General features: G+C 36.4%; 4 protein-coding genes and 3 long non-coding RNA genes across 14 annotated transcripts; 2 read left to right on the forward strand and 5 right to left on the reverse strand.

The window, feature by feature from the left end:
- Positions 1–484: 484 nt before the first annotated feature.
- LOC110440117 (E3 ubiquitin-protein ligase RBBP6-like) lies at positions 485–11,841 on the reverse strand. Of its 3 annotated transcripts, none has more exons than XM_073916496.1 (7): positions 11,314–11,841; positions 2,097–2,236; positions 1,796–1,895; positions 1,617–1,692; positions 1,298–1,386; positions 882–1,021; positions 485–786 (listed from the first exon to the last, which is right to left on the reverse strand). In XM_073916496.1, exons 2-6 carry the CDS (start codon positions 2,155–2,157, stop codon positions 925–927), a joined length of 423 nt encoding a protein of 140 aa, XP_073772597.1. In that variant the 5' UTR covers positions 2,158–2,236; positions 11,314–11,841; the 3' UTR covers positions 485–786; positions 882–924. The 3 variants fall into 3 exon arrangements, with proteins under 3 accessions (XP_073772597.1, XP_073772595.1, XP_073772596.1); XM_073916494.1 differs by lacking the exon at positions 11,314–11,841 and adding an exon at positions 1,125–1,221 and having other exon boundaries at positions 2,097–2,440; XM_073916495.1 differs by lacking the exon at positions 11,314–11,841 and having other exon boundaries at positions 2,097–2,440.
- On the forward strand, positions 11,107–21,392 carry LOC141376549 (uncharacterized). Of its 2 annotated transcripts, none has more exons than XM_073916488.1 (2): positions 11,107–11,676; positions 18,802–21,392. In XM_073916488.1, the coding sequence occupies exons 1-2, from the start codon at positions 11,289–11,291 to the stop codon at positions 19,413–19,415; spliced, it is 1,002 nt and encodes a 333-aa protein (XP_073772589.1). In that variant the 5' UTR covers positions 11,107–11,288; the 3' UTR covers positions 19,416–21,392. The 2 variants fall into 2 exon arrangements, 1 of the variants encoding a protein (XP_073772589.1); XR_012387051.1 differs by having other exon boundaries at positions 11,352–11,676; positions 18,746–20,990.
- On the reverse strand, positions 12,606–18,500 carry LOC110438793 (uncharacterized). 3 transcript variants are annotated; one of them, XR_012387057.1, is made up of 7 exons: positions 18,452–18,500; positions 17,784–17,968; positions 17,136–17,169; positions 15,715–15,770; positions 15,475–15,621; positions 15,287–15,363; positions 12,606–13,964 (listed from the first exon to the last, which is right to left on the reverse strand). It is a non-coding gene; the product is annotated as an uncharacterized lncRNA (long non-coding RNA). The 3 variants fall into 3 exon arrangements; XR_012387056.1 differs by lacking the exon at positions 17,784–17,968; XR_012387058.1 differs by lacking the exon at positions 18,452–18,500 and having other exon boundaries at positions 17,765–17,908.
- Positions 21,393–24,624: 3,232 nt separating the features above from the next.
- LOC137490767 (uncharacterized) lies at positions 24,625–26,893 on the reverse strand. The gene is made up of 7 exons (XR_012387059.1): positions 26,815–26,893; positions 26,503–26,540; positions 26,170–26,197; positions 25,910–25,969; positions 25,486–25,602; positions 25,277–25,380; positions 24,625–24,714 (listed from the first exon to the last, which is right to left on the reverse strand). It is a non-coding gene; the product is annotated as an uncharacterized lncRNA (long non-coding RNA).
- Positions 26,894–37,383: 10,490 nt separating this feature from the next.
- Positions 37,384–39,733, reverse strand: LOC103911809 (E3 ubiquitin-protein ligase RBBP6-like). Of its 2 annotated transcripts, XM_073916519.1 has the most exons (7): positions 39,428–39,733; positions 39,127–39,226; positions 38,948–39,023; positions 38,577–38,665; positions 38,404–38,500; positions 38,161–38,300; positions 37,384–38,065 (listed from the first exon to the last, which is right to left on the reverse strand). In XM_073916519.1, exons 1-7 carry the CDS (start codon positions 39,585–39,587, stop codon positions 37,894–37,896), a joined length of 834 nt encoding a protein of 277 aa, XP_073772620.1. In that variant the 5' UTR covers positions 39,588–39,733; the 3' UTR covers positions 37,384–37,893. The 2 variants fall into 2 exon arrangements, with proteins under 2 accessions (XP_073772620.1, XP_021335440.1); XM_021479765.3 differs by lacking the exon at positions 38,404–38,500.
- Positions 39,734–51,457: 11,724 nt separating this feature from the next.
- On the reverse strand, positions 51,458–53,372 carry LOC110439266 (E3 ubiquitin-protein ligase RBBP6-like). 2 transcript variants are annotated; one of them, XM_073916489.1, is made up of 7 exons: positions 53,067–53,372; positions 52,766–52,865; positions 52,582–52,657; positions 52,242–52,330; positions 52,069–52,165; positions 51,826–51,965; positions 51,458–51,730 (listed from the first exon to the last, which is right to left on the reverse strand). In XM_073916489.1, exons 1-7 carry the CDS (start codon positions 53,224–53,226, stop codon positions 51,556–51,558), a joined length of 837 nt encoding a protein of 278 aa, XP_073772590.1. In that variant the 5' UTR covers positions 53,227–53,372; the 3' UTR covers positions 51,458–51,555. The 2 variants fall into 2 exon arrangements, with proteins under 2 accessions (XP_073772590.1, XP_073772591.1); XM_073916490.1 differs by lacking the exon at positions 52,069–52,165.
- Positions 53,373–59,380: 6,008 nt separating this feature from the next.
- Positions 59,381–61,072, forward strand: LOC110439279 (uncharacterized). Its single transcript, XR_002458020.3, has 2 exons — positions 59,381–59,565; positions 60,678–61,072. It is a non-coding gene; the product is annotated as an uncharacterized lncRNA (long non-coding RNA).
- The last annotated feature ends 10,734 nt before the right edge of the window (positions 61,073–71,806 follow it).

The raw sequence follows: 71,806 nt of genomic DNA on the forward strand, positions 1-71,806 counted from the left end.
CACCATCTGACCCAGTCGGGACTCCCACCAGCAGCCTTCCTACAGTGAGGCCATGTGTATATATATATATATATATATATATAAAGATACATTATTTTTTCCCTTAATAGCTACATTTTAAAGAAATCTATTTGCTTAAGCCAGCTAATCAGTAAACAACAACAGCAATAGAAACCACCAAAGGACACCATATGAACACAGCCAAAATGACTTATTAGAGCATGCACATCTTTGTCATTCCAATGGATTTTTAAAAATATGTACATGCCGCCTTTTCTTCCATGTTTCTTGAACTTTTCCCCTTATTGAGGAAAACTATTGAATACTATAAAAGCTGTTCAGCGTTTTATTTTTTTCAGATTAACATTCAATAAACTTTAACTAAAAGTTTTAGATTGTGAGCAGGACAGCACACTGGTTCTCCCGCAGCATGTTTGTTCATCATTTCTATCTTAATGTGTTGATCATTTTCTTTTGTGTTTCTGTATTGTGTGAAGGTCAACCAGTCCACAGTTTATGCTGCTATAATCTTTATTCAGTTTTATTCATAAACTATGTACAATATATACACTTTGCTCACGTCGGCTCCAGGTCTCTTGGGTGAAGGTCTCTCAGTGACGTGGTCTCTTCTGGTCGTTGTGCGTCTCTGGTGGAGATGGGGAGCGGGAACGTTTCCCTCTGGCGTCCTGGACTGAAGATGCTGCACCAGCTGAGGAAGAGGAGGACAGCGGCTTGGTCTGGCAGGAGAAGGACGGCCTCTTTTTCTTCTCAGCAGCATAGGCCTCACTGAACAGATCGAGCGCAAACACACACAAGCAGACATAATGTGAGATTTTCACAAACACTAGAACATGCTGCAATGCCAAGTACAGTTTACTCACGCGTCTATGATGGGAATGACGTATTTGCCGCTGCCGTCCATCATTACTCCCTTTCGGTTTGGGTCGTCCACCTCCAACAGGAAGCTGCGGGGAATCCCTGTGCTCCTCCGGATGCGCTTGTGTGGAGCAGAGCTGCTGCCCTGTGAATTCATGAGTGACAGTCAAACGACAGAGCAAACAATCTGACTGATGGAGACATGAGCTCAAGTTCACAGCAACCATAAGCTTAGAAAACCCAGTTACCCCTTTAGAGGGGCAGTGCCTAATGTGGTGTCCTGGGATCCCACAGTGAAAGCAGACATAGTTGGGTGGAAGAAGCCCAAGCAGTGTCATGGCCTCACTGATGAACATCAGAACCATGAGAATCAGCTCTAACATTTCTCACAAACCAAACCTGTCAGTGTCTGAACGCTCACCTGCTGGAGTAGTAGCACAGACTGGACTGGTACATCACCGCTTTTAGCTTGTCCTCCTCTGATGCCTTTGCCTCAGCCAGATTCTCAGTCTGTTTCACAGGCATTTGCACATTAGAATTTTATTTTACTGGTCTGCTTAAGAAGCTGTGTGTGTGTGTGTGTGTGTGTGTGTGTGTGTGTGTGTGTGTGTGTGTGCGTTTGTGTGTTTTACACTGTGTATTGATATTCTGCACTACATGTCATTATGACGCCTCAAATGCAAACACTGCAGTTCAATACAGAGCAGCACAGTGGGGTGAATTAATCATTTGTTCAATACCTTCAACAGCTGCTCCAGTGAGAGGAGTGAAGAATCACCTGTTTGAGAAGATTTAGCTGATGGTCCAGCTTGATGTCTGCAAAACAAAGGAGCTTGTGTGACTAAAACACCACAGACAGACTCAAACTCTTGATATAACATCTATCAGAGGATGGTTGCGCTCATTTCACATGACTTACCCAACAAATCTTCTGTTGGAGGACTTCAGTCCAGCAGCAGGGACCCGTCTGATGATGACCGACATGTTTTTGGGGATGAGAGCATCATCATCTGTGTATTCTGACAGCAAAATAAAGTTTGAATATAGTAATAATCATTTACCATGGTATACTTTGAGTGCCATTAGCATTTTAAAACACTCAAAACATCACTATATGTCACCATCAGAGTCATGATAACACATGTCAGCTTCTACAAGTCTGTCTGATAACACATCTAATGTTAGTGTAATATAGTTTAAGTGGCTTTTCCTCATCTCACCTTCATCAGTTTGGGCTTTGCTGATCTTCAGCTGGCAGAACTTCAGCCTCTCGCGCCTCATGATCTGCCGCTTCAGCTCTCCCACAGTGATGTTGAGGCCCTCAAACTGGAGCGAGTCGTAGGTGAGTCGACTCTGAAACCTGTAATGAACACAAGACATACTAAACACAAAACACAGTGTGATAACAAGGGTCAAACCTGAATGAAGGGAGCAGCAGGCGATCAATCGATGTATCCAACAATCAATAATATCAATAATCTGGGAATCAGTTGCCACGAAGGACGGCGAGATCAGATGCCAATGACAGAGCGAAGTTCAAAACAACACAAAAAGAACCGTTGCCATGGATGCTGACGATCACGTGACAAGGCGCTAAAAAACTTCCGCGTTATTTTCTCATTAATAATAGTGAAATCATTACTATGATAATAATAAAATAAACAGCAGAACAGTTGTACATCTCTGAATAATACACAGTGGCGTTTCCTTACACGAATGATTCAGGACTCTGTATAAAGTCGGGCGAGTCACTGAATCAGTGATTCGTGGCTGAATGAATCACTTAAAGCTTCACTCGATTAAAGCGGTCTCTTGCTGCCACCTATTGGCGATTTGTTTTTCCGTTTTAAAGTTTTTTTTTTTTTTTTTTTTTAATGGTGCAATAGTTTTTTTATTTTTTTTATTAGATCTTATAAGAACATACAGAAAAAAGAACAAATGACCGAACAAAGAAACATCTTATTCATCTAAAGTCCAAATAGCAGCATTCACATAAAAAACAGATAAAAAAACAAATAAATATATATTAAAAAATAATAAAATTGAAATAAATAAAAAGCAAAATACAATGCACTAAAATACAAAGGGGTTAATCATCAAAAATGCCTTTAACAGACTACACAGTTTAAGGGCTTTTTTATGTCTCATCAGCTTTAAGGAATTGAAGAAGACCATTAAATCCTTGTGGAAACGCAGAAAAGTGGGGGGTTATTAAAAAATCTGCATTTATGAATGAAATAGTTTGCCAAAGTCACAATATTGTTAACCAAAAATTCCAGCTCAGAATTCTGACAAAAAGATCAATATTTTACAGTTTTAAAATCAAAATCAGGTATTACATATTTTAATCTTAACCAAACAGTAATGTCATCCCATAACTTTTTTGAAAATTTGCATAAATAAAACAAATGTTCCAATGACTCTATGTCTGCTTCACAAAAGGTACAAACGTTACAATCCAAATTAAATCTGTGTCTGAGGAACTCATTACAAGGATAAATATCGTTAATAATTTTAAACTGAACTTCTTTTGCCTTTGGTAGAAGTGGAAAAGAGAGAAATCTTGTTCGAATTCGAACCACCTTGTCTTCTGGAAAATCTAAAACAAGGGGTCTTTTCTTAACTTTAGAAGGGAAAAGCTGTGTATTTACTAACCTTCTTAAGGTCTTATTATTACAGCTCTGCCCAGTAAAATTAATACCAGAAATAATAAGGTTGCCCAATCTTGGTATCACAGAAGAATAACCCAATTCCCCTTTGATTAGCTGAACCAAACCACCAGGAATAGCTTTCAACAAAGACAAATACAATTTCTAAGTACAAATAATGTAGTATTTTTCACAAAAATCATCATAATTAAGGAAATTTCCAACCCCATCCAAAATTTGTAAAATAGACCAAACACCTTTGTCCATCCACTCTTGAAAAAACACAGATTTCCTCTTAATAAGTATATACTTATTATTCCACAAAGAACAGCTATGTGGCGAAAAATTATGTTTGTATATTAACTTCCAATACTGTAATACCTGACTATGAAAAGATGACAATTTACACTTTAACTTTGATGGCTCAAAATCGCATCTTAACAGAAAGTCTATGCCCCCAAAGAAATCAAAAATTTTAGAAGAAAACCTAAACCAGAAAGAATGTTTATGTCGAAGGAAGGTTTGAAGCCACTTCAGCTTAAGGGTACCATTCATAACATCAAAATCAATTACATTCAATCCACCTTCAATGATTGGTTTCACTACATCTGATTTTCTTAGAAAATGATGCTTATTTTTCCATAGAAATTTATATTGCATTTGATTCAGATTTTTAACGTACCTATCAGAAATCTGTAAAGAAAAAGCTGGGTAAATCATCCTGGAAAGTGCTTCTGACTTTTGTAAAACAATTCTACCAAAAATAGATAGATCCCTTTGAACCCACAAATTTAATATTTTTTGACTTTTTATCAAATTATCCATCAAATTAGCTTTTTCCCTATCTTTAGGGTCTTTGGAAATAACAACACCCAAGTATTTTACCTCATTTTTAACTGGAATATTGAACAGTTGTGTTTCGGTATGGTTATGGATTGCCATAAGCTCACATTTTTTTAAATTCAATTGCAGACCAGAAGCATTTGAAAAATGAGACACCAGATTAATGGCAACTGAAATCTGCTCTGCATTACTGAGAAACAGGGTGGTATCGTCTGCTAGTTGACTTATTATTAATTGACTCCCTAAAACATTCAAAGTTCTGATAGCTCTGCAATTTTTAACATACAATGCTAATAATTCAGCTACTAAAATAAATAAATATGGGCTTGTTGGATCCCCTTGTCTGATGCCTCTATTAATGTTAAACCTCTTCGAAGTCCCAAATGGTAATGATACTGAACTATTTATGTCTTTATATAACATTTCTATTACTTTAACAAATTTATGACCAAAACCAAAAAAATTCAAAATAAAATTATGTTCTACAGTATCAAATGCCTTGTAGAAGTCAAGAAATAAAAACAAACCCATCCTCTTTAATTAAATGTCCATAATCAATTAGATCTAAGACAAGTCTAATGTTGTTGTGAATTAGCCTTCCTTTAATAAAACCAGACTGAGTTTCACTTATAACTTGATTCAATCTAAATTTCAATCTATTAGCTATAGCAGATGTAAGAATTTTATAATCCACATTGAGTAGAGTAATCGGCCTCAAATTCTCAATAATTCTTTTATCTTTGTTTGCCTTTAGAATAAGAATAATTAAGCCCTGTTTCATAGTTGTAAGTAAAGTATTAGAATTAAAACACTATTTTAATGCTGCAAATAACAAATGTTTTATATTCTCCCAAAAAAATTTGTAGGAGTTAGTAGTCAAACCATCCTGACCAGGAGACTTACCCAAACACATTTTTTTAATAGCTGCTTTAAGTTCCTCTAGCTTCAAATCCTCATCACACATTTCTTTAAATTCAATATCTATCTGTGGGATATAATCTTTAACCTTTTCTAGAAATTGAATAGCATAATTTTCAGAATATGATGAAGAATAAATATTACTATAAAATGAATATATTTCCTCAGATATCAGTTTAGAATCCGTAATTATTGTATCCTTAATAACTAAAGTATGAATTGCATTACTTTGCTGTCTCCTCTTTTCTAATTGACAAAAGTAAGCTGTGTTCTTCTCTTCTTCTTCCATCCATTTTGCCCAAGACCTTACAAAAGCTCCTTGTGCTTTCATTACATACATGCTGTCTAATTTAGCTTGAAAAGTGATTCACTTTTCCACATCTTTAACCATATCGTGTGTTACAGCAATCATTAATTTCCTGAATTATTCTTAATTCTTTTTGCAATATGTCGCTTCTCTTTTGTTTACCAAACCGAATAGAAATTTCCCTTGTTTTAAATTTAAAGTACTCCCATTTAATCCCACTGGAATTTAAAGAGAAATCATTCTCAACCTCACTAATTAGGTTTTTTAATTTGACTACAATAAACTTTATCCTTTAAAAGTTCTGCATTGAACTTCCAATAGTCTTTCTTAGTAGTATTTTTTCTTACTGGTGTCAAAGTTTATGAAATCAAACAGTGATCTGTCAATGGTGCAGCAGAAATTAAAACCTGGTTCGCACCAGGCTCAAACTGAAAATTCTTTCTGTCATTAATTATTAACACTCTCGTCGTTCCAACCTTAAGAACACACATTTAAATATTTTAAAATATATGACATAGCAATTGAATTATGAAAATAGTGATATTAAAGCTAGTCCTATAGTTCAGAGATCCGGTCCCCGCGTCAGGTCAGGTGCGGCCGTAAATAGCCTTTAAAACGCGCACACGGCGATGGAGGCGCACTCAACTCACAACGGAGAAAAGTGGGTGACATGATAGGAGCAGCTTAATTCATTACATGCTTTGGTTAACTAATTATTTAAACACAACTCTCTTGAGCTCTAAAAGGAAAAAACACATAAGAAATTTGCTGTTAAATTAATTTTAGCAGAGACGCAACTGCCAGTCATTTAGTTCGGGAAGATGTAGCCTAATAAAAATGTTTTAATAAAAACAAATAGTTTACTGCACAGTCCCACAGTAGGCTACACTATAAATAATATTTTAATTTTATTTATTAATATTATTATTAATATTATTACAATTAAACTAAAATTGACAAAACGCAGAACCCTTTGAATGTTTGCTTTCATTTTGCTAAAAAGCGCACTTTTACAGTTGTGTAGAGAAACATCCCATTATGCAGCAGCAGTCAAGGTATAACACATAATAAATGCCTTTTGCGTTTATTAAGTCAAGTTTGCAGTGTTATAAATGGAATATAGTGCTTAAGTGGATTTATCGCGGATCAACTGAGAAACCTCTCACGCGCTGCAGGTAAGCAGAATGATAATCTTTTAAAAATATGTCATTTAGGCTATACAGCTTTTTGCTCATGCAAAATTAAACAAAATATATTGTAGATCTATTTTAAGAGCTAAAATACAACATATCGAGTTTGTTTTGACTTGTAGCTCATGGCCCTAAAATGAAAATAACCTGAAAACAAGCTGTTAAAAAAGGCTTAATAAATTAAATAATTAATAAATAAAATTATAGGCTTAGTAACCTAATGGTTTATGATGGTTTTACAATTTCACGAAAAAAACACACTTATGATAGCCTAAGATAAATCTTTGTTTTTACATTTAAAATCATGAAAAAAAGTTATATAGCATATTGAGTGTTATCCATGCCAAAATTTAACCATTTTTCACTTTAATAACGTGTGAATTTTGGTATCTTTTTAGGTATTTTTCTGGCTACACTAATGCCTTAAAATGAAACTAAGTAATTGTTTTAAATGACATTAAATTGTAACATTTAGCTTTTCCCTAACAATGATGTTGGTTGGATAATACGTGAAGCGGGATGACTCGGTTGAGCTGATTTTACTATTTATTTACCGGTTAAATGAATAGTCTGATCGTGGGTCAGCTTGCATACAACTGCATATTGTTATTACTAATAAAACGTAGCCTATATTACTGCCTTAGTTCAGTAACTTGGGCAGTAATGCAAAGTAATAATAAATGTGAATAAATAGCCTAAATGAAAGAAACAAGAGAACAAAATGAGTCACCAGGTCTAGTGCCCCCCTATGGATTTAAAGTGCCCCCTCAGTTTTGACTTCCTGGCGCCGGGCCTGGGAGGAAATGATAAATGATGAAGTAAAGTTGACTTTTTATTGGTCTTATGGCACTGTTTGGATAAAAATAAACAGCAGTACGGTCCCAAATAAAATATAGTTATTTAAACTAAATACTATAGTATTTTAGAACCACATAGTAAAGTTTATTGTACTGAATAGTTAATCACAATGTTGTGCTATTTAAAGGCAACTGTGGTGCAGAGTCGGGTTGGAAGAAACTCCAAGCATTTCTGTTTTCGCAAGGTTAAGCTGAAGATGATGATCTTTCATCCAGTGTGAAATGTCCGACAGGCAGGCTGAGATGAGAGCTGGAACCGAGGGATCATCAGGGTGAAAAGAGAGGTAGTTGGGTATCATCAGCATAGCAGTGGTAGGAGAATCCATGTTTCTGAATGACTGGTCCTAGAGATGTCGTGTAGATGGAGAAGAGAAGTGGCCCAAGAACAGAGCCTTGAGGTACCCCAGTGTTTAGATGCTGTAGGTTGGACACTTTTCCCCTCCAAGACACCCTGAATGATCTGTCAGAGAGGTAAGATCTGAACCATTGAATAACAGTGCCTGCAACACCCAGTGACTCATATATATTATATATATATATAATGATTAATAAATATAGAAACAATATTTTCATAACTAAATTATTTATGATTTGCCATTTAACAGCAAAACATCTCGTCAAATAGGCCACAGTTCATCAGGAAATGAAAAGCTTTTAAATGACAACAGATAAGCAGTTCAGCGACTAACATTCACTCATTCAGTGAGTATCTCATTTATTCATTCATTCATTCACTAATTGAATCAACACTTTTTTAGTCACTAAATATGGTGTCAGATGCAGATGTGGCCTCTAGTGTAATCCACAGTTCATATATTGCACAATGACGCTAAAGGCCACCATATTATAAAATACTGCAGGTTGTTGGTTGCAGATTAATAATCACAAACATAATTTTTTAATCATAAAACAGCTAAAACATATTTAGTGTCAGAGAGGACAAAGTGGTTTTAGTTTACCTTTTATCTTTAATATTAAACAGCTTTTTAGTCTTTAGACCAGATTAAATAACTTGTGGTACTTGTATAAACAATGTTCAGCTCAGGCTTAGTAATTCAGCATGATGTGCTGCTAAAGCTGAAACAGTCTATCAATTTATGCCACAGATTGTGTGAGATTCTGTCGAGTCTTATAGATGTTAAAAACACTGATGGAGGTCAAAACCGCATCTGACACCACAGTTAGTAGATGAGTAAGAGTAAACTGAATAATAAATATGTAACTCAGTTAATGATAGTTATTCACTGCATGAATGAATGTTAGATGAGGAACTGGTATTTAAGTGGAAAATTAAAACATTAAAGCTTTACTTTTTCAGAGGTTCACTGTTTACACAATCTTAAATGGATAGTTCACCGCATAAATATGATTGTGACGATTATGAATTAACATTTTTGGGTCAATTATCCCTTAGCTCACATAAATTATCCCAGAGCATTATTTCAGCATCAATGATCATTCACAATAGTCACATCACAAGAAATACAAGGTTGAGTCTGGATTATAATTTAGCGTTTGCGTGTGTTTCTGAGGCCTGTGACTGTAAAAGCTTTAGGTTGAATAAATTGCATAATTTTTCATTTTAATAGCAAATCATTTTATTTAATTAAAAAATGAAGACAATAGCAGTATTATTTTACATTTGATTATTACATTACTGTACCTGAATACTGTTAGACTCGTTGAAAAACAACAAAGTTCTGTTCATTTTATTTCAGAATTTTATATTGTATTTATCTCTGCTCGTAGATTTTTTGTAATGTTTTATGCAGATGCAATTTATCAGCTGATACAGAAAACAGAATGTTGTGGCACTCATAAAATGAGTTGTAAAGGCTAATAAATATGGTATAATAATCTTTAGTTCAAAAATATTATGTTGATACTAATTACTGTAATTTTTTTATTTGTGATCATACTGCTGTTTATTATTATCTAATGTCATAAGGCTATGAAGTCAGTTTTTATTCATCATTCAGTTTTCCTCCACTAGAGGTCGCTGTGATGATCAGATTCTCCACAGCTCTGATTCTGTCAGCCCTCGCCGGGTTCAGTGGCGCGCGCCTGTAATCCAAGCTACTGGGAGGCTGAGGCTGCGGATCGCTTAAGCTCAGGGCTTCTGGGCTGCAGTGGACTATGTTGATCGGGTGTCCGCGCTAAGTTCGGTATCGATATGGTTCTCCTGGGGGAGCTCGGGACCACCAGGTCGTTTAAGGAGGGGTGAACCGGCCCAGGTCGGAGACGGAGCAGGTCAAATCCCCCGTGCTGATCAGTAGTGGGATCGCGCCTGTGAATAGACACTGCAGTGCAGCCTGAGCGACACAGAGAGACGCAGACTTTTACACTAGTTGTTTTTACTCTGATATATCTTTCTAACAGTAAAAAGAAGCAATAAAGGTTTTGAGATGAATGACATGGCTGTGTGTTAATAATTAGAAATAACTAAAAGTTTAGTTTTTTCGAGTGATGGGTTGCAGCTGGAAGGGCATCTGCTAAAAACGTGCTGGATAAGTTGGGGGTTCATTCCGCTGTGGTAAACCAACGGGACTAAGCTGAAAAGAAAATGAATGAATGAATAAAAGTTTATTTGTAGACTAGACATTTTATTTGTAAACAGAAATACAGAAATTATCTCAATTTCATGAGTGTATTTTGAAAAGATGATGTTTTAGACAGAAATATGTTTTGCTGTGGTTACTAACTCATAAGTGTGGTCTATCAATATCGGGTGGTATTTAAAAAAATTATAGAAGAATTTCACTTTAGTTCTCCCCGTGTTGGTGTGGGTTTTCACTGGTTGGTCTGGTTTACCCCACAAGTCCAAAGACATGCGGTATAGGTGAATTGGGTAAGCTAAATTGTCTAGTGTATGGGTGTTTTCCAGTAATGGGTTGCAACATGGGAGGGCATCCTCTGCGTAAAACTTATGCTGGATAAGTTGGCGGTTCATTCCGCTGTGGTGACACCCGATTAATAAAGGGACTAAGCCGAAATGAAAATGAATGATTGAATGAATTTCACTTTAAACATAATTTACACATTGTTACTTTGAACCCATCATCTGATATTTGGCAGCTCCATCAAGGGTTCTGCATTGTGTTTTCTTTTTATTGTGGGAATAACCAGACAGGTATCAGCAGTTGTGACGGCTCTTTAATCACTCCTGATGTAAACAAAAGCACAGATTTTACAGTGTGTCTTCGCCCTCATCACTTTTACATGCTTCAATCAGACAAATATAAATCAAAACCTCAATTAAAATGAAAACACAAAAATAACGAACTATGTGAAATATGTGAAAAAGAAAGTTATACATAATATTGAAACATAAAAACTGGCTTCAAAAGTCAAGTAAATATGATTTAAGATTAATTAGAGCTGCAGACACCCACCTCTCCCATGTGCAGTCAGTACAGAAAAGGAGGAGGCGGGTGCAGAACAGGAAATTAAAAAACTTAAGCTTTCTTAGAAATTTAAATTGGCGGCGCGCATTGACGCAGCGGCTCAGAGCTCTCCTTCTCAGTGCTTTGTTTGTTTGTTTTTATATGTCTGTTTAATTTTTTTAACCTCAGCCAGTCAGGCGAAAATATTTTATAGTCGACAAGACCTCCTCTCAGTGGGATTACAGAGCAAAGAGACAGTTACAACAATGTTTATTCAGAACCACAGCATACCTGAGGACATAGTGAAAACACCGGGATCTCCGTGGTTTGTCATACCCGGAAATAATGGGAGGCGGCGGCGGCGGCGGAACAGAAGGCAGAAACGAGGAAAAAGAGCAGGTGTGTGGGAACGACTCAGGAAAACCCCACACAAGCCACCGATCCCCAGCATCTTCCTTACGAATGCCAGATCAATTGCCAACAAAATGGATGAACTGAGGCTTCAGCTGGTAGAGAATAGACTATGCAGGGATTGCTGTGCTCTGATGCTAACAGAGTCATGGCTACATCCAGGAATACCTGACGCAGCGGTGGAGCTAACAGATTTCACCCTACACCGTCACGACAGAAACCATCTCTCACAGAAACAACGAGGTGGGGGTCTTTGTATTTATATTAGTGAGAAATGGGCTAAAGACACTAAAGCTGTAGATAATCATTGCTCCCCAGTTTTGGAGTATCTGACAGTTAAATGCAGACCCTTTTTCCTCCCCCGTGAGTTTTCATCAGCTGTTTTTATCACAGCAGTGTATATAGCTCCTGATGCTAATGCTAATTCAGCGCTTAACCTCCTCCATAATGCTATTAGCTCCCAACTAAACAAATATCCAGAGGCAGCACATATAATTGCTGGAGATTTTAATCATGTGGATCTTAAAATAGTGTTTCCCAAACTCCATCAGCATGTAAACTGTGCTACATGTGGGGGCAATCTATTAGATAAAGTATACTCTAACATTAAGCGAGGCTATAAAACAATACCAGCACCTCATATTGGTCAGTCTGACCACATATCCCTTTTTATGCTGCCAGTTTATTCTTCACTGAGGAAAAGAGACCCCCCCACCCTAAAAACTGTTACACACTGTAAATTCTAACATGTTCAGTTTACTTAAAAAAAGTTTGGAAACCGATTGCCTTATTTTTGCAATATAAACTTACAAGGAAATCTTAAGTTAAGTTTAATTATTGCCTTGAAGTAAGAAAACTAAAACTTATAAAGTAAACTAACTGTTAAAAATTAAGTAAGTTTAATAGAAAATTCTAGTTAACATACTTGTCATTATTTAGTAATCTTACTTAGGGTTTTATAGTAAGATTACTTTAATAACTCTATTTAACTAATACTGTTCTACCATGTTCAGTTAACATCTTGAATGCTAGTAGTCTCAACATTGTTTTAATCCACCATTTTAAGTAATGTCAACTAAAGAAACTACGTGCAATCGGTTTCCACATTTTCTTCAATTAAACTGAACATAAAATATGTAGTTCAACTTACAAGTAATGACATTATACAGGTCTTAAATGTAAACATTTTATTTGACAAAATTAGCAGAATTTCACAATACACTTGTGATATTTTAGTATCACAATACACTTGTACACAATACATTTTTGTAAAAACCTGTTGTAAAGTGCTGTAATATACTGTAAACAGCAATACAGACAAAAAATATAATAAACATGTTCAACCCTAAAACACAAGTTTTCGAAAAGGTTTGAAAATCTATCAAAAAAACTTTAAATACTTGACACTTGGAAAAAAGATACTTGAATTAGTGTAATTAAACATGCCATTGCACCAGCACCTTAAACATGGCAGCATATAGACACTCACAGAGGAACAGATATTAAGCTTTAAAGCTAATTTGTTAGACTGTGTAGTTTAGATTTTCCTACAGAAAATATCACATTAGTGTGGTCAAAAGTATTGAGTTTGGTATCAATCAATACTGTAATATTAAAAATATCCATTTTCCACCAGCATTTGAGTGCTACTGAGCTCGTTCTTAAACACCATTGATTGGCCACCGTGTTCACATGCTCAACAGAAATGACTGTGATTGGCTGTGACTGTCATAGGTTTACCATTTTTCACTGAGTCCAAACAAAGTTACACAGACACTGAAGCGTTTCAAAGCCATGTCGATAGCTGATTTGTTTAGAAGCTAACATATAAGCTATCTGGTGATGAATCGACTGATCGACAGTGCTTTGAAGTTATCCAGTGTCTTTGTATCTTTGCACCTGGTGAACAGTGGTGAAGTGTGGTAAAAATAATGACCTTCAAAGCCAATCAGTCATATCTACTGAGCATGTGAACACAATGGCCAATCAGTTCTTGCGATGTTAGTGGGAAATGGATGGACTTTTTTTTTTTTATTTCAGTACCGATTGGTACCAAACTCAATACTTTTGACAACCCTATAAATCACAATACACTTTTTTGGTAAAAAAAAAAAAAAAAAGTGTTTTAAACACCAAAATGCTGCAGTCCTAAATGTAACACTGCAAACAGCAACATGTTAAAAAGCAACACTTTGTAATTAAACATGTCATTATACCTGAACCTTTTAAACATAAAGCACAGCAGTATAGAGGCACTCGCCGAATAAAACACATTACGCTTCCCTCCCAGCAAAAGCAACACACGTTGAACAAATTCAAATGCATTGCTCAAAGTCTTTGGGTAGTCCGAATTCAGTGTGTAAATCAAAGCAAAAAAAGAGACATACTGCATGTGGCAAAGTCCATAACCACTTTTCCTTCCAGTATAAAGGCCCACATTGCATCCATAATGAGGTTCTTTAGACATCTTCACACACGACAGTCAGCAGGCCAACATCTTCTGCACTGAAGTCCGACTCTACAATTACATCCTATGAATAGAGAAAGAAAAATAAGTAAAGTTTGATATTCTAAATGGCACTAATAAAGCCTGTAGTGGCCAGGAGACCAAAAGCAGAGGTGAAAAAAATTACAATTCCTTGTGCTTAATTTAGTAACACTTTAGTAGGAACCAATTACCCTATTAACTAGTTGCTTATTAGCATGACTATTTGTGTTTATAGTACATTTTACATTCAAATGCTTCTTATAAGAAGGCCTTGCTATGGTGCTCCTTCTTCAATGTAGACCAACACGATGGATTTGCCTGTACTGCTTCTACTAGGCTTGTCATGATAGTGGAATTTATTACGAATCCATATAGTAATTTTAAAAACATCCATTTCCTGCTAACATTTGAGCATTGTTGAGTGTCATTTCTGTTAAGCATTTGAACAGAATGGCAAAACAGTGCTGTTTAAAAATGTGCTCAAAAGTGCTTAAAATGTTAGCAGGAAATTTGCTGCTTAAAATTGCAGCAGAGATTGGTACTAAATTCCAGTATCTTGAACATGATACTATTCTAAAGGAACAATACATTTTTTTAATTAAAGAAACACTGTAATGTAATAAAACAAACTGCAGTAAAAGTACTTTTAAAACATTTTCAAGAAATTAAATGCAAATGTGTGAGAGACCAATTGGTGCTACATAATCAATATAAATATTTTGTAGGGAAAACTTAATAAATTGGGAACCGATTCATGAATGCATTTGGTTTTGCTAGATTAAAGCAGTGAGTCAAGTTTGCATTATTTAGCACACTTTTTAAAAATGTATTAATAACTATTTTTTAATAAGAAAATTGATGTTTTAGTATGGCTTTTAGAACGAGGGTGCAGCCATCTACAATCCCACAGCAGGTGACTTCACAGGGTTGGTTATAATACGGAGCATCTTTGACTTTGTGGCTTTTAACACTATCTTTTTACATCTTAATCCAGCAGGTTCTTTCAACTGAAATTATATTTCTCTCCACATATTACATAGGTATTACACTTATTAAGATTTTTTTTTCAAGCTAATCTTCCTCCTTTTCAAAACAAGTGTGTTTAAAAGTTAAAGAAATGCATTCATTACTTCACTGGCCTATGAAGCTAACTGACCCTGTGACGGCACAAGCTGCTGTATTTGCAACATAGCAATGCTCTTGCTCCAAAGGCCATAATATAACATCCCTCTTACTTTCAAATACTTACATTAAATGCATTTGTTTTATTTTTATAAAATTGAAAATTTTTATTAATAAGTGAAGTAAACTGGAATGACTGCTTCATTTCCAGTCTAAGAAAGCAGAAACAATAATACTACTTACAAAACACATCCTGAAAATTTCTTTAGACTCATCCCTCTAAAGGACTGAAAGACCCCGGAGAACTGCTGCCAGATGACCTTGAAAAAGTAAAGACAGGTAGACATGCATTATAGCCCAATGAAAACATCAAATGCAATTTATTGCAATCAAATGCAAATTATGATTCAAAGATGATGTCACAAAAATACCTTTGAATTAACATGTTGAAAATTTCTTCTAGTTTTCTTCTGCAATTTTCTCCTGTTTTTTTTTTTTATTTCAATCAAAAGAGCAGTGTGTGTCCAATGCAGCGTAGAACTTGGATCTCACATTTCTTCCTGATATTCGATTGAATTCTGCAAAGATCCAATCAAAACATTATTAGTCATTAATAACATTCAAAAACACAAATTCACAAAATCACACAAAGTTTTGAAAAGAAAACAAACCTTCTGCAGCACTTGCATCAGCTGGTGTTTCCTCTATGACTTCCTTCTGGATGTCACTGTTGTGCACAAAAACGTAAAGTGTTATTGACATGGCTAAGCGAAATTCTAAAACAAAAAACAGAAATCAGAAACACATGCAATGATACAATGCAATGCCATTTAGCAACAGATGTTACACTTTAACATGACATAGTTAAATGTTCTTGAATAATAAAAGCTGCCAAATACTCCCGGCGCCTGTCATCAAAAGCATGAGCTATACTTGTCACCAAACAGTAATAAACACAACCCCCGATTAAATATAATCATGGCATTGTTGCTGGTGTGCCTTACTTTTATGCGCATTAAAAGTGGAATAAATATTTGTCTCAATTGATGTCTTTAAAAGGACACTGAACTTTCTGACTAGGGTTGCAAGGTTTACCGGTACTATGGTAGTATCGTGATACTATGGCTCCAAGATACTGGCGGTGCCACTGTAGTTTGTAAACGGTAGTATTGTCATTAACAGTCTGCCTACAATACATAATGCTGCATGTGAAAAAGTCACTAAAATACTTACACGATTCAGCAACAATAGATCATTGTATTTTAATAGTCTATGGAGCCTTCTAAGGTTGTAAAACTGTAGAATTTGCGCCTTTTATAGTAGCCTATTGCATATTTTGTGATGGTTCATTTTGAATCGGAATTCGTTTATTTCTGTTCCTGTCAATATGATATAATAGCTACAACAACCGTGACAATCTATTAAAAAGAATGACTCATAAAGTGAAATTTTGAATTACTTTGGATTCTTATCCGATAATAAGTGTGAAAAAAGTATGATAGATGAAAAACCCAAAATAGCAACAGGAAACAATTTTTGACCACTTCATATAGCCTAGGTTTGTTAGAAAAATGCTCTTTTCTTTATGTATCTTTATTTTAATGTATTTTTTTTTGCTGGAATGAATACATTTTAGGTGAAGAGATGTGCAAATACTTTTTTCAACAATAAGGGAATTATTTAAATTCAAGTAGGCCTATAATAACATATACAATATATTATTTCTGACATTTTTCTTTATTTCATGGATTTAAGTTATGAATTACAGTATTGCAATACTACTTGGTATCACCATACTTCAGCTGGTATAGTATTGTAACATAAATTAATGGTATCACAACACAACAACCCTATTTCTAACTAGTCCTCAGATGATTATTCAAATGGACAAACTATTCGGACTATTCTTGATCATGCAGTTCTTTGCTGAGAATTTTGTTAAATGTACTTTTAATGCATTAAACGATTTAAAATTACCCTGACACTCAGTATGGAGACAAGGTAACGTTAATAGAACAATTCATGAATATGTTCTATGGCTTGTGCGGTATTGTTCAAAAAGTTTTATTTGATGTGTAAGTGCAAAACTTACATTTCCACTGCATATCAGCTCACAAACTGGTAGTCTGAAATAAAAAATAAATAAAGGGTATAATGATATTACAAACCAAATATGCCACTCACAATACTCTAATGGTGCGCTACATTTTAAACAACCTTGTAATTGTTCAAATTTATTTGCCCTAAATTGTTAAAAATTAGTGAAACCTTCTTTAAAAATGCAAACTAACAGGTTTGGCAAAGCCTGTTTCTTTACAGAAAGTTTGCTTATAACAAAGGCTTGTTGATGCCTTTGTGTGATATTGAGCAAACAAAGGGATGTTTCTGTGCTTGGTTGTACGAGTTATACCACTTCATCATTAACGTTATCCATCACACATATTCAGTCGCGTCTGGTCAGATTTATTTGTCATTACAGCAAAACAAAACACTCAATAACGTAACGGCAACACTGGAATAAACCTTCAAAACGGCATAAAGAAAAGACAAATAGCATATAAAACAAATAAATGAGTTAATTAAATATCTCTCGCATTTTCATAAGTTTAACTTTAAGTTTCATAGGGATTGTTAGCATAAGCACACTTTAGCATCATGTGTAAATATGTATCTGCCTCATACAGTGACACGAATCGTAATCGCATCGAAATCCTAAATTACCTAACGTTACGACACTCACAGGTCCATTTTGAGCTGAAACTGCTTTATAATGTTCTAAAAGCCTCGGCGGGTTAAAACTGCTGCTGCCCCGGCGATCATGGAGAAAAAAACGACTGGTCTGGTCATGAGCCGCTCGCTGACGCCGGACCGAATCACAGCTGATCTCCTCACCTGCTTCCTGCAGGTGATCTCATAAAAGTAAATCTTTAAAAAAACACGCATATTTTCGTCACAACAAGCGCCACTAAAGTTCAGCGATAACTAACGTTACTGTATTTGTAATGCGGATAAATAGGTTTCGTTTTCTTTTTTAAAAATGTAGACCTACAGCTATGTGTTAACTTTACATCTATTTGAACGGATCATTGCGCGCGCTCTTGCTCTCTCAGTGCATCATTTAAAATGGCGCGGCCCGCTCTTTTAGAGCATAACGCCCACTTTACAAATTACTACTAACTTTACAAATTATTAATAGTTATTAAAAAGGACTAAGCAGCTAAAAATAGCTTATCTAGTAAAGTAGACAGTATTGCAAATAACGTGCAGTGGTCAAAACGTTTAGTCACAACATCATGGGCTATTAATTAGTTCACAAAACAGCAAACAATTTCACAAAGTGCAGGAAATAAACAGATTACTGATACTATACAAATAAAATCAAAGTAGTAATTAAAACGAAAAGTTTACCTTGATTTACAGCAGAACATCTTGTCAATATGAAATCCTGTCCTTCAATGGCGGTGCTGGGTGGCGGTTGGTTGTGACTCGGGATGGGGGATGGGAAATCACCACCCAGTACGCATGCGTAACAGCATGGCTTAGCCCTTATAAGCAATTTTACTCAAATTACATAAGTTATGGGAACTTTATACCTTACTATGTCAGCAACACTAATGCATTTCTAGTAAACTCAACAATTAGCTTAAAATTAAGTAAACACACTAGAATTTTGATAGTAAGGAATACTATTCGCATTTACAGTGCAGTATGGCCAGAGGGTGCATCCTTACAGCTACAGGACTGTTTTGCTCACACAGACTGGAGTGTGTTCGAATCCCAGGATCTGGAGGAGTACACTACATCAGTACTCTCTTACATTAAGCACTGTACAGACACTGTCACCACCGAGAAACACATCAGAGTGTATGCCAACCAAAAACCCTGGATGACAGCGGGGGTTAGGATTTTGCTGAAGGAAAGGAACATCGCCTTCAAGTCTGGTGACAAAGAGCGTTACAGTGCAGCTAGAGCAAACCTGAAAACAGGCATCAGAGGTGCCAAGTTGAAATATAAACACAAAATTGAGGGATATCTCCACAGCAATAATTCAAGACAAGTGTGGCAGGGGATACAAAATATTACCAACTACAGACCCAATCCCAGGTCTGTAGGGGTTGACAACACACTAGCAGAAGAGCTTAACTGCTTCTTTGCCCGCTTTGAACAACAGTCAGCAGAGGAAGCCACATTGCATTCACTATCAAATCCTAGCCATGTCTTCACAGTGGAGGAGGATGATGTTAGGAAAGTGCTGAGAACAGTAAACCCCAGAAAAGCAGCAGGACCTGATGGCATTACAGGGAGGGTGTTGAAAGACTGTGCAGATGAACTTACAGGGGTTTTTACAAAAATATTTAATTTGTCCCCTTAGCCAGGCCATTGTTCCACTCTGTCTTAAGGCCTCAACAATCATCCCTGTCCCAAAAAAGACCACCATCAATAGTCTAAATGACTACCGGCCAGTAGCCTTAACCCCTGTTGTTATGAAGTGTTTTGAGAAGCTGGTAAGAAGTCACATCCTCCAAAGACTTCCTCCCGCATTTGATGCCCACCAGTTTGCATATAGGGAAAATAGATCAACAGAGGATGCCATAGCTATAGCCCTTCACACTACCCTGACCCATCTAGAACATAAAGACAGTTATGCCCGGATTCTCTTCATTGACTTCAGCTCTGCATTTAATACAATAATTCCAAAAAGACTGGTCTCTAAACTAAATCATCTCGGCTTTCCTTTCTCCATTTGCCTCTGGATTCAAGATTTCCTCAGTAACCGTTCACAGAGAGTCAAGGTAGAGCACCACGTCTCTTCAGCACTCAGCCTTAGCACAGGCTCCCCACAGGGATGTGTGCTGAGTCCCTTACTGTACACTCTTTATACACATGACTGCACTCCTTTCCATTCAAGTAATACTATCCTGAAATTTGCAGATGATATTGCAGTGGTCGGGCTCATCACGAATGGAGATGAGACCGCATACAGAGACGAAGTAAACCAACTGGCTTTATGGTGCACTGATCATAACTTGGCCCTCAATACCTTAAAAACAAAGGAAATCATAGTAGACTTTAGAAGGAACAGACAAGATACTCTGCCCATTCATATACATGGGGACTGTGTGGAGATTGTCAGCAATTTCAAGTATCTGGGCCTGCATCTGGATCAAAACATATCATGGAAAACCAACACTATTGCACTGGTCAAAAAGGCACAGCAGCGACTTCATTTTCTAAGGGTGTTAAAAAATAACAACTTGGCCCAAAAACTGCTAGTGTCCTTTTACAAATGCACTATTGAAAGTGTGCTGACGTATTGCATCCCGGTGTGGTATGCCAGTTGCACTGCCCAGGAAAAAGCTGCTCTCCAAAGGGTTGTCAATACAGCGCACAAAATCATCGGCTGCACTCTTCCCTCCTTAGAGGAGTTGTTTAAGGCCCGCTGCTACAGCAAAGCATGCAGCATCCTGAAGGACTCGTCTCATCCAGCATACCACCTATTTCAAATGTTACCTTCGGGAAGACGATATAGAACCATAAAAGCCAAAACAAACAGACTAAAAAATAGCACATATCCAAGGGCTGTTGCAATAATGAATGGACATTAAATTGAGGGTGTTTCTAGCCAAAATTATTTTAATCTTTTTAATTTGCTGCTAGGATATGCACTTGCCACTTTATACACTTGGACATTAAATTGTATGCCTTCCTGGCTCACATTTTATTAACTTTTAAATTTGAAAAGCTGCTTGGAAATGCACTTGCCACTTTATATGCACATCATACGCACTTTTAATATTGTATTGTAACTCTTCATTTGATTTTATATTTTTATCTCTTTTTAATTATTGTTGTTGTTTTAGATAAATAGGACTGCACTGAAGGGAAGGGCAAATGTAAATTTCGTTGTATTTTGTACAATGACAATAAAGATTCTGATTCTGATTCTAAAGGAGCAGGTATACTTAATAAACACTTCAGGTAAAACACACATTTTGTGTAATTCTATAAATAAAGTGAACTATTATTTCTATACCTGTTACACAGGCCTGGATTGGCTAATTGGGAGCACCGGGAAAGTTTTTTGGCCGCGAGGGCCGGTGTCCCTAGCTGCTTGCACTCTCAGCAGTCGCACTTTTTTCATTTATTTATTTGACCATAGCCTCACTCTTTTTAATTATTTTCTCGCAGGCAGCAAAACGCAGCCGGCAGGTTAATGATGATCATTTAGCATTCGACCTTAAACAGCGGCACCTTAGTGAAAAAAGAATTTGAATAATTAATATTAATGAATATTACACCAGCTCAATGAAAAGCAGATGATTCACTACATTAATAAATCTGACATAACTTGATCAGAAATATAAAAAAGGGGTGAAAAGATTAAGCCTTCAATAGAAAGTAATACTGTGGTTAAAAGAGTCTTGCAGATACCAGCGCAATACTTATTTCTTCTTCCAAACTCACCAACATAACAGCTACATTGTGGTCCAGTGGTCAGCATGTTGTGTTGTGATGCTGCTGCTCTAACCTCTCCTGAGTGTTATTTTTATTATTATTATTTCATTTTTAGTGTTAAGAGGACAATATAATACTGTTTGGGTTACTTATGTTTGTGTACATATTTTATTTAGATTTTTTGTGTGACCACCGTTACAAAAGACAGCATATCTATAAATAATTTTGCACAGAATATATTGTCAGATATTGCAGGAAGGGACAATGTGATGTTTAAAGTATAGCTTTGGAGATTTAGCTACCCTTTAATCTTCTCATATTTATGAAAAACATTTGAAGTTCTAAAGCAGCTGTTTCCTTGAAAAAGACGTGATAGTGTCTTTAGAAACTGAATTGCAAATGACCTTATTTTAATATAGTCAGTCGTGAACAGAGGTGGGCTGGTCTAAGGCTTGAAACTCCAGGGCTGAAAAGAAATCCCACTCCTGCCCTGCTGTTACAGTAACGGGCTGAATATGCTGTCATAGCCTGGAAAGCCAATGTTATCTGGCCTTTGTTACTTTCGTCCAGCGTTACTTTCGTCCCCGCTCTCCCCTACTATAAGGCACACAGAATCATTTATCGTGTACAGACATGAACAGTCATATAGGGGTTTCACTGTCACATTTCTGTCAAAAACAGTGAAAAGTTCAGGCTGATTTATACTTCTGCAACAAGTTATCACCGTGACCTATGGCCAGGGGCGGACTGGCCATCTGGCAATTCTGGCAAATGCCAGAAGGGCCGGATCATTTTTTAAATGTGGGCCGGTCAGGTTTTTTTTTTTTTTTTTTTTAATATGTATTGTTTTTACATGCTTTTACAAGCTTTTATCTCTTACAAAATGTGATATTATGATGATAATAATAATAATAATAATAATAATAATAATAATAATAATAATAATAAATGTTGAGCATTTGGTCCAATCGGCGACGACCGGCTGGTTTTGAGAGGGGCCGACCCAATCTGAGGTTACGCGGACGTAATCAAAATCTAGCAAGAATGTAAAACAAACAATAAGTGCCACACAAGCTAATTGTCAGAGATGGACCGTAAAAAGAAAAGGCAGGGCCGAAAAGCTCAGATAAAGAGCGCAAAAGGGCTCTAAAATCGAGAGGGTGGTCGCTGCAGAGCCATTTGAGCAGAGCTGGGCTCCAGGGAGGGGAGCATGAGCTCTCGCTCTGCCTCCTGTAAGCTGTTTTAATGCGTACACCAACCCCACCCCTAACCCTACCCCCAGTGAGATCACTCGTAGAAGAAGTGCAAAAAAGGTGGAGCTCAAGCTCAAGCTCCCCCTAACTGGAGCTCAGCTTGCCCAAATGGCTCTGCAGCGAGCACCACTTGGCTAAAATCAGACGCTGCCAAATGCATAAAGTTACTGAAATGTATACGAACATTCGGCTGCTGCGTCGGAGGACAGCAGCGCAGTAGAGGAGGTAAGAAAACAGAAAATGTACTTCTAATTCATTATACTAAAACATACCAAGTAAATGTCTCACCATTCACGCTACTTCTGAGAGTTTGTGACAGTGCATTAAACACAGTGACTAACGTTACATTGTGTTTAACAGTTGTCAGCTTAGCGTAGAACTCCTGCACATTTTAATGTCATTATCAGCAATTAACGTGATTTCTGTTATACAGACTGCTGTATGCTACTAGGAATATATTCTAACATTCAAAAGAGCTTAAAGCTATAGCCACAGTACTGTATGCATTTGTTGTGAACTCTGAACACATAGCTAGTCTTTAAACTATTACATTAAATGCATGCATAGGTTACAGTACATAATCATCTCATTGTCAGGGAAATGAGATTCAATCTATCCAGAATTATTTTGACTCTTTATTCTTTCCACAACGTTTCCAACAAGTACTGAGTATGCAAGTGCTAGCAATCACTTTGGGTATCCTTGTGGGTTGGTGTGGTCTACAACAAATTAAAATAAACAAATTAAGGAATCAGAAAAAACTTATACAAATAAAGATACTAAAACTCTTCCATGTACAATCAACAAGGGGTATGAGATTACTGATTGCCAGAAACACTTCAAATTTAAAAATAAATTAATCCTTACACTGTAAAAAATTTGACCTTAAATTCACAGTAAATTACTGGCTAATAATTGCATTACTTTCACAGTAAATTACTGTATGTAAATTCACAGTAAATTATTGTGAGGTAGTTCACAGTAATTTACTGTGGTTTTGTCACATTAAATTATTGTGAAATTACAACCATATATTGTAACTTTACAGTAGATAATAAAGTCCGTTACTGTAATTTCACAGTATTATCTTGTAGAATTAACTATATTTTACTGTGAATTTGCAAAACGATTACTGTGATTTAGCAGTAGGTTGCAGTTTAAATACCTGATTTAACTGTAAAGTTACAGTTATATCCCGGATTACTGTAATTTAACAGTTTGGTGCTGTAAAATTTCAAAGCAATTTTAGGTCACACAAAAATGGAAATTCTATCTTGATTTACTCACCCTCAGGTTGTTCCAGCTCTGTTAAAAATGATTTTTTTGTTAAACACAGGAATAAAAATATCAAATATTCCTCTTTGTGTCCAAACAACCTGAGGATGTGTAAATGACGACAGAATCTTCATTTTTGGGTGATCTGAGAAGACTCTAAAATCAAAATAAAAACAAACACACATACATTTTACAGATTTATTTAACAGCTTAATGACATCTGTGTAAACATTTCAGAAAACTTTCAAAAGGTGAAGGTGAAGCCTCAAAAAATACTATAAGAACATATTAATAAAAAAATCTGACATCATATTTAGCATACATATAAAAAGCAGTGCTTCAGAGTGCGCTCTCTCTCATTTATATATATATATATATATATATATATATATATATATATATATATATATATATATATATATATATACATATATATATATATACATATATATGTATACATATATATGTATATATATATATATATATATATATATATATATATATATATATATATATATATATATATACATGAGAGAGAGAGAGACAAAACTTCTTGCTAAATTAGGCAGTCGTCTATTCAAAGTCAATCATTTTCCTGATAATTTTACACACTTGCTGGTTGATGTGTCTTCTCTGCTTCTTTGACTTCGTCTGTCTTCCATCTCCAAACTGGTGCCCAAAAAGCCACTATAAGCAAAAGGGCAGACAAACAGTTAGCTTCATACAACACTACTGGGACACTACTGCTGCACTACAGAGCAAAATTACTGTTAGCTCAGTTTGAACATGCTGACAATACTGTAGCTCAGTCAAACTGCAATCATTTAAACAAAAACATCTGAAAAGCATTTCCATCACAAACACACAATCAAGAACAGTCCAACAACAAATAGTGGTTTTAATGACCTAGGCAGAGCATTTTAAAACAGGTGATTTGATTTACACCTTCTGTTTACAGACTATAATCTAATGCTGGGTTCACACTTATTGCAAAGTTAACACATGCATCACAGCACTTGCTCTTGAATACTAGCAGGATGTTTCTTGCATCAAGCTAATTTTTCATGATTTAAATATTAGGAAAATTTTGCAAAAAAAACTACATTTGTGTTGTATTCATTTCAATCAAGTTTTTTGCAAATATTCCAAATATTTTTCAACGTTTTTTGAGGTTCACTTAATTTGTGCTGCCCAGTAAAAATTTCCCACTATTTATGCATTTGCAATGACTTGCATGTAATCCACTCACCTGAATAGGTAACTTCACATATGGTATAAGAGCCCCATCCTTTTAAAGACAGCTTCCCCTCTGGTCTCCAGCACAGACAAACAAATTGTGTCTGCAACACGGCCCTTTATAACAAGGGGACAAGGGGAGTCATGACTTGTGCTCCAATACATTCCTTGTTTAACCCCCCAAAACAAGCCCTCAGTTACAATATTTATTGTAGACATTACCTTAAATTCCAGAGTGCAAAAGGCAACTTCAGCATACTTCAGTTTCAGACCAGATCCAAAGTCAGTTGTGAAATCCAGGTGAGGTCCCATGACCACTCGACCCTCCAAGGAATAAGACTAAAAGGGGGAAAGAAAAACTAAATTAGAGGTGTTTGTGAATAATTAAATTTGTTTGTAGAAACAAAGTTGACATTCCATGCTCTGCCTATTAAAAACCAAGCAAACAAACACACATGCCCAGTAAAATTGCTCATAAAAATAAAAACTATAGTTTAAAAAAATCTTTGTCTAATATTTACTACTACTGGAGGTACTGGTGAAACTTCTGGAAGAAGAAAAGGAGTTTGTACAAGAAACTGCTCACAACAAATCTGTGAAAAACCTGACATTTAAAAATCTAATAAAAATGAGGCATCAACATTACCTTTAATAATCAAGCAATGGTTGATTGGTAGCATCAGTGTTTTAACATCAATGGCTGTGGCTGCAAAAAAAAATATGAATATAATAAGAGTAGAATAAGACTCAACCTAACACACACATACTCGTATGTATATATGTATATATATATATATATATATATATATATATATATATATATATATATATATATATATATATATATATATGTTTAGATTGTGACAATGAATTTAGGTTATATTTGTGTGCTCAGAATTTACTCACCTCACACTTCAGCTATTATCAGGTACACCTGAACACCAAAAAATAAAATCTAGTTAGTGACAATATGCAATTAGTTCTCATTAGTAAATGTTAGCACTGCATTAACACCAGTGAGAAATATACAATATGTACTGTGTTAGTGTTAGTTTAAAAGAATACAACTGAATTGTATTATAAGCCTCATTTAATAAAACAGTTAAGACTTGTTTCATAATGAGTTTAGTTTATTTAACTAACTTAACGTTAACGTTACAGTGAACAAAATTAACGTACATGATGGTGACTAACGTAACGTTAACCGTAACGTTAACTTAAGTGAAGGTCAGAGCTTACCTTAACTTTAGTCATTTCACCTTCACTTCAGTCTTGTACTGAAACAGAAAATGCAGTTAACAAGAAGTTAATTAAAGAAAATTCCCTTTCTTTTTTCAGGAACTAACGTTAACGTTATGCTAATACCTCAGAAAACACTACAGGCACCATCTGGTGTCGTTAATTTCTTGTTTTAAAAAAAAGGCGCGCTTAAACCCTGTACGTGCGAGTACAACTAAAGTACTCGGTAAATTCCTGTTAAATGACATGCACTATACAGAAATACACATACAACAATCATTTAACGGACAAAAGTCATATTGTAACACTTACCGAGGATGAATCCGTTGGGTGAAGAGACGACTCAGGCGTTGTCTGTGGTGATGGCGCTTGTTTGCGTTCGAGTCGAGTCAGTTCTGTTCAATGAATCGGCTCCTTTAAGTGAACAGTAAAGAGTCGAATTCGCCTGAAAACGATTCCGTTTTGTATAATATTGTAAGACGCAAACATATAATTCATTAATATTTCATCATATTGCTTGGTTCGTGTACTGCTTGTACACGAATTGCTTGTTGATGACTATGAGCTTATGAACACGTCTGATAAAATATCTGAATCTGATTCAATGTAACACGAGTCCTGAACCGAAGCAGTGCAAAAGTAATATATTGATTGAAATATAAATTTAATTATTTTCTTCGCCATTCAAAATATTACATATCTCTGACTTCAACAATAAGAATAAAGTTCGTTTGGAGTGTATTGAGAATTATAATTTTTTCCTCCCAGGATTCATTTCGCACCAAGCTGCATCAAGCTGTAATGGTGGATGAGAAGGCACATAATATTATAAACATTGCTTTTAATATGTAATGAAATAAAGTTTTAACACTTTTTCATGCGAGAATGTAGTTCTTCAAAACTCAAATCTGTGGATTGTTAGTAAAGATGGTGTGTAATTTTAAGTGTGTTTTGCCGGTAGCGGAGATCTATGACCTCCAGGCGGTAACGGCGCTCATTACTCATGTATCCGCCGAGAGGCGCCTGTCTTCAGGCTAGACATAGGGACAATTGCCCCGTCTTCGATGGCTCTATATGCGTCCGAAAATGAAGTTTTAACTGTTTTTCATGCTAGAATGTAGTTGTTTAAAACTCTAATCTATGGTTTATTTATATAGATAAAAAATAATAACTTTTATATATATATATATATATATATATATATATATATATATATATATATATATATATATATATATATATATATATATATATATATATATATATTTAATTCTGAGATTAGTGACCTCCAGGCGATGACAGGTGCCCAATACTCATGAAACCGTCTAAAGCAGACATTTACCCTGACATTGAAATAATTGTTGGCTGTTTAACAGTCTTTGGTTTCATTAATTAATTACTTTTTATTCCAGTTTATTATGTTTTGGCTAAGCACACAGTTGTTCATTAAATATTATTTCCTATTCTATGTTAACTGTATAAAATAAAGGTGCAGTACAACCAAAAAGATGTTTGTAACCAAATCGTTTTGGGGGCTATAACATTCTGTTATTATCTGTTAAAAGTTCATTTGTATTAATTTCTACGTTGAGTTAAAAAAAAGGTTTGAATTTCTATAACTAACGTGCAAAAGATATAGCCCTTTTCACAGTAATTTGCTGTAATCATGCTACCTGCCGTAATTTCACAATAAAATTATGAATACAACATATTACTGTGAATTTTTCAGTTAAATACTGTGAAGAGATACTAATGTAATTTACTGTGAAAAATTACAGTAACTTGTTGTGAAAACCTGGAAATTTTTTACAGTGTATGATAGGAGCCTGTGAATGTGTATCACACACACACACCTTTACACACAAATGGAGATGCAGCACTAGCAACACTTCAGCATAATTTCACAAATAACTATATATCATGAAGGATTAAAAATGTACAAATCCGCTGGTACACACAAATATTGCTGCTTTTTTCGTTTTTGCTTTATATTCTATTCATTTCGGTGCAACTGTTATTACTTAATTGTATTAATTTGTATACAGGGTTTCTGCAGTGTCTTAAAAAGTCTTAAAATGTCTTAAATTAAAAAAAATAATAAAATATTAGGCCTTAAATAGTCTTAAGTTCACTGAAATATTGTGTTGTAGGTCTTAAATCATTTAAAACAGTTCTTAATTTCCCTTTATCCAAGTAAAGCTACCCAATCTGGCCAAATCAGTTTTTTTTTATTGCAAAGAGATTCAGTTTAAAACAGCTGTTACATTATTTTCAGCAAATTCTCCAAATTAAATTCTCTAATCATGGAAGGAAAAATAAAGCAACTAATCCCTTTACATTATCTTCAATTAATACAAAAACTATTTACTAAAGTTACCAGACCATTAGAAAAAATCTTTTGTGTTTAGCCCTGTATAAGTCTACAATTTTATTCATAATGGTCTTAAAAGGGTCTTGAAATGTTTTAAATTTGATTTGAATAAACCTGCAGAAACCCTGTTATTCAAATGTTCAGAGCAGTCAGTAAGAAAACATTTTGCTGCAATCTTTACATCCTATACTGTGTTAATTAACTAGGGTATTGCCAATACCAGTGCTGTGAGAAAGGATGCAACGGTAGGCCTAGCAGAGACAGAAAGGAGTGTGGTAGAGGTAGAAAAAAACAAATAAACGTTACACACTGTACTTTGGGTTTGTAGTTAACTCTACAGTAGAGGTGAACACATGACAAAATATGTAGTTAAGTCTACATAGTTACATTTGAACTTAACTGTAGAATAGGCCATACTTGTTAATATTTATTCTTTAGGTCACCTATAATTGTTTCATAAGCACATATTTATTAAAAACTAGAATGAGTCAAGCCTAGCATAAGCAGTGATTCAAATAATGATGACACAGTGACTGCAGAGACCAGCAAAAAGCATGGACACAATAAGAGCCAGGCAAGGGTGAGGAACAAGTATAATCTCAGACAGCCATACAGACATATTAAAATTGCAGAGTTACAGAGTTAAAATGGATGAGAAGATGTAGAATCAGACAATGTGTTTACTGTCAACATGACAAGGAGAAGCCAACATAGTCTATGGACCGTGGCAATAAAGAAAAACACTTCAGAGAATGACAAGTATAGTTATTTGTGAATAAAAGTATGCTGAATGTAGTGCTGCATGTCCATTTGTGTGTAAAGGTGTGTGTGTGTGTGTGTGTGATACACATTCACAGGTTACTCCTATCATAAATAGCAGACAAATGGTAAACAGACTGCACACGGACTTTAAATTATTTTAATTTAGTTTTACTGTATGTATGAATTTGTCATAAACGGGTTGTTTTTCTTCCAGTCACATACATTAAATATTTAAATATTTATTACATATATGGTTCTGCTTATATTATTTCACTATCTGTACACCAATATAAGTAGTAAATGTGCGTGTCTGTCGGTGGGGCTGTGTCGGTGTGGTCATGTGGGCTGGTCCGGCTACAGTGCCAGGGCTGAAATTTTGTCCCAGTCCGCCCCTGCCTATGGCACATGCATTGCGTGAAGCCATGCACTTAAACTTCTGTGTTCTGTTAGTGTTGCTCTGCAATAACACTTCCAAAATGCTAGCTGGCAGCAGGTTTTCAATGTTCCTTTGTGTTGAGTTTCTGCTTGTTAATGCAACATACTGTAGCTCAAACTCACTCATTCATAGTCGGGAACCAGGGAATGTGCAACAACTCTAATCATAAGGTAAACACAAAACAAAAGTTTTCATATGGAGCTCCTTCACCAGATTCAACACCTGTAAACACTCTCCCATGGCTCTCAGCCCTGACCACACATCTCAGCTCTACCAAGCCGACCATTCACAGAGTTTGCGATACGCATTGTCGTGATATATAGTTTTATTTTTTTAAAGGTCAGCGTCAGTGTCCATACTCCATACACGTAAACTTGATGCAGAAGTATAAATCAGCTTTAAAACGCATATATGTGTGTGTGTCTGTGTGCGCACAGGAACTTTGTAATGACATTGTGTGTTACTCATCATTGCAGAAAGGCTTGAATTAACTCCACATTATGAAGTAATTCAAATACATTATGAAAAGTGCTTGACTACCGTTCTCTTACAGTATTTTTCAATCATTTTGCCACAAATTTCAGAACCCTGATGTCAATTTTCAAAACTCTAGACACAAAACTCTGAACAGTCACTACTTTTAACACAAACTGTCCAGTGTTCAAAACTCTGCATGCTGCATTCATTTCCTTAAGGAAGTCTTGCATTTGCAGGATCTGTTGTGTTCAGCATGTTATAAGATTTATTGAAGTGCGTGCGCGTGCATGTGGTGCGTGCGCGTGGAAAATAAAGCGGAAGTTTTAGTGTGTTCATCTGGACTAATGTGTAGACTGAGTTATTGAGTGTCCATAAAAGTTCATACACAATATTGGCGACGAAGATGGCTGAATTTAGCTTACCTGCACCACCACCTTTCCTCCCAGTGCCTGGCGACCCGCCTATTCCATGGGCGAACTGGTTAGATGGTTTCACAGTGTACCTTGAGGCTATGGATTTCACGGACATCTCCGATCGGAGAAAAATCGCTCTGCTTCGCCACTGTCTCGGGGCGGAGGGACAGAGAATATATCGTGCTCTGGGACATGCAGAAACATATGAGGAAGCAGTCGCTCTCCTCGCGAATCACTTCACCGGGCAACAGCGCGTGCTGCTGCGCCGATACAAGCTGCGCAAACGGCTTCAGCACTCGGGTGAGTCCGTGCAGAATTACGTAACTAATCTGCGAGATATGGCACGCTCATGCAATTATGGAACTCTTCAAGATCAGATTGTTCGGGATCAGTTTATCGAGGGGATATTGTGTGACAAGACCCGGGAAAAACTGCTGCTGGAAACTGATGAATTAACTTTAGATCATGCTGTTGCTATAGCTGTGCAGGTGGAGGCGGCCACTGAATGCTCTACGTTGCTGGCAGATGCGCGCCCCCTGGCGGACGTACCGTTACAGCAGATGCGATCTGTCTGTCTCACAAACCACGGCCCATTATCCCCACATAATACAGAAACTGAAGAAACATGTTTTCCAGTGCAGCTTACACAGCATCAAGGAAATCGTAGAAGTTTAGTTTTCTGCAGCAATTGTGGATCTAATTCACACAACTCTATTCAAAATTGTCCTGCACGAGGACAGATCTGCAGGAATTGCCAAAAAAAAAATCACTTTGCAAAAGTATGCCGTTCTGCACCAGCTGCTCAAGCGTCACTGAAGCGACACCCACATGCTCCGTATAACTGCACTGAAATCAGACATGTTTCAGGAGGGCAAGCAGCTTTTAGGACATGTACTGTACTCCTTGGTGAGGTGAGCCTTCCACTGTTGCTGGATACGGGTGCGGCAGCTTCTCTGCTCAATGCCAACACATATCACAAGTTCTTCTCCCATCTGCCACTGCAACAGCCCTCTACATCTCTTTGTGGTTATGACAGCTCTAAGTTCACTATGCTGGGTGTTCTTCATGTTCCAGTCCGCTATGGCTCTAAACACATACCATCATTTCCTTTCTATATTACTGAGCGGGGTGCCAACCTCCTGGGATTGGACCTGTTCACATGTTTAGGATTCACACTGCGAGACAACAAGGGGTCGGATATCCACCACATCACCACTACATGGCAGCAGAGATGGCCGGCACTGTTTAAAGGACTGGGGTGCCTCACAGTTTTTACCCACAGGCCTCTGGTGGATCCGGAGGTGTCACCAGTCATTCAACCCCTGCGCAGAATCCCTCTCGCACTGCGGGATGAAGTGACTGCAGAGCTTCAAACGATGCTGGCGATAGGAGTGATTGAACCAGAGTCTTAAGAATGGGGTTCGGGCACATCTGGTTCAGGGATACTCATTCCAAATGGCACTTAACCTAACCTTAATGCACTACAGGGCTAGTCAGCACAGTACCACTCACGTTTCACCTGCTCTGCTCATGCTTGGCCGGGAGATAGAACTGCCCCTAGACCGGCTAAGAGCATGTGGTTTGCCAGCAACGACAGTAAAGGAGCCCCAAGCAAAAGCCAAAGTGGCTGTCACTACAAACCAGGATCGTATGAAAAATAACTTCGACAAACGACACAGGGTTAGGCATGCTAACATCGAGGTACTGGACTGGGTGCGGGCCCGCAGACCCCACCGTAGCAGTAAAATGGCATCTTTCTGGTCTGAACCTCACCAAGTAGTTCGTCGGTTAGGCTCAACCACATATATGTTGAGTGATGGTTCTCGCTGGCATGCAAGTAGATTGCAGAAAGTGCCTATTCCCCTTACTACAACAAGAGGCCCAAGGGCAACAGAACCAATGGGGGCAGCAACACGAGGAATAAACTTTCCAACCCCACAACCTGAGCCAGTACAGCAGCAGCTATACCAGGCACCTCAGGGTCGTCAGCTCAGGGAGCCCCCACAACAGGCGGAGCCTGATCCGCCACCACTCTTGGCAGACACTGACCCCTGTCCTTCCCAAACATTGCACGATCCTATCCAAGATGTTCCAGGAATGCAACAGCAGGAGGGTTTGGGAGGTAGACCAGTTCGGGCGAAGACTCGTCCAGCCTATCTTAAGGATTATATCATAGACTTTCATGCATAAAGGTTAAGATGTGTCTGCTGTTTTGGCTGCCACATTAAAACTTGTTTACTAAGTCATGTAGTTCTTGGAGGGGGGGGGGGGGGATTGTTGTGTTCAGCATGTTATAAGATTTATTGAAGTGTGTGCGCGTGCATGTGGTGTGTGCGCGTGGAAAATAAAGCGGAAGTTTTAGTGTGTTCATCTGGACTAATGTGTAGACTGAGTTATTGAGTGTCCATAAAAGTTCATACACAATAGGATCATTGGTTCACATAATCCTATTATCATACAAATACTACAGGAACACTACTTTAGATCACCAGCATACAAAATGCATTGTTTCAATAAACAATCATTAAATATTGTTGTTTAAAATATATGATACAGGTTTCATGATGGTTTATACATAAGTGTAGAGGGAACAGTGCAGACAGTGGATATACTGAACTATTTTATTCATTCCATCATAATGTAGGTTTACTGTAATGTTTTCCTCACTGCACATCCCCATATAGAAAGCTGATATATGGCAACACGTGCAAATTACATTATTATAACATGTCATAATAGTCAATAATTTGTCAAAATAGTGCAAAAATCGGCGAGGCAGTGGTACAGTAGGTAGTGCTGTCGTCTCACAGAAAGAAGGTTGCTGGGTCGCTGGTTCGAACCTTGGCTCAGTTGGCGTTTCTGTGTGGAGTTTGCATGTCCTCCCTGCATTTGCGTGGATTTCCTCCCAGTGCTCCGGTTTCCCCCACAGTTCAAAGACATGTGGTACAGGTGAATTGGGTAGACTAAATTGTCTGTAGTGTATGAGTGTGTGAGTGAATGTTTCCCAGAGATGTGTTATGGCTGGAAGGGCATCTGCTGCGTAAAAACTTGCTGGATAAGTTGGTGGTTCATTCTGCTGTGGTGACCCCGGATTACAGTTTTTTACAATGGCTATGACACTTTTTTCAATACATTTAACAAGTTTGCTAAACTCTTAACGCAGCAACACACCTAAAATACACAATTGGCAAAACAGTTAATTTTATGCTCAAAATCACACATTATAAACTAAACCTCTGAACTACTTTTCAAAATACAATAATAAACGAACACAATACACCATGTCTAACAAAACACTGCAAACATGTTTCAAAATGAAATTATTGTTCAAAACACAAACACATGTTCTCTTCCAACAGAAACATTCAGTCAATCAGAACACACTGACAATGAAAACACTATCATCAGCTAAAATTACAGAAACTGCATTAGTTTATGTGTCAGCTCTGCCCTTATATTTGAAGTCTCGTTACAGTTTTGTTTCGTTGGGTTACGTAAATGCATGCATTTTCTTTCGTTTACGGCAAAAATTCTATACAAAACGAAGGAAAAAAATTGCTTTATAAAATTTACAGTTTATGTAAAAAAAATACAGACAGAATTTCTGCAGTACAGACTTTTTTTGAAGAAGGACATCACTGCAAACAGGAAAAGCACCACAATTATAATAAAATAACAAAGTAATCTTCTATACTGCCCGGTCTTTTGCCACATGTTCTCATCCACATTATACTTGATATCTTCTGAGGCCCGGCACGGTAACTGTGGCCCTTTGGCCTATTATGTTTTTCCTACGTCGACATCCCCAGCCTTGTCAACATTGAAAATTTCATGTGGTACTTGATTGGCCTCTAACTTCATGACTCTCTGAAAGTAATTAGACACAGTGTATGCAAATGCTGTACTGTATATGTACTGTATGTACTAATGAACTCCAGGTTTAAAGAGTAGTTTACTGCAAAACACACTGTGTAAAGTACAGTAATGACTGTATTGCATAATCTTACATCTTACATAATCTTAATCTTACATATATATATATATATATATATATATATATATATATATATATATATATATATATATATATATATATACATTTATTTATTTATTTATTTATTTATATAACCGCAATATGCTGTTTCTCATTGGCAATTAAATAAAATACAGGGAATAAACTTGTGTTTCAATTCACAATTAGAACAGCTGTTCACTTTGACTTTATCCTGTATAAATTCTGTTTAGATCATGGTGTTATCTGTTCTGACATACTGTGTTAAAGCATTTGTAAATTTGACTGTAAAATTACATTGTTTTGTTCTTGGTTGAGCTTGTGTTTAAAAGAAGTTCAAGCATTTTAAATTTGTGTTAACTGGATGCATTTTGTGTCAAAACAACAAGAAATGTGTTAATTGTATAGCCCACGAAGACGGATGTTGTGCTAACTGTGTTAAGAGTTTAGGAAACTTGTTAAATGTATTGATAAAAGTGTCATAGCCATTGTAAAAAACTGTAATAAAGGGACTAAGCCGACAAGAAAATGAATGAATGAGTGCAAAAATCACTGTTTACATTTTTTTCAGCCATATCATACACATACACACACACACACACACACACACACAGACACACACACACACACACACACACACACACACACACACACAATGAATACACGTTTAAACACATATGTTTGTGTGTTTTTGTTTCTCTGCTGAAGCACCGCAGTAAAAATTCTCTTAGGGTCTCCTTTTGACCAGCAGCAACTCTGGTTAGTGGGTTCCCACTTAGGAAGAGGTCAAATTTCATTTTTACTGTTGATCATCAGTTGGCACCATTAAATCCTTTACATTGCCCCGTGCAAAAGCGTGTCTGACTTTTATATGGAGTTCTGTGGAGTAAAACTGCAATTTATAGAGTACATGCATAAGTACACTTACTATGTTTACTATGTTCTGACAGCTGAGGTGCCTATTTTGTATTTTCTCCTACACATCAATATCTGTGTGTTAAAGTCTCTCTTACAACCTCACACACTCACTAAACACCAAATAAAAGCAAGAAATCAAGCTTTTTTGCACTGTAACTGATGATCACCAGCAAAAATCACAAATCTTACCTCTTCCCAACAGGAAAAACCACCAACAATCAAGAATGCATGATTATACGCTGTCATGACGTTGCATTTAAAAATAATGGAAATCACTTGGGCAAAAACAGCCATGAACACAATGAAAGGGTGGTAAATTTGCTCAGAGTGTATTGTTGAGTTTTTAAAAAATTCAAAAAGTATTTTCCCAAAATATGTGTCAACAAGACTTGTCACCAAAAATCATCCCATTTGCTGAACCACAGAGAAAGTTGTTGGTAAATTAAGCCTCAAAATCAGCCCAGAGTGGACCAAAACTTCACCAACAGCACAGAAGGGTTAAACACCCCCAAATCCTTGATGGGATGGTTCTAAGAGGCAGTGCTCACTTCTGGACAGAGGGGCAAGTGTACCAAGTAGCAAGTGGAGATGTTTTGAACCTTCAGCTGACAGCCAGTGTAAGTGGAGAGGTAAAGGCTGATTTATACTTCTGCGTCAAACGCCGGCGTATGCTACGGCGCTCACGCATAGCCCTTGGCGTGGCCATGGCCGTCGGCGTCGCTTCAAAAATTGTAGAGCGCAAGCTCTGTGATTGGTCGGCTTGGTAGCGCTGACGAGTCTGGGCGGGACCGAGAGCCGCGCGAATGGCGCGAGCGATTGTCTACAAGTGTGGAGTCCCGTGAAGGAGCTTCGGATGGAAAGTTTTGTTTTGTGTTTACCTCATAGTTAAAGTTGTTGCACGTCCGCCGGTTCCTGCCTCAAAATGAGCGAGTTTGAGCCACTTGTACATCCCGGAAGTGTTTAGGAAAAGCATAAAAGTAGCGAAGAAACTCAACACAGAGGAACATTTACACCTCACTGCCAACTAGCGTTTCGGAAGTGTTAATGCAGACCAACAGAGACAGCGCGCAGAAGTATAAATCAGGCTTAAGAGAGGTGTGACGTGGGCTCTATTGGGATCATTGAAGACCAGATGAGCTGCAACATTTTGTTTGGCCAGGATTGATTAGATGAGCATGTCATCGGTGTAAACCAGAGATGCCCAAACTAGAGCCCGTGGGCCAAAGTGGATCCACGGTAACCTTTGATTTGGCCCTCCATCCCATCTGAGAAGAGAGGGAGAATGATGGGGAGTTTTGGGGGAAAGTCTTTAACAGAGATTGTCATTTCTAATACAACATAACTTTATTTTTTAACTGTTGAGATACAAAAATAAACAAACTGAAATTAAACGTTTCAATGAAATGTTGTGAATGAATCAAATAAAATAATAGTCACTTGAAGGAGAGCAGACATTACAGAAGACATCAGCAAGCGAAGGCAAAGTGTATTTTTAGTGTTATAAATGGGATTGTTCATGTTTTATTGTAAGACTTTCATTCATTATAAAATGTATAATTATTAATACAATTAAAGAATTTGAAATGTTGTAAATTACAGTATTCAGTGAATCATGTAAATTATATAATGATTAATAATAATAAACTAGGAAATTACATTGACAATTTTACAGTTTGGTAGATTTACCTCCAGCCCACCACCCTCAGACGAGTTTAGTTTTTGGCCTTTCATAAGAAAAAGTTTCCCTGAAGCACCTCTGAAATAAACTTTAACTAAAAGTTTTAGATTCTGAGCAGGACAGCACACTGGTTCTCCCGCAGCATGTTTGTTCATCATTTCTATCTTAATGTGTTGATCATTTTCTTTTGTGTTTCTGTATTGTGTGAAGGTCAACCAGTCCATGGTTTATGCTGCTAAAATCTTTATTCAGTTTTATTCATAAACTATGTACAATATATACACTGTGCTCACGTCGGCTCCAGGTCTCTTGGGTGAAGGTCTCTCAGTGACGTGGTCTCTTCTGGTCGTTGTGCGTCTCTGGTGGAGATGGGGAGCGGGAACGTTTCCCTCCAGCGTCCTGGACTGAAGATGCTGCACCAGCTGAGGAAGAGGAGGGCAGCGGCTTGGTCTGGCAGAAGGACGGCCTCTTTTTCTTCTCAGCAGCATAGGCCTCACTGAACAGATCGAGCGCAAACACACACAAGCAGACATAATGTGAGATTTTCACAAACACAAAAACATGCTGCAATGCCAAGTACAGTTTACTCACGCGTCTATGATGGGAATGACGTATTTGCCGCTGCCGTCCATCATGACTCCCTTTCGGTTTGGGTCGTCCACCTCCAACAGGAAGCTGCGGGGAATCCCTGTGCTCCTCCTGATGCGCTTATGCGAAGCAGAGCTGCTACCCTGTGAATTCATGAGTGACAGTCAAACGACAGAGCAAACAATCTGACTGATGGAGACAAGAGCTCATGTTCACAGCAACCATAAGCTTAGAAAACCCAGTTACCCCTTTAGAGGGGCAGTGCCTAATGTGGTGTCCTGGGATCCCACAGTGAAAGCAGACATAGTTGGGTGGAAGAAGCCCAAGCAGTGTCATGGACTCACTGATGAACATCAGAACCATGAGAATCAGCTCTAACATTTCTCACAAACCAAACCTGTCAGTGTCTGAACGCTCACCTGCTGGAGTAGTAGCACAGACTGGACTGGTACATCACCGCTTTTAGCTTGTCCTCCTCTGATGCCTTTGCCTCAGCCAGATTCTCAGTCTGTTTCACAGGCATTTGCACATTAGAATTTTATTTCACTGATTTGCTCAAGAGCTCAGATAAACACCCTCAAATCTCCCTAAAAAGCTCTGTGTGTGTGTGTGTGTGTGTGTGTGTGTGTGTGTGTGTGTGTGCATGTGTTTGTGTGTGTGTGTGTGTGTGTGGGTGTTTTACACTGTGTATTGATATTCTGCACTACATGTCATTATGACGCCTCAAATGCAAACACTGCAGTTCAATACAGAGCAGCACAGTGGGGTGAATTAATCATTTGTTCAATACCTTCAACAGCTGCTCCAGTGAGAGGAGTGAAGAATCACCTGTTTGAGAAGATTTGGCTGATAATCCAGCTTGATGTCTGCAAAACAAAGGAGCTTGTGTGACTAAAACACCACAGACAGACTCAAACTCTTGATATAACATCTATCAGAGGATGATTGCGCTCATTTCACATGACTTACCCAACAAATCTTCTGTTTGATGACTTCAGTCCAGCTGCAGGGACCCGTCTGATGATGACCGACGTGTTTTTGGGGATGAGAGCATCATCATCTGTGTATTCTGACAGCAAAATAAAGTTTGAATATAGTAATAATCATTTACCATGGTATACTTTGAGTGCCATTAGCATTTTAAAACACTCAGAACATCACTATATGTCACCATCAGAGTCAGAATAATAAATCACAGCTTCTACAAGTCTGTCTAATAACACATCTAATGTTAGTGTAGTATAGTTTAAGTGGCTTTTCCTCATCTCACCTTCATCAGTTTGGGCTTTGCTGATCTTTAGCTGGCAGAACTTCAGCCTCTCGCGCCTCATGATCTGCCGCTTCAGCTCTCCCACAGTGATGTTGAGGCCCTCAAACTGGAGCGAGTCGTAGGTGAGTCGACTCTGAAACCTGTAATGAACACAAGACATACTGAACACAAAACACAGTGTGATAACAAGGGTCAAACCTGAATGAAGGGAGCAGCAGGCGATCAATCGATGTATCCAACAATCAATAATATCAATAATCTGGGAATCAGTTGCCACGAAGGACGCCGAGATCAGATGCCAATGACAGAGCGAAGTTCAAAACAACACAAAGAGAACCGTTGCCATGGATGCTGACGATCACGTGAAGAGTCGCTGAAAACTTCCGCGTTATATTCTCATAAATAATATTGAAATCATTACTATGATAACAATTAAATAAACTGCAGAAGTTAGACATCTCTGAATAATACACAGCTGCGTTTCCTTACACGAATGATTCTGGCCTTTGTAAAGAATCGAGCGAGTCAATGAATCAGTGATTCGTGGCTGTATGAATCACTCAAAGCTTCACTCGAATAAAGCGGTCTCTTGCTGCCACCTATTGGCGATTTGTTTTTTCGTTTTTAAAGTAATTTAACACTTTTTTTTAAAGGCACCTTCAAATTTATTTTCTACAAGTTTATATCCGTGTGTTAAAAATGATTTAAAACTCTCTAATCTCATAATTTCCTGATGCGTTTATAATGTAAATCCATTCATGTTTGCCTTAGATCTTCATTATGTGTTAAAATCAATAAAATATTAAAGTTGCCTCATCCAAATCCAAAGTTAATTAAAAGCTTTATTATACAGCAATGTGTGTGTGTGTGTGTGTGTGTGTGTGTGTGTGTGTGTGTGTGTGTGTGTGTGTGTGTGTGTGTGTGTGTGTGTGTGTGTGTGTGTGTGTGTGTGTGTGTGTGTGTGTGATTGTGGCAGTGGATTAAAGTGAATGTAGAAGTGATTAGAAGTGTGTGATATTTATTGTCTCTGATAATCAAAAGAACATTTTAAGAGTCCAAAAGATTTACTGCCTGATTAAGCCTGTTATAATGCAATTATGATGACCCTATAAATCTAGAATGGTCAGAACAATGAAAAATTAGGGAAAGAGATTCATTAGTATTTCTCCTCTTTTTTTTGTATGTGTAAGTGCTCCTGGAAGAAAAGTCTGCGTCTCTCTGTGTCACTCAGGCTGCACTGCAGTGTCTATTCTCAGGTGTGATCCCACTACTGATCAGCACGGGGGATTTGACCTGCTCCGTCTCCGACCTGGGCCGGTTCACCCCTCATTACACAACCTGGTGGTCCCAAGCTCCCCCAGGAGCACCATATCGATACCGAACTTAGTGTGGACACCTGATCAACATAGTCCACTGCAGTCCAGAAGCCCTGAGCTCAAGCGATTCGCAGCCTCAGCCTCCCAGTAGCTTGGATTACAGGCGCGCGCCACTAAACCCGGCAAGAGCTGAGAGAATCAGAGCTGTGGAGAATCTGATCATCACAGCGACCTCAAGTGGAGGAAATGATGAATGATGAAGTTATGTTGACTTTTTATTGGTCTTATGGCACTGTTTGGATAAAAATAAACAGCAGTACGGTCCCAAATAAAATATAGTTATTTAAACTAAATACTTTAGTATTTTAGAACCACATAGTAAAGTTTATTGTACTGAATAGTATAATCACAATGTTGTGCTATTTAAAGGCAACTGTGGTGCAGAGTCGGGTTGGAAGAAACTTCAAGCATTTCTGTTTTCGTGAGGTTAAGCTGAAGATGATGATCTTTCATCCAGTGTGAAATGTCCGACAGGCAGGCTGAGATGCGAGCTGGAACCGAGGGATCATCAGGGTGAAAAGAGAGGTATAGTTGGGTATCATCAGCATAGCAGTGGTAGGAGAATCCATGTTTCTGAATGACTGGTCCTAGAGATGTCGTGTAGATGGAGAAGAGAAGTGGCCCAAGAACAGAGCCTTGAGGTACCCCAGTGTTTAGATGCTGTAGGTTGGACACCTTTCCCCTCCAAGACACCCTGAATGATCTGTCAGAGAGGTAAGATCTGAACCATTGAATAACAGTGCCTGCAACGCCCAGTGACTCATATATATTATATATATAATGATTAATACATATAGAAACAATATTTTCATAACTAAATTATTTATGATTTGCCGTTTAACAGCAAAACATCTCGTCAAATAGGCCACAGTTCATCAGGAAATGAAAATCTTTTAAATGACAACAGAAAAGCAGTTCAGCGACTAACATTCACTCATTCAGTGAGTATCTCATTTATTCATTCATTCACTAATTGAATCAACACTTTTTCAATCACTTAATATGGTGTCAGATGCAGATGTGGCCTCTAGTGTAATCCACAGTTCATATATTGCACAATGACGCTAAAGGCCACCATATTATAAAATACTGCAGGTTGTTGGTTGCAGATTAATAATCACAAACATAATTTTTTAATCATAAAACAGCTAAAAACATATTTAGTGTCAGAGAGGACAAAGTGGTTTCAGTTTACCTTTTATCTTTAATATTAAACAGCTTTTTAGTCTTTAGATCAGATTAAATAACTTGTGGTACTTGTATAAACAATGTTCAGCTCAGGATCAGTAATTCAGCATGATGTGCTGCTAAAGCTGAAACAGTCTATCAATTTATGCCACAGATTGTGTGAGATTCTGTCGAGTCTTATAGATGTTAAAAACACTGATGGAGGTCAAAACCGCATCTGACACCACAGTTAGTAGATGAGTAAGAGTAAACTGAATAATAAATATGTAACTCAGTTAATGATATTATTCACTGCATGAATGAATGTTAGATGAGGAACTGGTATTTAAGTGGAAAATTAAAACATTACAGCTTTACTTTTTCAGAGGTTCACTGTTTGCACAATCTTAAATGGATAGTTCACCGCATAAATATGATTGTGCCGATTATGAATTAACATTTTTGGGTCAATTATCCCTTAGCTCACATAAATTATCCCAGAGCATTATTTCAGCATCAATGATCATTCACAATAGTCACATCACAAGAAATACAAGGTTGAGTCTGGATTATAATTTAGCATTTGCGTGTGTTTCTGAGGCCTGCGACTGTAAAAGCTTTAGGTCTAATAAATTGCATAATTTGTCATTTTAATTGCAAATCATTTTATTTAATTAAAAAAAATGAAGACAATAGCAGTATTATTTTACATTTGATTATTACATTACTGTACCTGAATACTGTTAGACTCGTTAAAAAACAACAAAGCTCTGTTCATTTTATTTCAACATTTTATATTGTATTTATCTCTGCTCGTAGATTGTTTGTAATGTTTTATGCAGATGCACACCTAATATAAACAAATAACCCATTCTGTAATATGTTTTTTACAGCTATATGTATTATGATACAATAAACCACTTTTACTGTAGTAAAAAAACTAAAGTATACTACAATATTTAATACATTTTATTAGTTGATACAGAAAACAGAATGTTGTGGCACTCATAAAATGAGTTGTAAAGGCTAATAAATATGGTATAATAATCTTTAGTTCAAAAATACTATGTTGATACTAATTACTGTAATTTTTTTATTTGTGATCATACTGCTATTTATTATTAACTAATGTCATAAGGCTATGAAGACAGTTTTTATTCATCATTCAGTTTTCCTCCACTAGAGGTCGCTGTGAGGATCAGTTTCTCCACAGCTCTGATTCTCTCAGCTCTCGCCGGGTTCAGTGGCGCGCGCCTGTAATCCAAGCAACAGGGAGGCTGAGGCTGCGGATCGCTTGAGCTCAGGGCTTCTGGGCTGCAGTGGACTATGTTGATCGGGTGTCTGCGCTAAGTTCGGTATCGATATGGTTCTCCTGGGGGAGCTCGGGACCACCAGGTCGTTTAAGGAGGGGTGAACCGGCCCAGGTCGGAGACGGAGCAGGTCAAATCCCCCGTGCTGATCAGTAGTGGGATCGCGCCTGTGAATAGACACTGCAGTGCAGCCTGAGCGACACAGAGAGACGCAGACTTTTACACTAGTTGTTTTTACTCTGATATATCTTTCTAACAGTAAAAAAAGAAGCAATAAAGGTTTTGAGATGAATGACATGGCTGTGTGTTAATAATTAGAAATAACTAAAAGTTTAGTTTTTTCGAGTGATGGGTTGCAGCTGGAAGGGCATCTGCTAAAAACGTGCTGGATAAGTTGGGGGTTCATTCCGCTGTGGTGAACCAACGGGACTAAGCTGAAAAGAAAATGAATAAAAGTTTATTTGTAGACTAGACATTTTATTTGTAAACAGAAATACACAAATTATCTCAATTTCATGAGTGTATTTTGAAAAGATGATGTTTTAGACAGAAATATGTTTTGCTGTGGTTACTAACTCATAAGTGTGGTCTATCAATATCGGGTGGTATTTAAAACAATTATAGAAGAATTTCACTTTAGTTCTCTCCGTGTTGGTGTGGGTTTTCACTGGTTGGTCTGGTTTACCCCACAAGTCCAAAGACATGCGGTATAGGTGAATTGGGTAAGCTAAATTGTCTGTAGTGTATGGGTGTTTTCCAGTAATGGGTTGCAACATGGGAGGGCATCCTCTGCGTAAAACTTATGCTGGCTAAGTTGGCGGTTCATTCCGCTGTGGTGACACCCGATTAATAAAGGGACTAAGCCGAAATGAAAATGAATGACTGAATGAATTTCACTTTAAACATAATTTACACATTGTTACTTTGAACCCATCATCTGATATTTGGCAGCTCCATCAAGGGTTCTGCATTGTGTTTTCTTTTTATTGTGGGAATAACCAGACAGGTATCAGCAGTTGTGACGGCTCTTTAATCACTCCTGATGTAAACAAAAGCACAGATTTTACAGTGTGTCTTCGCCCTCATCACTTTTACATGCTTCAATCAGACAAATATAAATCAAAACCTCAATTAAAATGAAAACACAAAAATAACGAACTATGTGAAATATGTGAAAAAGAAAGTTATACACAATATTGAAACATAAAAACTGGCTTCAAAAGTCAAGTAAATATGATTTAAGATTAATTAGAGCTGCAGACACCCACCTCTCCCATGTGCAGTCAGTACAGAAAAGGAGGAGGCGGGTGCAGAACAGGAAATTAAAAAACTTAAGCTTTCTCAGAAATTTAAAGGAGCAGGTATACTTAATAAACACTTCAGGTAAAACACACATTTTGTGTAATTCTATAAATAAAGTGAACTATTATTTCTATATCTGTTACACAGGCCTGGTTTGGCTAATCGGGAGCACCGGGAAAGTTTTTTGGCCGCGAGGGCCGGTGTCCCTAGCTGCTTGCACTCTCAGCAGTCGCACTTTTTTCATTTATTTATTTGACCATAGCCTCACTCTTTTTATTTATTTTCTCGCAGGCAATCCGATGATTCACTACATTACAGTTTTTCTCGATTACTTGGATGTAGTTGTCAACTGAAACTCCACATTTTCAAAACAGTAGACACACAGGCCTAAACAGCGGCACTCATGGTCAAAATGACACATTTTGCTTGCAAAAGGCACATATCGTGTCAAAACATTTAACATATGCAACAAAAGCTAGTTTTACCTTCAAACTACACAACTTGCAAACAAGTATATGAGCTCTTTCAATTAATCATTACACAATAGACAACAAAATACAAAATACAGAACTCAAAATGCACCACCATTGCTTGCCATTGTAGCTTATAGCCAATGGCATTTGTTGTCTCTATTTGGGCTGTCAAATTCGCCTTTTTGCAAAGAATTGGATCAAGAATAAGAAATGCTTTGATTGAATATATATTGAATTCATGACATTTTTTAAACTGTGGCTGAAAACTGAAATACTGTATATAAAAAAAAGACAAAAGTAATAAAATACTGTAAATATTAGAGAAAACACATGTAAACTAATGTACAGTCAAATCTATTGGGAGTATAGGACATAGCCATATTGACCTCCTCCATCAATGCTGGCACAGAACAACACAGACCTTCCACCAGTTATATAAGGTTTGCAGAATGATGGCTAATTGAAGATTTGTGTGAAGGAGTGTCAAACCGCTGCTTCAGTGATTTCATACTGATGTTGGTAGTTTTTAATAGTTAGGAATAGATGGATTCTGTTTGGTTACCAAAACTAAAACAACGGAGTTTGGACTGCTTGAATGACATCCGTGTTAACTGTTTGGAAAAATGGTGAGGAAAATGTGTCAACCCAATGAGAAAGGGTTTACACATTTGCAAGACCGGTCCTCTGCTCTGCTGGGATAGTGATAATGAAAATGAAGAGGAACCTAGTTTCTTTAACCAGGTCAAAGCAAACTAGAAAAACTGTAAAACGCATGTGTGTGTGTGTCTGTGTGCGCACAGGAACTTTGTAATGACATTGTGTGTGACTCATCATTGCAGAAAGGCTTGAATTAACTCCACATTATAAAGTAATTCAAATACATATGAAAAGTGCTTGGCTACCGTTCTTTTACAGTATTTTTCAATCATTTTGCCACAAATTTCAGAACCCTGATGTCAATTTTCAAAACTCTAGACACAAAACTCTGAACAGTCACTAACACAGACTCTCCAGTGTTCAAAACTCTGCATGCTGCATTCATTTCCTTAAGGAAGTCTTGCATTAGCAGGATCATTGGTTCACATAATCCTATTATCATACAAATACTACAGGAACACAACTTTAGATCACCAGCACACAAAATGCACATTGTTTCAATAAACAATCATTAACAATCATTAAATATTGTTGTTTAAAATATATGATACAGGTTTCATGATGGTTTATGCATAAGTGTAGAGGGAACGGTGCAGACAGTGGATATACTGATCTAGTTTTATTCATTCCATCATAATGTAGGTTTACTGTAATGTTTTCCTCACTGCACATCCCCATATAGAAAGCTGATATATGGCAACATGTGCAAATTACATTATTATAAAATGTCATAATATAGGTAAAATTATAGGTAAAATATTTTTAGGGGTAAAATATATAACATAATAGATCATATATATATATATATATATATATACACACGTAACATACATGTTTATATTTGTAATTCTAATAGTCACAGTTTTTCTCGATTGCTTGGATGCAGTTGTCAACTGAAACTCCACCTTTTCTAAACAGTAGACACACAGGCCTAAACAGCAGCACTCATGGTCAAAATGACACATTTTGCTTGCAAAAGGCACATATCGTGTCAAAACATTTAAAATATGAAACAAAAGCTAGTTTTACCTTCAAACAACACAACTTGCAAACAGATATATGAGCTCTTTGAATTAATCATTACACAATGGACAACAAAATACAAAATATAGAAGTCAGTGCACCACCATTGCTTGTCATTGTAGCCTATTGCCAATGCCATTTGTTGTCTTTCTATTTGGGCCGTCAAGTTTGCCTTTTTGCAAAGAATTGGATCCAGATTAAGAAATGCTTTGATTAAATTTATATTGAATTCATGACAATTTTCAAACTGTGGCTAAAAACTAAAATACCGTAAAAACAGACAAAAATAATAAAATTCTGTAAATATTAAACACATTTAAACCAATGTACAGTCAAATCTTTTGGGAGTATAGGACATAGCCACTATTGACCTCCTCCATCCATGCTGGCACAGAACAACACAGACCTTCCACCATTTATATAAGGTTTGCAGACTGATTGCTAATTGAAGACTTGAGTGTAGGAGTTTCAAATCGCTGCTTCAGTGAATTCAAACTGATCTTGGTAGTGTCTAATGGTTAGGAATAGATGGTCTCTGTTTGGTTACCATAGCTAAAACAATGGAGTTTGGACTGCTTGAATGACATCTGTGTTAACTGTTTTGAAAAATGCTAAGGAAAATGTGTCAACCCAATGAGAAAAGGTTTACAAATTTGCAAGACCTGTCTTCTGCTCTGCTGGGATAGTGAAAATGAAAATGAAGTGGAACCTAGTTTCTTTAACCAGGTCAAAGCAAACAAGAAAAACTGTAAAAAATGGCAATATTTTGACATGTATGACATTTTATATATGTAAAATTCTTATGAACTATTATGTCACATATGTAATTTGCATATATTTCTATATATCAGATTTCTATTTTAGGATCTGGGTTTCCATCTTTCTGGTCTTGTGGGTTTGGTTCTCCTCTACATCACAGTGGTGTTTTCATAAGTCAAAAATCTTGGAAAGAACCTTCTGTCAATGTGAATCCAGGCCTGATATTGCTGTGATTGGGCTTTCTCACATACATACAGTAATGTCAGATATAAAAACATTGTCTGTAAAAGTGGTACATGGAACAAAGTAACCATAAATATAAAAAATTAAGGATGAATAAAGATGTCATCTATAGATAATGTAGTTCAGTTGGGTCATCTTCTGTGGTAACTGATGTCATTTGATCTATCCTGGTTATTTCATCATCTAAACATGTAATATTGTACAAAAGTTTCCATAAATCCAGAGTAATGCAACAGTTAATTATTATTTTGAGTGCTTGTATCAGTTGATAATAACATCACGTGAAGTAAATGAATACATGGTTATTTCAATTGTAATGTTTGAGTTGCATTTTGAAATGGGATCAATTTGAAGTTTAATTGTGTTATATTGAAAAGGTGATCTGAGTTCAATGAACAAAGTATTTTTGACTTGTGTGTGTTTTATCCAAGCATTTGAAAAAAGAGTTAAGGGTTTTGCAAAAAAATGTGCAATTTTAGCAATGGTTGTGAATTTTGTATCTAGAGTTTTGAAAATTGACACCAGGGCCCGATTTTTCAAAAGTAATCCACTAGGATTTTGGATAAGGGATTGGATCAAATCTTGAAAATGGGTTTATCAAAAGAAAAAAACGGATTACCTAATCGGATTAGATCACGTAATCTAATCTTGGTTTTGATCCGGATCAAACCTTTAGTTTGGGTTTTTCAGACCTTTTTTGTAGGATCTGGATCACTTTGATCCAAAAAACCTGGATTAAACTGATTCCACCAGAAAGGTGGATTTAGCGTGGATTTCATGCCTAAAATGTAATGAAAACTTAAAAAATGTATAAAATAATACTATTTTTGGATCATGCAGTATCTTACGATATATACTATTTATTCATAAGGTTTTAATTTTATTTGTTCATCCGTCAGGCTATAGTGATTATTGGCTTTAATGTATTTAGCCTTTCAGTATAGGCCTCCAGCAACGTAGAAAGAGTTTGGCCTCATAAAATAATCCCCCAAACAGCTGTGAAAATTGACCAAAAACAATCAATTTTATTTTGTCACTAATTGATATATATATTCATCACAATGAAAAATATTTTTCATTTTAGAATATTTATTAGTGATGCATGCAATGATTACAGAATAAACAAAAAATGCAAAGAATGGCAATGACTGATTTTTGAAATCTCTTTCAACAATTGCAAAAAGAGACTGAAAGGGCAGAAGCACAGCTTCGTCTGGCGGGGGAACAACTGACTCTGACCAAACTGCAGCAAACCAAGGCCACACTTGAGATCCGCCTCCTAAAGGCTACGCTCAGACAAGCTGCTCTCTCCACATCAGATGAGGAAGTCTGAGATTATTGTGGAGTTTTTGACATTAAGTCTTTTTTTTTATTTACATCTATATTTGAAACTTATTATAAATATCCTCAATGTACAGTGTTTGTGGTGTAGGTCTCAGATGAGCGGACTGCTGGAAGAGGATGGGGTGGGCTTTTTCTTGTTTTATTATTTATTATTATTATTAATTTAATATTTATTAAATTTTCTTAGTTTTCATTTTAAAAAAAATAAAGTTATATTGACCCCACGCTGGCTATTCTACTTGTCACTCTTTACATATCTATAGTTCTACATTGTGATTTCCTATCCTGTTTGAGCACTGGTAATCCAGATTTAGTGATCCTGAAAAGTTTCTATCCGGATCAGTTTGATCCAATTCGATGTTGCTCTGAAAAACTGGCTCAAAAAGTAAGCTGGATTACCTGATCACGGATCGCAAAAACAGAACTACTAAATCTGGATCAATTTGATCCGGATTAAACCTTTTGAAAAACCGGGCCCAGCAGCTGACCGTTACAGATACAGCATGCAGCACCGAGGACCGTCTATCTCTACAGCTTCAGACAGGGTTTTATGACAACCTTTGTAAATGTTTGCAATTAGGAATCCTTCTGCAGAAGACATGTCAGTGTTTGACGTAAACTGTTATTTTATGAAACATTTAATGTTGAGTGTTTATATGCATATTTTTATATATAATAAATGAATACACATTTAAATACATATGTTTGTGTGTTTTTGTTTCTCTGCTGAAGCACTGCAGTAAAAATTATCTTAGGGTCTCCTTTTGACCAGCAGCAACTCTGGTTAGTGGGTTCCCACTTAGGAAGAGGTCAAATTTCATTTTTACTGTTGATCATCAGTTGGCACCATTAAATCCTTTACATTGCCCCGTGCAAAAGCGTGTCTGACTTTTATATGGAGTTCTGTGGAGTAAAACTGCAATTTATAGAGTGCATGCATAAGTACACTTACTATGTTCTGACAGCTGAGGTGCCTATTTTGTATTTTCTCCTACACATCAATATATGTGTAAAAGTCTCTCTTACAACCTCACACACTCACTAAACACCAAATAAAAGCAAGAAATCAAGCTTTTTTGAACTGTAACTGATGATCACCAGTAAAAATCACAAATCTTACCTCTTCCCAACAGGAAAAACCACCAACAATCAAGAATGCATGATTATACGCTGTCATGACGTTGCATTTAAAAATAATGGAAATCATTTGGGCAAAAACAGCCATGAACACAATGAAAGGGTGATAAATTTGCTCAGAGTGTATTGTTGAGTTTTTAAAAAATTCTAAAAGTATTTTCCCAAAATATGTGTCAACAAGATTTGTCTCCAAAAATCATCCCATTTGCTGAACCACAGAGAAAGTTGTTGGTAAATTAAGCCTCAAAATCAGCCCAGAGTGGACCAAAACTTCACCAACAGCACAGAAGGGTTAAACACCCCCAAATCCTTGATGGCATGGTTCTAAGAGGCAGTGCTCACTTCTGGACAGAGGGGCAAGTGTAGCAAGTAGCAAGTGGAGATGTTTTGAACCTTCAGCTGACAGCCAGTGTAAGTGGAGAGGTAAGAGAGGTGTGACGTGGGCTCTCTTGGGATCATTGAAGACCAGATGAGCTGCAACATTTTGTTTGGCCAGGATTGATTAGATGAGCATGTCATCGGTGTAAACCAGAGATGCCCAAACTAGGGCCGTGGGCCAAAGCGGATCCACAGTAACCTTTGATTTGGCCCTTCATCCCATCTGAGAAGAGAGGGAGAATGATGGGGAGTTTTGGGGGAAAGTCTTTAACAGAGATTGTCATTTCTAATACAACATAACTTTATTTTTTAACTGTTGAGATACAAAAATAAACAAACTGAAATTAAACGTTTCAATGAAATGTTGTGAATGAATCAAATAAAATAATAGTCACTTGAAGGAGAGCAGACATTACAGAAGACATCAGCAAGCGAAGGCAAAGTGTATTTTAGTGTTATAAATGGGATTGTTCATGTTTTATTGTAAGACTTTCATTCATTATAAAATGTATAATTATTAATACAATTAAAGAATTTGAAATGTTGTAAATTACAGTATTCAGTGAATCATGTAAATTATATAATGAATAATAATAATAAATTAGGAAATTACATTGACAATTTTACAGTTTGGTAGATTTACCTCCAGCCCACCACCCTCAGACGAGTTTAGTTTTTGGCCTTTCATAAGAAAAAGTTTCCCTGAAGCACCTCTGAAATAAACTTTAACTAAAAGTTTTAGATTCTGAGCAGGACAGCACACTGGTTCTCCCGCAGCATGTTTGTTCATCATTTCTATCTTAATGTGTTGATCATTTTCTGTTGTGTTTCTGTATTGTGTGAAGGTCAACCAGTCCACAGTTTATGCTGCTATAATCTTTATTCAGTTTTATTCATAAACTATGTACAATATATACACTGTGCTCACGTCGGCTCCAGGTCTCTTGGGTGAAGGTCTCTCAGTGACGTGGTCTCTTCTGGTCTCCGTGCGTCTCTGGTGGAGATGGGGAGCGGGAACGTTTCCCTCTGGCGTCCTGGACTGAAGATGCTGCACCAGCTGAGGAAGAGGAGGACAGCGGCTTGGTCTGGCAGGAGAAGGACGGCCTCTTTTTCTTCTCAGCAGCATAGGCCTCACTGAACAGATCGAGCGCAAACACACACAAGCAGACATAATGTGAGATTTTCACAAACACTAAAACATGCTGCAATGCCAAGTACAGTTTACTCACGCGTCTATGATGGGAATGACGTATTTGCCGCTGCCGTCCATCATGACTCCCTTTCGGTTTGGGTCGTCCACCTCCAACAGGAAGCTGCGGGGAATCCCTGTGCTCCTCCGGATGCGCTTGTGCGGAGCAGAGCTGCTGCCCTGTGAATTCATGAGTGACAGTCAAACGACAGAGCAAACAACCTGACTGATGGAGACAAGAGCTCAAGTTCACAGCAACCATAAGCTTAGAAAACCCAGTTACCCCTTTAGAGGGGCAGTGCCTAATGTGGTGTCCTGGGATCCCACAGTGAAAGCAGACATAGTTGGGTGGAAGAAGCCCAAGCAGTGTCATGGCCTCACTGATAAACATCAGAACCATGAGAATCAGCTCTAACATTTCTCACAAACCAAACCTGTCAGTGTCTGAACGCTCACCTGCTGGAGTAGTAGCACAGACTGGACTGGTACATCACCGCTTTTAGCTTGTCCTCCTCTGATGCCTTTGCCTCAGCCAGATTCTCAGTCTGTTTCACAGGCATTTGCACATTAGAATTTAATTTCACTGATTTGCTCTAAATAAACACCCTCAAATCTCCCTAAGAAGCTGTGTGTTTGTGTGTGTGTGTGTGTGTGTGTGTGTGTTTGTGTGTATTGTTGTTTGCTAAACACTGTGTATTGATATTCTGCACTACATGTCATTATGACGCCTCAAATGCAAACACTGCAGTTCAATACAGAGCAGCACAGTGGGGTGAATTAATCATTTGTTCAATACCTTCAACAGCTGCTCCAGTGAGAGGAGTGAAGAATCACCTGTTTGAGAAGATTTAGCTGATGGTCCAGCTTGATGTCTGCAAAACAAAACAAAGGAGCTTGTGTGACTAAAACACCACAGACAGACTCAAACTCTTGATATAACATCTATCAGTGGACGATTGCGCTCATTTCACATGACTTACCCAACAAATCTTCTGTTGGAGGACTTCAGTCCAGCCGCAGGTACCCGTCTGATGATGACCGATGTGTTTTTGGGGATGAGAGCATCATCATCTGTGTATTCTGACAGCAAAATAAAGTTTGAATATAGTATTAATCATTTACCATGGTATACTTTGAGTGCCATTAGCATTTTAAAACACTCAAAACATCACTATATGTCACCATCAGAGTCATGATAACACATGTCAGCTTCTACAAGTCTGTCTGATAACACATCTAATGTTAGTGTAATATAGTTTAAGTGGCTTTTCCTCATCTCACCTTCATCAGTTTGGGCTTTGCTGATCTTCAGCTGGCAGAACTTCAGCCTCTCGCGCCTCATGATCTGCCGCTTCAGCTCTCCCACAGTGATGTTGAGGCCCTCAAACTGGAGCGAGTCGTAGGTGAGTCGACTCTGAAACCTGTAATGAACACAAGACATACTGAACACAAAACACAGTGTGATAACAAGGGTCAAACCTGAATGATGGGAGAAGCAGACGATCAATCGATGTATCCAACAATCAATAATATCAATAATCTGGGAATCAGTTGCCACGAAGGACGCCGAGATCAGATGCCAATGACAGAGTGGAGTTCAAAACAACACAAAAAGAACCGTTGCCATGGATGCTGACGATCACGTGACGAGGCGCTGAAAAACTTCCGCGTTATTTTCTCATTAATAATAGTGAAATCATTACTATGATAATAATAAAATAAACAGCAGAACAGTTGTACATCTCTGAATAATACACAGTGGCGTTTCCTTACACGAATAATTCAGGACTCTGTATAAAGTCGGGCGAGTCACTGAATCAGGGATTCGTGGCTGAATGAATCACTTAAAGCTTCACTCGATTAAAGAGGTCTCTTGCTGCCACCTATTGGCGATTTGTTTTTCCGTTTTAAAGTAATTTAACACTTTTTAAAAACACCTTTAAATGTATTTTCTACAAATGTTCATCTCTGTATGTTAAAATGATTTAAAACTCTCTAATCTCATCATTTCCTGATGCGTTTATAATGTAAATCCCTTCATGTTTGCCTTTGATCTTCATTATGTGTTAAAATCAATAAAATATCATCATTTATTTGTTTGCCCTTGATCTTCATTATGTGTTACAGTTTTTTTCCAATTGTTTTGCCACAAATTTCAGAACCCTGATGTCAATTAAAAAAACTCTAGACACAAAATCCTAAACAGTCACTACTTTTAACACTCTCCAGTGTTCTGCATACAGCATTCATTTCCTTAAAGAAGTCTTGCATTTGCAGGATCATTGATTCACATAATCCTTTTATAATACAAATACTACAGGAACACTACTTTAGATCACCAGCAGCACACAAGATGTACATCGCTTCAATAAACAATCATTAACAATCATTAAATATTGTTGTTTAAAATATATGATACAGGTTTCATTATGGTCTATAAGTGTAAAGGGAAACAGTGCAGACAGTGGATATACTGAACTAGTTTTATTCATTCCATCATAATGTAGGTTTACTGTTTTTTTTTCTCACTTCACGTCCCCATATAGAAAGCTGATAAATGACATGATATATGGTCCCATCTGCAAATTACATTATTATAAAATGTCATAATAGTCAATAATTTGTCAAAATAGTGAAAAAATCATTGTTTATATTTTTTTCAACCATATCATATATATATATATATATATATATATATATATATATATATATATATATATATATATATATATATATATATATATATATATATATTTTTTTTTTTTTGTAGGGGTAAAATATATAACATAATGGATCATATATATACGTAACATATATCTACATATTTGTAATTCTAATATTTTAACAAATGGCAATATTTTGACATGTATAACATATTTTATATATGTAAAATTCATATGAACTATTATGTCACATATGTAATTTGCATATATGTCTATATATCAGATTTCTATTTTGGGATTTTGTGTTACCATCAGTCTGGTCTTGTGGATTTGGTCACGGGTTCTCCTCTACATTTCAGTGGTGTTTTCATTACTCAGAAATCTTGGAAAGAACCTTCTGTCAATGTAAATCCAGGCCTGACATTGGTCTGCTGTGACTGGGCTTTCTTACAGTGATGTCAAATATATAAACATTGTCTGTAAAAGTGGTACACAGAACAAAGAAACCATAAATATGGACTAAGGATGAATAAAGAGGACATCTATAGATAATGTAGTTCAGTTGGGTCATCTTCTGTGGTAACTGATGTCATTTGATCTATCCTGATTATTTCATCATCTAAACATGTAATATTGTACAAAAGTTTTCATACATCCAGAGTAATGCAACAGTTAATTATTATTTTGAGTGCTTGTATCAGTTGATAATAACAACATGTTAATTAAATGAATACATGGTTATTTCAATTGTAATGTTTGAGTTGCATTTTGAAATGGGATCAATTTGAAGTTTAATTGTGTTATATTGAAAAGGTGATCTTAGTTCAATGAATAAAGTATGTTTGACTTGTGTGTGTTGTATCCAAGCAGTTGAAAAAAAAGAGTTAAAATTTTTGCAAAAATGTACAATTTTGGCAAAGGTTGTGAATTTTGTGTCTAGACTTTTGAAAATTGATACCAAAGTTCGGAAATTTGTGGCAAAACAATTGTAAAAACCTGTAATAAAAAAAGAGAAAGGATAAATCTTATAGATGATGAGCACAAATCTGAAAGCATCTGTGGATCTGTCACAATCCACTCATTTATTATCATTACTGTGGGTTTCTTCATCACAAAAATAAGCCCATGTAAGAATTGAAATATTACAAATATTTTTGATGTCTTTGACAATTCAAAACATGAGCTGACAACAGAGACTGTTGTTCTGTCTTTTCATCTAGCAGCAATAATGACGACTGGAAAACTTTGTTTAGAACGAAAATGAACTGTTTACTGAAGTTTTTGTATACTGAAGCAGGAGCAAAACTCCGAACACACACACTCTCTCACACTGAGTCAGTTGCCAATGGTTACAGGCGCGCTTTCAGTAGCGCTAAGCATCATAGGAAAACTGTTCTTAAAGCAAAACAGCATATATAAATGCCAAGGTAAATAAATTCACTTTATGACAATTAAACGATAAATGGAGCATTAATTAATCACTCTTGCAGCTACATATCAATTTAAGTCATAACAACTGTTGACCACAACCCAGCAGGTGGGAATGCGGGAAAAACCAATTCCTGCTGCATTTGCATCTGAGTCTGCTGAAACTCGGCTTCAACCACCCCAACTCACACATATGGTCATTTCAATGTTTGAATGTTCCAGATTAACCTAAGTGACTTTATCTATCATGTTTGATATCATTTGAAATGTCTCAGTGTGATTGGTACAATGGTCTCATTCTCTCAGAAATAGACATAATCAAAACAATAAATATATAACTTCAGGCATCTTTTGAACCACTGTGAAGGGTGTGACTTTTCCACAGGCAGCACTAAATGCAAGTGCCTTTTGTTATGCACACACCCCTGTCCTTGAGGGAATTCTTGGATTACTTGAGGTATGGTTTGAGAAAGGCTCAGCGCAATTCTGCTTACCCCGATCAGCCCGTAACATGGAGCTTATGCTCCATGTTATGTATATTTTAAAGTCAGGAATGCATCTTTTAATCTTGGATTTATCTTTGGTAACTTGATGTATTTATTGATCTTTTATGAATTGACTGATTGAATTGGCATAATACACATTTACCTGACTAATAAATTGTTATGTTTTGAATTATTCAAACAGTCCTCGTGTTATTATCACTGATAAATGTTGTTGTCCATAGCACTACAAGCCACTGTACAGGTTAGTAACGGACTAAAACATGTTAGACGGAGCAGTGTGGCACGCTATACAATGTTGCTAGAGATCCGACTAACATATTGGCATTAATTCAAGTATACTTAGACTGTAAAAGGCCAACTATGAGTTTTCTATTTAGAACAACAAAATATTGTTGAAACTAATCTAAATGTGGGTATTTAGGCCTTCATCTACAAGCTTATAATCCTGTGCGATTATTATTAAAATACTTTGTCTTGATTAAGTAGATAACAGATCTATGGGGACCACATAAAAAATCTCCTAAATTGAGTAAGTATAGGGTTCTGCCACTTTAGGAGAGTGGTTAATCGCCTCTGTTTAATGACCAAGACTGACGAGCTTGTATTAAGAGATTGTATACCCGGCCGGTGCAAGAATCGAGATGCTATAGGAATCTGAGTAAATGAGAATAAGGTATAATAACAAATCAAAAGAATATTCAATCATAATCTAAAATAATGTGAAAGGAAACAAAATAATCTTATCAATGTTTTATAATTGGAGTCAGATAAAACGAGGATAAATATATTAATATTCTAAACCACCTCATACTAAAATTGGAGTCAGATATGAGTTAAGTTTAATATAAATCAACATTGTGCACTGGAAAGACCGAACATGCAGTGAACCTTCATCCACCATTGGATACCGTCATTGGACCAACTGGGTGGACCCTACACCCATATACAAATAAATAAAACACCACAAGCAGATTTAAAACGTCAGAATCTGCAGAACAAGGATCAGCACTGACCTTTCCAAGAAGAAGAGCGACTGCAGCAGGCTTGAACTGAAAGGCTGATTCATATTATTGAGTGTTTCTAATTCAAAAACTCTTTTGTTTAGGGTTAGTGATTCAGATCTCATTTAATGTTTACAGAATAATGAAAAATGATTTACAGACCTAATTTGCATCAATGAATTAAAACAAAACAAGAAGACTGCAATGAATAATCCCTGATATAAGGATCATTTCTAATCATTTATCAGATTTACCATTGTTTTAATTATTACGAAAAATCTGTGAAATGCAAATTTTACTCATGCAAAAAAAATATTACAGACAATGGATTATCAAGTTATGAATTCCAATAGTGAAGGTGGCGAGGCAGTGGCGCAGTTTCTGTGTGGAGTTTGCATTTTCCCCCTGCCTGCACGTAGGTTTCCTCCGGGTGCTCCGGTTTCCCCCACAGTCCAAAGACATGCGGTACAGGTGAATAGGGTGGACTAAATTGTCCGTAGTGTATGAGTGTGTGTGTGTGTGTGTGCGGATGTTTCCCAAAGATGTGTTGCGGCTGGAAGGGCATCCGCTGCGTAAAAACTTGCTGGATAATAGTGAACTATAATGCTATTGTAAGTGAATGATTAGCACAGTTTATTAAAGCATTAGTTTTTTTTTTTGTTTTGTTTTGTTAACAAGAACCAGCATGTACAGTTTTCTTATACAATACAATACAATCACTTTACATTTCCTAACAAGAATGAAATAAGTGAAAAAACAAAGAAGAGAAAAAAAAACAAAAAATAAATAAAATAACAGAGGAGAGGGTACATAATTATCAAATTACATACAAATATGTTTCGCACATTTTATAATATTAGTTATTTACAAGAGTTAGTAATGCACTTTTTTTTTTTTACAGGAAATGCATATATACAAACATTTTATGTAAAAATGTTAAAGGAGGAGCATATATTAATTGTTTTAATTGCTTTTCTATTTTGAGACTTGGAAATCACTTTTATATACATTTGAATCTCTTTTTCTAACACCATGAAGAGAGGTTTGCTTTTGGAAAACTTGGATTTATGTATGTGAAATTTACATAATAATAAAATAAAATTTATAATAAAACCAGCATCTTTTAAAGAGCGATCCTTAACCTAAAAACCCAAAATCACATGTTTATAAGATAAGGAAAAGGTTTTTAAGATATTATGAGCAATAAAAGCTTCAACATTGATCCAAAATAGTCGAGTATATTGGCAAGACCAAAATAAATGTGAAATAGTTTCATTAAAGCTTTCGCAAAAACAGCATTCTAACTCAATATCAATTTAAAATTTTTGTAGAAATAATTTTGTGGGATAAACTCTATGAAGTAATTTAAATGATATTTCTTTAGCTTTATTTGTGATAAAAAAATGTTGAGGTAATGACCAAACTTGAGTCCAGTTTGAATTATTAAAGATATTGTTCCAGTAAAAAATAACATACGGTATAGACATATTTTCTTTTAAGATTAAAGATCTAATTTTGTGATTATTAGGCTTAAATCCAGAGAAACAGATAAACCCAACCGAGGTTTGTTCAGGTTTAGGAGGACAAACAGTAAGTGCTGATGTACATACACTGCCTTTATACAGCATATGTATGCCAGTGGGTATTGCCCCGGTTAGAATAGTAAATTCCTGTAATGTAACAGGAATTTTGTATCTTGCCATAAATTCTGTAAATGTAAACAAATTTCCGGCATTATCAAATAATTGGTTAACTAATAATAGTCCATTGTTAAACCAATTGTTAAAGAATAGTGACTTATTTCTATACATGATATTGGCATTATTCCAAATATGAAAACTATGTGGGGAGAAGTTGTGTTTATAAATAAGCCTCCATGTTGTAAGCACTTGTTGATGAAATTTAGAGAGTTTGATTGGGAGTTTTTCAATTTTGTAATGGGCTATATGCACGCATTACTTCCGCGTTTTGTCTAAGGCCGCGGTCCAGCTTCCGGTCTGGGTGATTTTAAGCGGAGGTAAACAGTATTATGGCAGAGTCGTCAATATTTACTCGCTGTTTGCGAGTAAATTATGGTCAACGATGTGCAAATGCTTGTCCGGATGTGCTCTACAACACCGCAGAGCAAAGCTTGAGAAGGGTTTCAAGTTGTATGCATCTTCCTACCTGTGCAATTATGAAGGTAAGTTCAGCTAGCCTGAAGGCTAACTTTAGCGTTAATACTCTTACGATCCGTCCATCTGCAGCTTTATCACGTAAGTAAAAATAATCATATGTGTATGTAATTCTGTCTCAAAGTGTCAGGTAAAAACAGGGCAGGAATAAGATCTCAGTTAGAGCTCATTACTACCGATAGATCTATGAAGAAATCGGAGTCTCCTCACCAGCTGAGAGTAGGACAGCATACATGAGAAGTTCTGTCCCATTCATACTTTTACTGTTCTAAAGTGACCACCACTGTTCAGTTCGGATAATTACAGAAACACAGATGCTGTCTTAGCTTGTAAGCATGATTATTGAGCAAGATATATTAGGAATAAAATAATACAATGCCGTTCCATCCACAACAGACAAATAGCACTGTGTCAATGCTGAGATTTATTGCTGAAACATTGGAGATGACAGATGCAGTGTAACAGTGTAGATAGCATGCTTTCTATTTAGTCGATAACACTGTAATTAAATGGGAGGGTGACCCAAAACAATAAGGTGTCATTAGTTAATTTCACATCATCAATTTGTCTATTTCAATATTTATTAGTTTTTTACATTAATGAACAAATGCTTATTCATTGTGCTTGTTAACTCACAATGTAATAGCTAATGTTAACAAGCATGACTTTGGATTTTTATTCATTAGTAAATTAGTTTAACAATGTTAACTATTAAATATTAAATAGTTATTTTAATAGTGAGCAAATACATTAATTAATGAAACCTTATTTTAAAGTGTGACTAAAGGGAGCTACTTTTAAATAATTTAAATTAATTATTTACTGTGTAGTTTAATCTGATGATATTGCTGCAGATGCCTTTAAAAAGAAGATATTTTGAAGAAAGCTGAAAACCTGTAACCATTGACTTCCATAGTATGAAAAAGAACTACTATGAATATCAGTGGTTGCAAGTTTCCAGCTTTCTTCAAAGTATTTTTGTTTATGTTAAACATCAGAAAGAAACTCAAACAGGTTTGGAACAAGTGAAGGATGAGGAAATAGAATTTTCAGTTTTGAGTGAACTGCCTTTAATGACTCTCTTTAAAAACCTATTAATATTCTTGTTTCTGTTTTCTAGGTAACATTATGAGATTCAGAGCTAGAAAATTTTATGTGTTACTTCATCCTGGAGCGGACATCCGTCAGAAGATCCATGCCATCGTCTGCTAGTTTATAGCTCCTGCTCTTGTGTGGCTGAGAGTGGGATATGCAAACATTTGGTTGCTTTGCTTTTCCAGACAGCCCATTACTCTGAAATGTGTAATGTGTGTTGTCACATGAACAATTGTTTGGAATGGATCAATTATGTGTTAAGTTCCATGAAACAGATGGGTGATTTATTTATTTATTTAATACGTATCAGCCCAAATACCTCTTTATGCACAAGTTACAGAAGAAGCACCTGATTCAAGAAAACAACTGATTCAATGTCATTTTTTCTGTTCATCTGAATAAAATATTTTTTTCAAAATGACAATTTTTATTTCAAATTACATACAGTGAATTATATTTTATATGTACAGTGAATAAAATAAAGGTCTTTATTCTGAATTAAAAAATTGCACTTAGAAAGTAGCTTAAGAAATGTTTATGTATATTAATGTTCATTTTTTTTTACTTCAAAGACAATGAAAACAAACTATTATTTGCCATAAAAGCTCCTTTCTTTAAATGTCTGCATCCGGTTGGCACTCGAGCCTCGATCAGTTTTCTAGACTGAAATTGTCAGCTACACTCTTGTTTTTTTTCTGTTTCTGTAAAATTCTCACGTTTAATATCAACAACCCACCTCTTCTGCACGACTTTGTCTTTTGGAAACGTGTGGAAACTAAGGTAAGAGTTCAATTTTTGACGCTGTGCATTGCTGAACACAGCAGTGGTATCTACAAGTACTGTTCTCACGTCTTTGAAATGACACTTTTAAACGTTTAGATGTCATATTTATGTAGCTGACATAAACATATATAAGTGGGCTATAATGGCATAAAACATTAAGACAACTGTCCAAAACATTACTCGTTTTTATCAGTAGCGCTCCTGTTGTAGCACTGTACTGTACGATCGGCGGAAGTAGGCTCGGGGTCTTAAATTTTACCGGAAATGCGTCACGCGCCGCCGTGCATAGAGCCCATTACACATTAATAGAAATTCTAAACCACCCATATGAGAGAAAATGAAACGGGGGATAATATTCCAGATAGAAGAACTATTTATAAGAAATTGTCTTATCCAATTAATTTTAAAATTACCATTAAGTGAGTTAAAATCAATAAAATTTAAGCCGCCTTTGTCATAAGAATTCAGCATTACTGATTTTTTAATATAATGAATTTTGTTTTTCCAAAGAAATTTTGTCAACATTCCGTCAATTAGTTTGTTTGTGTGCTTATCAACTGAAATAGGCTGAGCTGTATATGACAATCTAGAAATACCTTCAGAACTCTGCCTTTGATTGATAGATCTCTTTGTAGCCAATGGTTCATCATCTTTTTCGTTTTTTCAATAATTGGTAGAAAATTGGAAATACATCTACTTTTATCATCCTTAATTATTTTAATTCCCAAATATGTCACACTCTCTCTCACAGGGATGTTACAAATTAGAGATTCTGAACAATTACCCACTGGTAATAATTCACATTTATTTATGTTAAGGCAGAGACCTGAGGCTTTAAAAGGGTTCAAGAATTTCTATTGCTGTAGCAATCTGTGAGGCATCCTTCAGAAACAAAACAGTATCATCCGCTAACTGGCTTATTACCACTTCAGTGTTTTCAATAGATATTCCTTTTAAGGAGCTTTCTCTAATATGTATATTTAGAAGTTCAGTGGCTATCAAAAACAGGTACGGGGAGATTGGGCATCCCTGCCTAACTCCTCGTCTCAAAGAAAATCTAGGAGAGGTGCCGCTGCTGAGTCTAATAGAACTATTGCAATTAGTGTAAAGCATTTTAATAGATCTACAGAAGAAATTTCCAAATCCTACCCTACTAAGAGTTTGTAACAAAAATTCATGTTCTAAAGAATTAAAAGCTTTATAGTAGTCAGGAAAAGGTATAAAGTTGTCATTAGAGAAGTAATGTGAATAATCTAGAATATCTAATACTAAACGTATGTTATTAAAAATGTGTCTTTTTTGCAAAAATCCAGATTGACATTCATCAATTAAATTGTTCAAAGTACATTTTACTCTTTTGGATAAAACTAATGCAATAATTTTATAATCATTGTTCAGCAAGGTAATTGGTTGCCAATTATCAATTAATAAGTGATCTTTATTTGGTTTTGGTATTAAAGTTATAAGTCCTTGACATAAGGTTGGAGGAAGGAAGAATCTATCTATGCTCTCATTAAAGACCTCAAGCAAAAAAGAAGTTAAAAGTTTCTCAAATGTTCTATAAAACTCAGCAGAGAGTCCGTCCGTTCCAGGAGACTTGTTGCTTTTCAGTGATTTAATGGCATCCGTAACTTCTTGTAAACTAAGAGGGGCTTCACATATATTGAACTCATCATCACTAATCTGTTTTATGTTATGTAGCGATTTAAAGAATTCTGTAGTAGATTGTTGACAAAATTTAGAAGAATACAAGTTACTGTAAAATTCAGAACAATAGTTTGCAACAATTTTTGCATTCTCCACAATATTACCATTAATCCTCAATTTCTCAATAAAATTATATTTAGCTTGTTGCCTCTCAAGTCTAAAGAAATACGCAGAGCTCATTTCACCCTCTTCAAGCCATTTCCTTCGAGATCTTATAAAAGCTCCTTCTGCCTTTTGTTTGTAAAATTCTTCTAATTTAATCTCTTGTTCAGTAAGTTCTGCTTTTCCAGATTCTGATAAGTCTTCTATTGTTTTGGATGATAAAGTGGATATTTTTAAAATAATACTATCTTCTTCAGCTCTTCTCTTTTTTGCCAATTCACTACAGTATTTCCTAAAAAAATTTCCCGCTTCAAATTTGAGAAGTTCCCAATTATTACAATATTTTTTTTCAACTTTCGCTTTATTCCAGTAAGTCAAAATAATTTTTTCTATTCCAGTAATAACTTCCTTATGTTTAAGAACTGAATTATTTAATTTCCAGTAACCAGATTTTTGAGTTAAATTACTAAAGTTTCTAAAGGGAATCATAATCGAAATAGCTGCATGATCTGAGAACGGAGATGGTATTATATCAGTAACAATGTTATCCAAGTCATTGGAAGTAAGCCAATAATCAATCCTAGATTGAGAAGAAAGATTTGTTACTCCAAGTAAAACATTCTTGTGTTGGATGAGATTTTCTCCATGGATCAAACAAGGAAAATTGTTCTATAAAAGCCATAATATAATCTGAATTAGGAATTCCAGTTTGATGAGGCCATCTATCTAAACTATTATCTAGGACAACATTGAAATCACCACCAAAGATTAGAGCAGAGTTAGGAAAGATGGTTAACATTTGAATCACCTGCTTGCTTAATCTATTGAAGAGAGCTTTATTTTCTTTTTGTAAGTTAAAACCATATACATTAACTATAATATAAGTTTCATTTAAAATCTCAGCGGCAAGTACAATGTAGTGCCCAGAAGCATCACAGTTACTGTAGATCTTAAGATTTTTTCTTTAAATCTGTCCTTTAAAATTCAAACGCCAGCAGATTTAGTAGTGCCATGGGAAAACCACAGATCTAGTCCCCACTGTGACCTCCAAAATTGTGCGTCTTCAGTAACAGAGTGGCATTCTTGTAGAAAACAAAAATCTGCATTAAAGCGCTTCAAGTATAAGAAAATAGCTTTCCTCTTAGTGATATTGCGTAACCCTCTACAGTTAAGAGAAACAATAGATAAAGACATAGAACAAGAGTGAATATGAAACAAATAAAAAAATAAAACAGACCCAGAAGATTCCTATATAAATTTATAGCAAATCTTAAGCAAACGCAGCAAAAATATCCCAGGATGAGAACAGCAATCCCTTTTTAACACGTATATTGGTTATACTGAAAATTTGTAAAAGAGAAAAAATTAACAGGAGTCTTAGTCTCTACCACTTCATTAGCCAACATAAGCAAAAATAATGTATTTTCTTTTTTTATCTAAAGAGAGAAAAAAAAATGTTTTGTTTCTTTTATAAAAGTATTACATTAATCAATATGACTGGAGTCTGAATCCCTTTCATGTTATCGTTTCAAGTAATGAAAAGAAAATGTCTCCCTTTAAAGTTAAAAGAAAAATAAGCAAATATCGCATCTTCTCTGAAAGTTCAAATCAACAAAACTGAATTTGAGTACCTGTTTCTTTTCAGTCTATAGACCAAAAATATGGAAGAAAAGTATCTTAAATTTAAATCCAGAGAGAGACGGGAAAGGCGTTACTGTTCCTTGTGTAAATTAAAAAACATTTAAACAGGTCTTATGTTCCAGTTTTTACAAAGATTAAAATGAGAGTACTTTTGTACTGAAAGGGGGTATTAGCATGCTTCTTTTTTCAGTTGCAGTTGCCACTTTTTCCTTTGTAATTTAGGATGAGGGCGAGATCTCAACGCCATCCACAAAGGCACGGCCACCGACAAAGAAAGCCTTTTTGTTTTCCTTACGAGCTTTTTCGACAGCAGGCCATAATTTCAGTCTTCGTTCTCTGTCAGCAGGAGACAGGTCCTCGGAGATCCTTAGCTTATTATCCTTTAGAAAGTCTGCATCTTTGGCGGCGCGCCAGACAGCATCCCTAAAAAAGCGTGAAGTAAATTGAAATATAATACCTCGAGGAGTGCTGCTTCCAGGTTTGTTACGGCCAAGACGGTGTGCGACGTCTACGACATCAGACAGCTTCTCTTTAAATTGCGGCAGGAGACGCTGACATACTTTAATGACCTCGAGACGAACATCTTCTCCGCTTCTTTCTTGAATCCCTTGAATCCTCAGATTCCACCTTCGGGAATAGCCTTCTAGCAACGTTAGACGTCTTTCTTGCTCTTCGATACACCTTTCAGCTTTTTTTAAGCCAACTTTCATGGCATTTACGTCCTTACTGATGAACTCGATTGTTTCCTTTAATTCCGCAATCTGCTTTGTATTGACGCCGACTTCGGATTTTATTTCATTTACTATCTGAGAATTTTTTTCCACCAGCTTCTCAAGTGTGTCTGACCTATTTTGCACGAGACGTGAAAGGTCCAAAATCTGGGAAAGGATGATCGTTGTATCTTTTCCCACACATCTGCGTTGTTTAGGGGCTGGTGATTCACAAGGAGTTTCTGGAAGAGATGGAAGTTCGACCTCCGCTACCAGCATAAGTTCCTCAGAGTTAATATTCTGCTAAAGGTAGTCATGTAAATTGTCTGTAATCAATGCGTTAGAAGGGATTTTATCCAACTTTTCGGCCCTCGGCGAACTGCTATTTTGATTAGCCAAGTTAGCATGTTCTGTCTTTTCGGTCTTTCCAGCCTTTTTTCCTGCACTTTTTCTTTTCTCTGACCCTCCCATTGTCGTCTGTAACGGATCGCTATAATATCAGTTCAAGTTAACTTTTAATATACACTTTGCGAAACGTTAAACAGTTCAGTTTAAGTAGTTAGGATTGCGGAGCTCAACGAAACGCGTGCGATCAAGGAGCCATCTTGAAAGCGTCCGGTCTATTAAAGCATTAGTTCACTTCTCTAAAAGTGAGTTTTCCTCCACTAGAGGTCGCTGTGATGATCAGATTCTCCACAGCTCTGATTCTCTCAGCTCTCGCCGGGTTCAGTGGCGCGTGCCTGTAATCCAACCCAGCAAACATTTGGACGTCCGATTACCGCTGAAAAGACGTCGCTCCGTCACGTGTCGTCCTGGTTGAAAAGTAGTGCCAAAATGAAAATCCAACCGACGTCTTTTACGTCGTCTGGCCGTGAATCGCACGTCTTTTCTACACGGTCCCTGCACGTCGAAATATGTCATGTTCTGGACGTTTTCTGGTTGCTTTTAAAACATGTTATTTCTTTATAATAAGTGTTTTAATAGCCTAATTATACATATAAAATAATCAAACTTATTATTTAAAGCTGTGAAATGCAATCAGGTCCAATTTCAGTCCAGTTATACCTAAACGTCTTTATAGCATTGTAATCACGTGTAAACCATAAGTAATACATTATTTAAGGTTGCAATAGTGTTACGATTAAGCAAATTATTTATTGTGCATATAGTAACAGATGTACATCACTGTTAAACAGACACATCTAATAAGAATAAATAAAACAACAACACAGAAATATGGACAACACAAGTGAAATGTTATTTTAGAGTCTTTATTTCTAATATTCTCCAGCTCTTCCTGGAAGGTGCTTGCTGTGTTCCTCCATTGCTGCATCTTTTTCTGTGTCTGTAGCATCTGGACTCACTTCACAGCATCTGAGGAAGGAGAACATGATTTTGTATCATCTTAAAACTAAAAACTTACAACATATCAAGAATTGCTGTCATGTTCCATGAATGAACAGCAATGTGCAGAGCAGTAACTAATGTCAATACATACATATTCCCTACTACTCATCATTTTACAACTGCCCATATCCACACATCCACAGTTTTGTGACAAGCAAAGACTGTCATTCATGGCTTACACTAAAATTATCATTTAATATTTTCAGTCTGCTTGACAGCCTGAGTCTGTACAAACATTTTAAAATATCTGAACATTAAAACAGGCACGTCTATAAGGAGACGTACAATGATGAATGACAGATGAAATCTATAGTTTTAATAATATAAAATGCTGGGTTAATTGTTGGGGTAGTAAAATATATTTTCCTAAAATATTGTGCAGAAATAAACACAAACAATGCAAGATAAATATGTACCCGTTTATCACTCTTTTAATCAGGCTCGGACAGAACATCCACCAACTCCGGACAGTTGCTGAACCTAAATGTGACACCAAAATCACAGTCAGAGCGATCCAGACAGACAGAGACACACATTCTGTCACATTTAAAACTTACACAGATCCAGTTCTTCTCTTTAGCTTTGATGAACACTTCACAGGATCTCGCTCTCAGAATCCAGTCTCTTAACAGAACATGTAGACCTGCTGGAGTCCACAATGACAATTACTGTAACAGAGCAGCAGCTGACATCAGGCTCATGATGACGTTAACTTTTTAGTTGCAATTATTTACTAAAGCGTTTATCAGAATATGCAATAAGATCACAATACTCACCATAGGTATAAAACTAGCTCTAGGTTTGCAAATGTGAACTCATACACATTATACACCTAAATAAACTTTTAAGCATTCAACAAGTTTCTCACCTACTCTGGAGTGTCCTCAGGGAGTGTGATGACAGAGGATCATTTGCACTGGAGACAATTCTACAGACAAACAAAACAACAGTGAGAAAGGTAATAATTCAATTATTTAATGAACAGAAAATAAATAAATGCAAAGCCTTATATGATTCTTACAGTCGGCCTGGAGAAAGAGTCTTGAATTCTGTCTGACAGATGACTGATTGTTATTGACCCTGCAAGACAAATTTGAACCTTAATGCAGTTTAATTAATTTACAGTACAAAAACTATTTTACAGGAGCAGTTAAAAGAAAAGTGGTTAGACTTTACCTGTTAAACCTCCACATGAGCTAATAACACCTACATGCATATATTTACCATTTTATGTTAGTGTAAAATATTAAGTAAATAACTTTTTCATATACATGCTCATAAGTTTTGCTGTTATTGTTAATGACAGCCTATTAATGTAGGCTAAAATAAATCATTAATACTGGTATTGTAGTAAATGCTGGAGACATATCTACAATAGCATGATACTGTACAGCTTTTTGTTAGGTTTTCTAACAAATTCGTGCATTATTATCATTATTAAAATGTTTTATTTCTACACTATTCCACTCCAAACTCACCTGAAATGGTCATTTTCAGCTCTGACTGAACACACAGCAGGTGGATGATGGGCAGAGATGCTGGAAAACATGTTGACCAGCTGTCTTTGAGGACCAGTGTAGGAAGACCCTGATAAACTGCACCAGATTGCTGTAATAACATGACATATTGCTCAAACCTGACTTACTTTTAGCATAACGGCTCATTTTAGCCTACTCAAAGCAACGCCACATCGCTACTGACAATGTGCATCATTTATTTCAGTTTCTTCGAGTAAAACTCAATAATGTTATTAAACGAATACAAACTGTACTTACACGGTGGGAGATTTGTGATAATTGTCCAACTTTTCGCCGCGTCCTCATGTTATCGTGGTGCTGAACAAAACCGGAAGAAAATGAGATTTGAAAACAGCGATGTTTGTCATATCGCGAGATTTGTTAGCGTTAGGTGCAAAAAATAAATAAAATTGCATTATGGTTTTAGAAACAGTGACGTTACTATCCTTTCACCGCACAGGACACTTTATGAATGTAATTGGTCAGTTGACAAGATGTAAATAAAAGTGATTTCTGTATTTCATAAAGATAAATCTGTTTTTAATGAGTTTAGATGCCTGAAATCTGTCCACGAACCCACTTGGGACACACATATATTAAGTGTATACCCAGATGTAAGTGCAATACTTTTTAATATTTCATAATTTCAGCAAGGGTATATGATGGACTATAAATGCACGTGTAAAGGACGTCATTTTTGGACTTAATCAGGACATGGTATATATTAAACTACATGTACATTAAATCGTAAATACACGCAACCCCAAATATAAATAGACATGTTTAAATGTATACAAGCATATATTAATGCATTTTAGCACATGTTGTGCATTTGTGCCGTGCGTTCGCGACGAATTTTGGCTGTGGAAAGCACGTCGCTTTCAGACCATCAGTACACAGTTGATGCCGTCGCGGAGCGACATCTTTTGGCCGGGGAGAGCACATCGTCGTCCGACCAATGTTTGCTGGGAAGCTACTGGGAGGCTGAGGCTGCGGATCGCTTGAGCTCAGGGCTTCTGAAGGTGGCGAGGCAGTGGCGCAGTTTCTGTGTGGAGTTTGCATTTTCCCCCTGCCTTCACGTGGGTTTCCTCCGGGTGCTCCGGTTTCCCCCACAGTCCAAAGACATGCGGTACAGGTGAATTGGGTAGACTAAATTGTCCGTAGTGTATGAGTGTGTGTGTGTGTGTGGATGTTTCCCAAAGATGTGTTGCGGCTGGAAGGGCATCCGCTGCGTAAAAACTTGCTGGATAATAGTGAACTATAATGCTATTGTAAGTGAATGATTAGCACAGTTTATTAAAGCATTAGTTCACTTCTATAAAAGTGAGTTTTCCTCCACTAGAGGTCGCTGTGATGATCAGATTCTCCACAGCTCTGATTCTCTCAGCTCTCGCCGGGTTCAGTGGCGCGCGCCTGTAATCCAAGCTACTGGGAGGCTGAGGCTGCGGATCGCTTGAGCTCAGGGTTTCTGGACTGCAGTGGACTATGTCGATCGGGTATCCGCACTAAGTTCGGTATCGATATGGTGCTCCTGGGTGAGCTTGGGACCGCCAGGTCGTTTAAGGAGGAGTGAACCGGCCCAGGTTGGAAACGGAGCAGGTCAAAGCTCCCGTGCCGATCAGTAGTGGGATCGTGCCTGTGAATAGACACTTCAGTTCAACCTGAGCGACACAGAGAGACGCAGACTTTTACCTAAATTTTTTTTTTAAACTTTGATTTGTCTTTCTAACTGTAAAACTGAAGAAATAAAGATTTAGAGATGTATGATGACTATATGCATTATTAATAGTAAGTAATAATTAAAAGTTTACTAGCAGACTTCAGAAAGTTTATTTGTAAACAAAAATACAAAAATCATCTCAATTTCATGTCTATATTTTAAAAATATGCCTTAGACAGAAATATATTGAATTTAATTGAAAATATATCAAATTAAAAAATATATATAGAGAATAATTTTACTTTAAACATAAATGGCACATTATAATTTTTGGCCCCATCAGAAACAAAAGTAACACACGGGTAGGTCACAACCAGATTTACTGGCTTTATCATGTTTGTTTTAATTATATCTGACTATGACATTGTTAATTTTTTTTTAATACCACCTGATATTGACGGTTAAAAAGCTTCCAGTACAAAATGGCATTTTTATTGATAAATTAGTTATAGAGTATTATGCCAAATGCAGTTTTAATCTAGAAAGTTTTGTTTAATAAAATAGAGGAGGGGGATATATTTAAGAAATTAATAACACTTCAAAATAGTAAAGCAACAGGGTTAGATAATATTCCAGTGCAGTTCCCTCAAAGACTCCCTAAATGCGTCACTCCGATGGTTACACATATTATCAATTTTTCTATTTGTCAAGGTAAAGTTGAAAAAAGCAAGAGTTATTCCTCTTTTTAAGAAAGGTAGTAGGTTTGAGGTTAATAATTCTAGGCTGGTATCAATTTTGAGTGCTTTGTCAAAAGGGAGGGAAAAAGTTATTTATTAGCACATTGAAAAATATTGTTTAAAATGTGACGTATTGTAGAGTTTCAATCGGGTTTTAGGAAAATCATTCCACTGATTCAACAGTTTCTTTTATTTAACAAATTATATAAAGAGCGATATGGATAAAGGAAGTTAAGTGGGATGGTTTTCTTAGACCTGTAAAAAGCTTTCAATACAGTCGATCACAGGATATTCAAATAGGGATGTCAAATAGTAGATTTAAATGGTGTGTTTTTAGATTATTCGACCGTTTCTTATGGGGTTTCACAAGGCAGTGTTTTAGTTCCTTTGCTTTTTTAATATACATCAATGATTTGAAAATGGCCTGTTCAAAAAAGCTTTTGTTAAATGCGGATGATGCAGCAATAATTGTGTCTCATGAGAGGAAGGAATTTATTGAAAATGAAAAAAGTAAACAAACTGAGGAAGTCTCTTAATGGTTTAACCTTATTAAATTGTCCTTACACTTGTGTAAACCAGAATTTATTTTATATGGTTCAGCTGCGAAACTGAGAAAATGTGTCAGATCAGAGGTAAAAGTAGAGCATCAAATTAATGGACACAAACATGAAGGGAAATATTTAGGTTGCATTTCAGACAGTAATTTGACAGGTGAGAAGATGGCTGTTATAGTCCATTCAAAAGTTCTAAAATTAAGTTTTTAGCAAGACAGACAGAGCTCTTAGATTTTCAAACTTTACAAATATTGGCCAGTGCATTAGTGCAGTCATACTTTGACTATGCTGCAGTCTTTTGGTACAGCAGTAGTTCCACAAAAATTTTAAAAATAA

Source organism: Danio rerio, chromosome 11 (genome assembly GCF_049306965.1).
Source record: "Danio rerio strain Tuebingen ecotype United States chromosome 11, GRCz12tu, whole genome shotgun sequence".
NCBI lineage: Eukaryota > Metazoa > Chordata > Actinopteri > Cypriniformes > Danionidae > Danio > Danio rerio.

Bases quoted from the DNA above. Each gene is read 5' to 3' on its own strand.
- LOC110440117 (XM_073916494.1), bottom strand. From the start codon at position 2,256: ATGTCTTGTGTTCATTACAGGTTTCAGAGTCGACTCACCTACGACTCG. The intron at 1,693-1,795 runs GTAAGTCATGTG...TTTGTTTTGCAG, and splicing joins TCCAACAGAAGATTTGTTGG to ACATCAAGCTGGACCATCAG. The intron at 787-881 runs GTGAGTAAACTG...CGATCTGTTCAG, and splicing joins GTCATTCCCATCATAGACGC to TGAGGCCTATGCTGCTGAGA.
- LOC141376549 (XM_073916488.1), top strand. From the start codon at position 11,289: ATGTTTATTCAGAACCACAGCATACCTGAGGACATAGTGAAAACACCG. The intron at 11,677-18,801 runs GTGGGGGTCTTT...TTGCTCACACAG, and splicing joins TCTCTCACAGAAACAACGAG to ACTGGAGTGTGTTCGAATCC.
- LOC103911809 (XM_073916519.1), bottom strand. From the start codon at position 39,587: ATGTCTTGTGTTCATTACAGGTTTCAGAGTCGACTCACCTACGACTCG. The intron at 38,501-38,576 runs GTGAGCGTTCAG...GATGTTCATCAG, and splicing joins CTGTGCTACTACTCCAGCAG to TGAGTCCATGACACTGCTTG. The intron at 38,301-38,403 runs GTAACTGGGTTT...ATGAATTCACAG, and splicing joins GGCACTGCCCCTCTAAAGGG to GGTAGCAGCTCTGCTTCGCA.
- LOC110439266 (XM_073916489.1), bottom strand. From the start codon at position 53,226: ATGTCTTGTGTTCATTACAGGTTTCAGAGTCGACTCACCTACGACTCG. The intron at 52,866-53,066 runs GTGAGATGAGGA...TTTTGCTGTCAG, and splicing joins CAAAGCCCAAACTGATGAAG to AATACACAGATGATGATGCT. The intron at 51,731-51,825 runs GTGAGTAAACTG...CGATCTGTTCAG, and splicing joins GTCATTCCCATCATAGACGC to TGAGGCCTATGCTGCTGAGA.